The sequence below is a fragment of the Euprymna scolopes genome, chromosome 46 (genome assembly GCF_053919585.1).
Source record: "Euprymna scolopes isolate OS-2025 chromosome 46, ASM5391958v1, whole genome shotgun sequence".
Taxonomy (NCBI): domain Eukaryota; kingdom Metazoa; phylum Mollusca; class Cephalopoda; order Sepiida; family Sepiolidae; genus Euprymna; species Euprymna scolopes.
In genome coordinates, this window is record NC_136527.1 from 50,278,829 (window position 1) to 50,350,917 (window position 72,089).

The 72,089-nt window shown below is 32.2% G+C and overlaps 1 protein-coding gene across 1 annotated transcript; it reads right to left on the reverse strand.

Moving 5' to 3' along the window:
- Window positions 1-32,628: 32,628 nt before the first annotated feature.
- LOC145270972 (uncharacterized) lies at window positions 32,629-41,348 on the reverse strand. The gene is made up of 2 exons (XM_080126511.1): window positions 41,247-41,348; window positions 32,629-34,210 (listed from the first exon to the last, which is right to left on the reverse strand). Exon 2 carries the CDS (start codon window positions 34,030-34,032, stop codon window positions 32,830-32,832), a length of 1,203 nt encoding a protein of 400 aa, XP_079982637.1. The 5' UTR covers window positions 34,033-34,210; window positions 41,247-41,348; the 3' UTR covers window positions 32,629-32,829.
- Between the last annotated feature and the right edge of the window lie 30,741 nt (window positions 41,349-72,089).

Below are 72,089 nucleotides of genomic sequence, written 5' to 3' on the forward strand. Positions count from 1 at the left end.
CAGCATGTAGATACTTGCTGTCGGCTCTCGTCTGAATAAAGTCTTAAAACAAACTCGTCGTTTGACTCATAATCTTAGCATATCTCAAAATGCATCCTAAAGCAATCAACATATACAAGTCATAATCACGTTGCAAACCAGTTTTCGTTATTTCAGTCAAGTTAAGCAACGTTTAGCATGGTCAGTACAATATTAGTAACTATTGGGGAATACCAGGCGCTATATATAGAAAGACTAGCAAAAACTAATGTCGTCATTTTAACATATGGAGATATACATGCAAATGGAGGATGCTTGTAAATTAATATTACCATGAAACTTGTTTTTTTCGGCTGAAGCTAGTTAAACACATTTAGAGTGAATACTGCTTCCACACACTATGATACTCGATGCGTGTTTGCTTCTGGAAAGTCGGCAGCAACCTAGGAATTCATCAGATAATTTAAACAGACTCTGCACTATTCATGAACTTTTCGGCGATTTGGTGAATAGTCAAGCATGGATCTTCAAAAAACGTATCCTCATCATTGCTTACAGTTGCATAATCAATGACAGATGAAAAGCAACCAGATGTAGGTGCTGCTGCTACGGACGTCATGATAAATGGGAATTTACAATTAGTTGAGAGTCGTAATTTGCCACATGACCCATAGAGATATGAGTAATTACAAATTCAACATTTTTACTGGATCAGACAAACAGAAGTGAGTCTGGGTTCCTCGTAATTAAAAAAAAATTGCGCAATAAACATTTTTATGGAAACAAAAATGATCAAATGGTAAAACCTTAAGTAGATATTAAGCCATGGATACGTGATATAAAATAGACGTTTTATTGAGATGTATTACACTTTTAAAGATTATTAAGACATGGAAACGTCATATAAAATGTTTTATTGAGATGTATTAAATTTTAAATAATTATTAAGACAGGGATACGTGATATAAAATATTTTATTGAGATGTATTAAATTTTAAAAAATTAAGACATGGATACGTGATATAAAATGTTTTACTGAGATGTATTAAATTTTTTAAAATTATTAAGACATGGATAGAAATTGTGTGTAAATATTTATTAGGATTTTAAAAAAAATTATTAAGACATGCATACGTGATATAAAATGTTAAAATGTTTTCATGAGCTAATCCAGAACTTTGATTCCAGTAAAGCAACTGGACTTGACGGCATTCCAATGATTGTGCTGAAAAAGCTTCAACTAGAACTTGCTCCCATACGTACAAAACTCTTTAAGCGTTGCCTTAAAGAGAAGTGCTTCCCAACACCCTGGAAAACCTCATTAGTATGCCCTGTATTTAAGAACTCATGTGATAAGTCCTTTCCCTCTCAGTACAGACCAATAAGTCCCAGTGTGTCATGAGTAAGCTGCTGGAATCCATATTAAATAGAGAAGTAGTCAAACACCTCAGAAGAAATAACCTTCTTAGTGACATGCAATATGGTTTCCGTTCTGCCAGATCTACAGCAGATATGCTGTTATATCTCATAGGATAAGCGAATCTCTTGACAAAGGCTCCCTCTCTAGGGCAATTGCTCTTGACATATCAAAGGCCTTCGATAAGGTATGGTATAAGGGCCTACTTCACAAGATTTCCAGTTACGGTATAACTGGAAATGTTTTCTCAATCATAAAATGATTTCTCTCTGATAGAATCATAAGAGTAGTAATTGATGGGCAGAAACCAGAGGCAATCAATATTAATGCAGGAGTCCCTCAAGGGTCCATCCTAGGCCCAATTCTCTTTCTGATATACATCAATGATCTCCCAAAACACATACTTAAATCATTCGTTGATATCTATGCCGATGATACGACCATCTATGGCAACACATCAAAGGATGTAAATGACAAAGTTCTCTCAGATTCTCTCTCCTCTGATCTTGAGTGCGTGGTACAGAGGAGGTGGCTGGTTACTTTTAATGCATCTAAAACCAAGCTCCTATCTTTACATCATCAATGATCTGATCCCCATGTGGCATCACTAGGTATGGGTTGATCTTGTCTAAGGGAAGCTCCATGTTTTGATAAGCTTCTGGGCTGACCTTTATCCCTGACCTGAAATGGAATACGTACATCGTCAGTTTCCAAGATAGCTGGAAAAATGGTAGGATCCTTCTACCGCTATAGAAGATATCTGACCCCTGATGCAATTGTCTATCTGTATAAAAGCCAAGTACGTCCAAGGTTGGAATACTGCTGCCACATCTGGACACGGGCTGCTAAAACAGCCTATCCTGCCTTGACACAGTACAAAATAGGCTTCGTGGCCTAGTGGGTGATGCCCTTTGCGAGCCTCTCTTTGTTTTATCGTTACTACCATGGCAGGTGCTCGTCTGAACTCCAATCTCTGGTCTCCCCTCGCCAATCTTTCACGAAAAACACCCGGCTAGCTGAAACCACTGTCAAAATTTTTCCCACTCTTTGTCTGTGCCAAAATCAAAACGTAGATTCAATGAAAAAAGCTTCTTTCTTTTCTTTCGTCTCTTTTATTTCAATTTTCCTCAGTCAAAGTTCTCAGAAATCAAGGGGCTCCCTATCTGGGGTTAACACTTGAACTCTATATGAGATACATAGATATTTGAATGTTTTATTGATGTTCTTTTTCTTTAATATGTTTTTTGCATATGCCACATACATCACAGGAATGTGGTTGTCTCTATTTAAATTAGTTTTTTTAGGCTGGTGATGGCCCATCCTACCAGATACCAGATTTATTTACCTTTTTTCTATATCGTATGTAAAACCCTGATATTTCATTTTTCCTCGTCTCTGTTTAGCCTAGAAACGAAGCTGTTGTTATCGGAGCCAAAGTATATTGTGTATGAAATGTATAACTGCTGTTCCAAAGACTTGTTACAACATTCAACATTTAACATTTGACAGATCGTCATATATTTACGCATTCCATCGTATTCCATTATATAATAGCAGAACCTGACAACTGCCGTACAAACTGCACTTGTAGTCATCACGGTTTGATAGGAAGCAATCACTATAATTCTGTCCTGATATTGTTGGAGCTATCCTCTTTTAAGCCAGTCTATAAAACCTTTCTAATTTATATATTCCTGGGAAATAAACCCGGAAAAAACTCGCTACACTGTGGTTTGGCTCATTTATCCAATTTTCTTTAATTGTTGTTTCGTGATACTTGTATACCATTCTGAGGTATTGATATTGGAAGGTCATAAGACATTGTTTTCCATATGTGTTAGCAGACATGCAACAAAGTTGACTCGGTGCAAAAGAAGAACCACATACTTCACAAGAATGTGGTTTGTCTATTGTATGTGTTGTCATACGAATCAACAAAGTTTACTTTCATGTAAAAGAATAACCACATACTTCACAAGAATGTGGATTGTTTCCCAAATTTGTTTTCTATATAATGCAACAAATTTTACTCCTGTGCAAAAGAAGAACCCCATACTTCACATGAATGTGGTTTGTCTCCTTTATGTGTTATCATATGATGCAACAAATTTGATTTCTGTGCAAAAGAAGAACCACATATTTCACAAGGATGTGGTTTCTCTCCCGTGTGTGTTTTCATATGATGCAACAAATTTGACTTTTCTGCAAAAGAAGAACCACATACTTGACAAGAATATGGTTTGTCTCCCGTGTGTGTTTTCATATGACGCAACAAATTTGAATTCCGTAAAAAAGAAGAACCACATACTTCACAAAGATGTGGTTTATCTCCCGTATGTATTTTCATATGACTCCACAAATTTGACTTCAATGCAAAAGAAAAAGCACACACTTTACAAGAATATGGTTTGTCTTTTGTATGAGTTTTGATATGTTTCCACAAAGTAGACTTTTGTGCAAAAGAAGAACCACATACTTCACAAGAATGTGGTTTTTCTCCCGTATGTCTGTTCATATGATCCAACAAAGTTGACTTTTGTGCAAAATAAGAACCACATACTTCACAAGGATGTGGTTTGTCTCCCATATGTGTTGTCATGTGATTCGACAAAGTTGACTTCTGTGCAAAAGAAGAGCCACATACTTCACAAGAATGTGGTTTTTCTCCTGTATGTGTGTTCATATGACGCAACAAATGTGACTTCCGTGCAAAAGAATAACCACATACTTCACAAGAATGTGGTTTGTCTCCCATGTTTTTTCGCATGTACTTCCACAAAAATTATATGCAATGGATAGTATGATGAGATACGCTAATAAATCTCGACTTTAGAAAATTTATATGAAGAAATTTTATTATTATAAACTTATTTAAATCACCAATGGCGTAAGGTCCTTCTTATCCATTGATGGATTTCTTTTCAGTGTTGCAAATTCTGAAAATATAAAATAAATTTGAAAAACATATTTCATTTGTAAAATTGAATGTATTATTCATTATTTATTATCTTATAAATTTATTTTTTATGAAATTCAAAAGAAATTATTTAATCAATACTGGTTTGTTAACAAACTTAATTTGTTTCTATTTTCAAATATTTAACTAAAAATCTTTACGTTTCTTCATTTTAAAGATGAGGATTGATTATTCATATTATTTGGATTCTTCACAATGCTGTTCTCATCTTAGGTGTCATTTTCACAACGTTTCTGTGTTACCTCCGATTTTATTCAAGTGTATTTTGTCGAACTTGGGAATTTTGAGCACATAAATCTATACAAAATTCTGATGCTTGTTTGTTTGTTTAACCAGCATATCAACATTATTTAGGTCATTATTTGAGTCATTTAATGCTGTATATAAGGTTTAAAGTTTTCTGATACTTTCGATTTTCGCTGGGTTTATTCAAGTAATGTTTTGGAATATTTTTTTATTTGATAGCATTTATATTTTATGGTAAAGTTTACTCTTTCTAGGAAATTTAGAATAGTTTTAGGGTTTTTTTTCGAACAGTTCTTATAAGTTTGTGGCCTTTTAGTAGTGCTGATTAAATTTTGTGAGATCATAGCAATCAAGTAAATGGTTTTCCACTGTATAAGGTTTGTGACCTGGTATACATTTGGGAGGTTCTTTACTTTTCAGTATATAAGAATAAGTTTTGTAGGCGTGTCCTATATGATACGTGATTAGACTACTTCTTTGCGTAGTTTTCTGGGATTGAATCGTTTTTTTTAAGTATAAGTATAATTTGAAAGAGTTTGTTGTTTTGACAATTGTTCCAGTCATCACAACAACACAAGAGCTACTAAACAATGGGTTCCATTCAAAACTCCTACATAATTTGAAATTCTTTTGTTCAGTGTTGTAGGAAACAGATTGTTATTTTCTTTACATAATATACATTGTGAGAATTGACGCTTTGATACTGACAACATATTTATAGATATTAAATATTATTGTTGTAGTTGTCAAAGGTAAACGTACCTGCAAAATACAGGTCACATATATAACCCAGATAAAAAAGTTAAAGACAAGAGAGGTCTACAATCAGCCATCAATCAAAATATCACAAGCGTGGCTCCATCTACCAACCTCCTGGTCAACACTCTTTATATTTAGCTGGGTGCACACATATCATCATCAATATCAGTAATAAGATCGATAAGAGAAAAACAGTGTTATTGCAACGTAGAAGGAAATGTCGCTACAGGAGGTGTATGGAGTATGTAGAGCAGTATATTACAATACGAAAGAGTTGACATCAACAGGAAAGCCGGATAAAAGAGTCTGACATACTATTGATGGAGATGAGACTATTAACACGTTGTATGACTTCGAGTTATCTCTTATTTGCATCACTTGGATGTCATAGGCGATAATGAGATCCATTTGAAAAGGCTTAGAGTAGGTTTGGAGTTTGAAAGTGGGGAAAAGGAACAGGTGAGAGGGAATTATTCAAGTTGGGTAAGCTCTATATTCTGTTTTAAAAAAAATTCTCTGGCCACTGTGGACTAACCTGGACTACAATTCCAACTACATCTACAGCGACAAGGTCAACTACTTCACTCATCAATAAATCACCAGACCGTACCATTTTTCAATGCGGGTGTAAGTTACATACATATGAATGAAGCACATGGTAAAACAACATGTCTTTACACTGCTAAGACAATAGGCAACATTATTGTTGTTAGACCAATAACAATAACTGAGATGAAGACTTCAAATGCACAAGGATTACAACTTCGTGTCATGAATGTGGAGTTACACTTCGTTAAAAAGAATGCTTCAAGGCATACCATTTCTTAATGAATAAGGACATATAGGGCTTAACGACATTCTATAAGTGAAAGACAGACAGTTTCCTAGGTAAAATTGAGAATATTTCATTTTATTTTCCTATCTTAAAGCATTTTCATGATAAGTAACAGAATTCAATATTTTTGGTTCCAAAATTGACAGAACCGACAAAAGGGTTAAACAAAGAAAAACACTTTTTAGAAAAAAAAATTAATAAAAACTGTAATGACTTAAGTTAACAAGATAGAAAAATTGTTTATACGATTAATATTCATACAGACTGCAGCTTAAAGAAAAACGAGATCATTTTTTCAAGCAGGAATTTATGAATTATACACAGGCGGCAAAAGGAAAGTCCGCACTTGCATTTTTTTCAAAAACTGCAAATTTAAGCTAAATTAATTTTATTAACTTTTAATTCTAGTGTTCACATCAATTTAAGAAATAACTTCAAATTGAGGAGGCAAAAAGAAAGTCCGCACAATGGAAAACTGTTATTTTAATGTGACTTTGGGACATTAATGCAACACAAATACAATACAATGAATAATATTAATGTTAATATCTAGTAGCATAGCCCTTCTGCAGTTTGACAGCCTGCAATCTTTTTGGAATTCCTGGAATTAGACTGCAGCAATACTCCGGGGAAAGGGCTTCCTACTTTTCTTTAATTTTTGTCCAAAGTTTTCCAAATTTAAAATTTTATTATTGCATTCTGTTGCTGAATGTAATGCCATACGTTTTCGATATGATTGAGGTCTGGAGATTGTGCAGACTAATCCAAACATGGAATATCATGCTCTTCCAGAAACCTTTTGACATCGCCAACTGTGTGAATGGGAGCATTGTCTTGCATGAAGATGGGATTATCATCCAAATTTCGGCCAAAGTAGGATAGAGAATGCTCAGTCACCATATTAATGTACTTGGTCGAATTAATTCGACCTTGCAATCGAACTATAGGCCTTGAACCATTGGTACTTATAATGCCCTACACCACCATTGAACCTCCAAAATGTTGCAGCATTGAAACTGAGCATCTAGGATGAAATTCTTCGTCTTTCCTCAGACGGACGTACTGCCTACCATCACTGCCTAACATATTGAACTTGCTTTCATCGCTAAGAAGCACATTTGACCAATATGAAGAGTCACGATCTTCATTGCATCTGACGAAGTCCAGACGGCACTTTCTGTCCTTTACATCATTGGCTTGCGTCTTACAACATATCCACGCAAATTAAATTCCTTTTATCTGTTCTTAACAGTAGAAAGAGACCACTTTTTAACACAACTGCGCTGTTGTTGGATTTTCAAATCTGTTTCTTAGGCTGCAGATCTTGATAGCATTGTCTTTATTGTTAGAAGTAACTCTAGTGCAACCAGATTTAGGGGCATCACACACACTGCATGTGTTTTGGTGTTTTGCACAGTCTTTTGTGCCATTTTCTCATCACATTTCAATCTGCGGCTGATTTCTCGATTGGCATTTGCAGTTTTTTAAAAACTTACAAGAAAGGTGGAGATTAATGAGCTCGATTGGATAAACCAAAAAGGTGGCTATTAATGACCTCCTGACGATCACTAAGAAAAAGTCTTGGCATATGGACTAAATGTTATTATGTATAATCTGAGTTATTTTTTTTAAATAGACGTGAATACTAGAATATTTCAATTACATGAACAAGTAAAATTATAGAGGAATAAAAGGCGAATCAAATGAGGTATAGGTTGTTTAAACAAACACATTACATTTAGCTTAAATTTGCAGTTTTTGCAAAACTTACCAGTGCGGACTTTCTTTTTGCCGGAATTGCAGTTACGTTGATGTAAATAATAAAAAAAGAATAAAGACAAAAATGAAAAAATGATTTTCGCATATACTAAAAGGGTAAGTGACCTATGGAATACATTTGACACTGATTTTTAATATTGTACAATGTTTGTTGTTGGTGATTTTGTGTTATAATTGTGTTTTGTTGATTTGAAAAAGAATATGTATATATTTTATACTGATTCTGATTGTTGGACAGTTTCATTATTGTATTTGTTTTGTATTGTAATAATTGTTTTGTTGAATTGTAAAAAAAGATGTGTAATTTTATGAGACGCAAGAGAGCGTTGAAACAAAGAGAGAATGGAAAAAATATATATGCGAATATTTTTTTAAAAGAGAGGAGAGGGATGTCGTATGTTTAAAGTGCACACACACACAAAGCCACACATGAAAACTTGTAGCAAATACATGGAAAAATTGGGTTAGCGTACACTCAGCCAGCAATCAACACCGCATATGTGTGGCTCAATCCGTCCTAGCTAACAATATCAATAACATATCTCATAGAATATTGGCACATTTTAACAGTGATTATATGACTCCAGGACTGACCACAGATACCAACAGTGGATGTTAATTTAAACGTTTTGTAAAAGTAGTCATGTATTTTAATTAGAACCGTCTTAATGTATTTTTTTAATCACATAATTTGGAGGATGGCTAAGAGAGGTGAAATATGGAAGGAACCAACATTTTCCTCTTCTAGCACGTTTCATATACTCTTATACTAAAATCAAAACCTTATCACTAGGACCAATACTGGTCAGGAGAATTGTTCAATTTGGATTTTTGATTGCATAACTTGTCACTTCTTTCGCTTGTTATTCCTATATGGACAGAGGAGAGTTTTACCTATGCAGGTAGAGAAAAGAAGGACTTTCTTTTAGTTTTATATGATTATAGGTGAAATATGTCAAGAAATGATCAGCTTTTTTCATGCTACTCAGAAAGGACGCCCCTTTTAGTAACCGATGAAAGTTGCCCTATATCTAAATCGAATGACTACGAGTTTATCTTCTCTGACCTCAAAATGTGACAATCAAATATCTAAATAGAACTAACAAGCACCTCTCCTTCTTGTGAAATGATCAGCTTTTTCTCATGTTAATCTGAGAAATGGTGTCCTTTTGCCAACCGATGAAAGTAAGGTGTCCTATATCTAAATAGAACTAACAAGCACCTCTACTCTACTTATCCTCTTTGATATTGAGGAAGGGGATGAAAAGTTTTCTTGCTTACATCCTACCAGATGATTATCATAAGTAACATTTGAAACGTATCCAAACTTCATAACAAACACACGGCTAGGGATCTAGAAGATAGATACACAGGTTCTTTTACTCATAGTCGAAAGAAAAATAAAAGTTCATACAAATAACATGATGGGGGTTAACAGCTCCTTACAAAAAGTCCATTAGAAAATAATAATAATAATAACAAAAAGAATGAAAAATGAAGCATACAATCCAACACCAAGAAAAATTAATGATGAATCACACTTATTGAAAAAATAAAATAATATGTTTTTTTTAAAAACAACTTTCAAAATAAACAACTTTCTAGAAGAGTCTTACCAGCTGAAGTAAATTATGAAAGAAATTAGAGATATAATACTCAGATTTTATTTAAATGCTGCATGTATAATTGAACTATCTAAAAACATATGTTCTTGTAATATAACGAGCATGGTGCTTATGTGAGAAAATCAGCAGCGGCTGTAGGATAGCTGACTGGTGAAAATATAAGCGGCCACTGTCTTAGCACATATGCAAATAAAGCAAGTGTGCACACACTGATATCATAGAAAGGAGAAGAGAAAAGGGCACAAAAAAGGACAGCACATGATGAGAAAAGGCAGCAATCAGACGTGTTTTGACTTATATGCAGTGAGAGAAAAAATGTGCTGCATGATCGAAAAAGTGGAAACGCAGGTGAGGAAAATGACACATACAAAAAGGGCATTTCTCACAGACATGTACGATGCGGGAGTGATGTTTTTAAACATAGTGAATACGTTGTTGGAAAATGCTTTTGTATCCACGTAAAAAAAATGTTAAATCTTATTTTAATGTCCTTGATTCACTCTTTTGTTCCTGTGATGATACCAGACAATGTGTAGGTCCAAGTTTTATTTTTGGTGTATGGTTCGAGTGCAAGAGCTACATTACATCTCCATCTCTATAACTGATTGGTGAGATCCGAAACCAAAACTCCAGTGACTTTACCAGGTACTCTACTACTGAGCCATGAACCAGTGAGGGATTAATCCCATTTTTATTTTATTTGTGATAATTGAAATTATTCAGTTATTTTTATACAAAAGCAGTGCCTCAAGTTTAGGTAGAAATTATTATTTTTATAACAACAGTACTGACATCTCATGGTTTGAGATTTTCAATATTTGGTTTGCAAGCTGTGAAGATTGCTGCTAAAAGTCAACTTCCCTTCTAGCTTACCAAGTAAAAGGCCATTTCTCAGTCAACTTTTGAGCACATGACAAATGCAGTTCATCCACTTATGAAAGCCCATTAATAATAATTCCAATATTTTCATCTATCACAGTTAATGTCCCCAAAAATACGAAATAGTTTAATTTTATGTCATCTTTACTTTTCAAAACAGAATTAAAGTTAAATTGTACTATCACAGTCTGTAAATAAATATTCGACAAGTGTTATTTTTACAATGTTTGCATAATAAATAACACTCAAGATGAGAACAGTAGTCTTAATAATCTAAATAATATAAATAATCATTCCTCATCTAAAAAATTCAGAACCTTTATATTGTAATTTGTTTGAGAATCATAATTATTTTTTATTTTATTAAATCTTTCCAACCCCCCCAAAACCCTTAACAATGACGGCTTTTATAAGTTTTCAAGGGTGCTGAAAACGAATATATATTTCAAAAAATGGTACAGAGAAATAGTTTTCATGATATGAAAAATTTACTCTTTCAAAAATTGAGGGATAAAATTTAAATATAAATTAAACGTAAAATGAGCACCCACTTTCTGGTCAGTTTTGCCTTTGTTTTTGGCCGAAAAGTATTTTTTGTTTTCTTTTCTGATTTCCTCTTTCAATAAAGACACAAATACATTAAAGAACAAAAATGAAGAATAATATGTATCCAGATACATGCCATTCCTTATGTTACCAGTGACAAACATTTTTGTATGTGCAAGTGCGCTAGTAGTTTTCCAAATATTAAGCAATGTAATTCCTTATGTTATCAGTGGTGGCCAATTCTGTATGTGCAAGTGAATACTTAAATGGCCACAACTGATAACAAACAATTACATTGTTTAATATCTAGATATCTATTTTTTGCAGCAAATTTAAATGCGATATTCGTTTTCAGCATACCCGAAAACCTGTTGAAGTTGTACGGTTAAAGATGGTTGTTAAGGTGGAAAGTAAATAACAATTTACCAAAACGGCTTTCATGCAGCCCAACAAAACAAAGAAAAAGTTAATTAGTCCCCCCCCCAAAACGAGAGTTTAGTAACAGACCTAGCTTCACAGAATCAAAGCAAGAGACAATGCATCGCAGATAAGTTCTAGAGTCATAATGTTAAAAGTAATAAAAAACGTATTTGGGTGTCATCAGCTAGAATCGAAACCAAAATCAAAGCTGTAACATTCGAAGCTGGTGACGTTACCACTGTACAAACGTAACATGCATATGAACTGATTAAAAATAAACTAAGATGAATTTACAAAATGTATAACGATTATTCTGACCCTATAGAACTCATGAAAGTGGTGCCAATTTGTAAAAACTGACTGTGGAGTCATTAACTTCTACATGTGTGACTCTGTGTTCACCCGTGCATAATCAGGATCAATTTTTCGGACCAGGGTTCCAGGGTTTAGGGCCAGGGTTGCAGGTGCAGGCATCTCTTGATATTAAAAGTAGTAAAGTATCTGCAGGACCGTTAAAAGTAAATTTAACGAGATCACTGATTAATACAAGATTTCCATCAAGGCTCATCCTCACATGTGGAAAAAATAAAGGTTCCAATGCTTGGAAGAGGGGTGGAGGTCCAAGAAGGTCGGTTCTACCCTGAGGCATTTTTGACTTTGCCATTTTACATTGTTACAGTTAGAAGTGGTGGGCGGCTTGCCCTTGGTTATATATTGAACATGCCTTGCTTAAATATTGAACGTTCCTTGGTTATATATTAAACATTCCTTGGTTATATATTAAACATGCCTTGGGCCAGGTAGTAGTCATTTGGTTGTTATTTGGTCAATGCCATTTCATTCGAGAGAGTTCACCTGACGTCCGTGTTCTGTGGTGTTCCCTGTCTACCAGTAGTTTAAAGTGTTACGTGACGAGCTAGGTTGCTAGTAGTACTTCAGTGGGCACTTTCTCCGTTATCTGTTGCTTGCCGACGTGTATGCACCTTCTAAATCTAGGCGTGGTGTGAGGTATGCTGCGAACGAGAGCCTCTGCTGAATGCTGGGGTCGTTGGTTCCTTTCAGGGCTAGTCCAACATTAGCAGTATCAGAATTTTGGGGGAATTTTTGACACCCCTAAAAGAAAACTGCGAATAAAATATAGAAAACTCGTAATTTCTCTTTCTAAAGTGGGGTATTTATTTTCTTTATAGAATATGCTTCCAAAGTAAACTATTTAAGTTGTTTAAAAAATAATAGAAATATTATTTTTCATTGTTTAAAAAACATTGTTTACAAAGTGCGTGCGTGCGCTCTGGGAGCCATTTTGTTACGTAGTGAAATCAATTGATTTTTATGAGATGAATATTTTTCAATTGTTAAACTTTAAAAATCTATCAAAATTTTCCTATTCGTTCAATTGTTACGTTTTTTTCAGGGTGAATGTAAAATTTTATGCTCTTTCCGATAAACTGAATATAATATTTTAGACAAACGTTGTTTTATAAATTCACCCCCCCCCATTTTGAAATGTCTATGAGAATTTTAATAATTAATTTTGGTCGACACGTTTTATATATCACAAATTGAAGATAAAACATGAATACATAAAATACTCAAATTTAAAACAACAAAAATATATCACTTATCTGTAAATTTACCGGTAAAGTCCAAAATGTAAATCCTTCTTTTTTCGATAACCACATGTTTTTTTGTTGTTTTTTTTTTACGTGGCAGCTTAATTTTTGTTTAGAATTTTCCAGTCATTAATGGTCGGTCAGTGTATATTTTTATATTTAATTCCTGGTTTCCTTTTTTTCGATATAAAAAAAAAGACGAAACCCGATAATGCAGATTTATAGTATAATAAATAAAAAATTCAGGTATTTCTTTAAGATATTAAAAAAAAAAATAACATTGCATATCTTCGTCATTTCGTAATCCGTGTAAATACAAAAATGAAAAATCCCAGTTTTCATGTACGATAGCGTAAAGGCGCCCACATTAAAAAAAAAGACGATGTTATCTCCCTTTATTCATATAGGGTCAATATGAAGCCACCTTTGAAAATTCCTTTAAAATTACGGCCAAATCTGTTCATTGCAATGTGGCCATAAAGTGGGTGCCCATTTTACGTCACATCATTATAGAAAAGTGACCCCCCACTTTGTGACCATTTGTAAAATTTTTTATCTTGGAAACTACTAGTTTCGTTATCCGTATACATAAATGGTTATTTCCGTTTTCAGCGCATCCGAAAACCTTTAAAAGTGGAAAATTTTAAGGAATATAATCCAATATCGAGATTATTAAGGTTTCTGAATTAGTGTTTTTTTACACTTATAGGCTTCCGTACATAAGTAAGTGATAATTTTCACTTCCGGTGTCTTTACAACTTTCTTGAAAGACACGCGTTGTCGCAATGTGTGTTGGAAAAATCCTTCCATTTAAAAATTACATGGATTATAATACATAAATATGAATAAATTCTCATACAGGAAGATTAAAAGAAAGCATATCTTACTCATTAACCAGGTAAGTTCTTTATTTTGCCGTTAAAATAATTATCGTAAGATTCAAGTAATATGTTAATCGACAATCCGTGTAATGTTAAGTGAAGAAATCGAAGGAAAAATAAATAAAATTGTTTATTTCTCTATTAAAGCTTTTATGATATTAAAATTTGGTCTTTGCTCGTTTTATTGAAATAAAATTTACGGGTTTAAATTACGTTTTCATATTATTAAAATCTGATAGAAATATAGGTGTATATTCAAAATGGCGACTCGGCTGAAAATTCCCCCAAAATTCTGATACTGCTAGTCCAACATGTCACCAGAGTCAATGCGTCATAATTTTTCAACCAGCAGTTAATTGACTCCAGAGTTGGGGTCGCGAAATAACAATCATTTCACTTTAAACTGGTGCCATCTCGAATCATTCAGCCCTACTATGGTGGGAATTAAATTTTCAATACACATACATAAAATAAAAATGTAGAAATAACGACACTTGACAAAGAACCTAAAATCACTGTATTAAGATGAAATAACATTTATATACGTGTTAGGAATATTAATTCAAATCGTTCAAACGTAAATAGTTTCTTGTAACGAGTGTTCATTATGCAGGCTTAGTTAAATGAGGATCTCGTGAGAATAGCATGAAGTTTAAGATTACTGATTTTTATGAACAGAGTGTCACACGTGGCTTGAAATGAATGTGAATGTTTTTTGAGAGAAAAATAGTCATTAAACCATGTAATCGAAATTTTTGTGATAATTTTTATCATTAAAACCACATTAAATATTTTTTAATATTGTTTTTGTAAAAATATTGAATGAATACTACTTATCGTTATGTTCCTGAAATATTAAAAGTGTTTTTAATTGTTACAATGTTTTATTTTTATATAAAAAGCAAACAGAAATTCATGTGTTATTTTTAATTTAAAAAGACAATAATTTGCGATTTTAGTCATCATCGGTGGCACTGGTTACATGTATCCATAAAAATAAAACTGAGTTTTTAAAGAAAAGGAAATAATAAAATCCATTCAATAATTGATATTTTAAAGTTTATTATCCATTTTCATATTAAGTTAAATGAAATGCCGTTTCCCAAATAAACCATTTAGTTTAAAATACAAATAACGATTTACTAAACAACGTTTTGTTTACTGAACATTTTTCCGGCATTCACCAGAATTTATTATCCCCCCTCCTTGTAAGTTCGTAAGATAAAAAAAAAAACAACAAAAAAAAAAACACTGTTGAGAACACAAAAAGAAAAAATAAAGAAGCGAGAGTTATAAAGGGATGAATGGGGAGTCGTATGCGTAAGGAAATGAACAACACAGTTAAAAGTAAGGGGGTCACTCATACATGTGAGTAAAGAAAATAAACAAAGTTCGTAGTTAAGATGAAATAATATTTTAAAAAAATAACGTTAAAAGTATTAAAAAGTGTCTTTAAGAAGGAAATATGTTTCTTACCGGAGATGGCTTAAAACAGCGAAGGACAACAGAAGATAAAAGACAGAAACATGTGCGTCTAGAAAAGCTGCTGACTACAATCAGGGAACAAAACACCGGTCAACCTGCCGGTGTCGAGTCAGGAGAAACTCTATAAGAAAAATATGCCCGGCCAAGGAAGTTAACAGTTGAAGGGACTAAACTAAGAGATAATACATGCAAAATAGACAACTATTTTAAAAAAACAAAACAAGACATCTTTTATAATTATTGTCATTTATTTATATTTAAAAAAATATGGGTTTTTTTTTATTGAAAAGACGGTTGTATCTTTAAACTTAAGTCTACTGTTTGTTAAGTAAACTACTCTTAATTAAAACGATTTTGAACTTTGTTTTCACTCAAAGAATAATCGTGATTATATATATATATATATATATATATATATATATATATATATATATATATATATATATATTGAGATTGTCGGACTGACTTCCTCATCTTGGTTGTTATAGTCACAACGTTTCGCCCGTTTTGTCCTCCGGCCTTCATCAGGTGTTTTGTATCGAACTGGAGAACCGTTTGTTAGGAGTCTTGAACCCAACCCTTTATTATTAGTAGGGTGCTGAGTTCAATCCTGAACGAAGGCAGTGAAAAGTAACATTCAAAACAGAGAATCAGCAACTATGTCCCAGAGCAGCTTAGCTGGAGTCCGAACACGGTACCCCCGTAATAATAATAAAGGGTTGGGTTCGAGACTCCTAACAGTTCGATACAAAACACCTGATGAAGGCCGGAGGGCAAAACGGCCGAAACGTTGTGACTATTACAATGAGGAAGTCATTCCGACAATCTCAATAAATGAAAACACCTCATCTCAAAAATACAGACAATTAATATATATATATATATATATATATATATATATATATATATATATATATATATATAAGAGCAAATAGTTAATAAAATATGTTAAAAAACACTTTGAAAAAGGGTTAAAAACATATTTAATCTGAAAAGGAAACACTTAATAAGTGGATAGTCCTTAATCCGCAGAGTTTCGAAGAAATACTTTCCTTTTCATTAGAGGGTTGGAATTGGCAAAATGCGGGATCGGATTTTGCGTACCAAGTATTTGATGAAACTGCAAGTAAGTAAAAGATCTTACTTGAAAACGAAAGCGAAGCAGAAGGAATAGGGTGAAGAAAAAGGTGATTTAACGTGAATGGATAGTCTGGTGAAAGGTAAAGTATCCAATGACGGTAAAATCCAAAAATGTAAGTCCCAAAAAAAAAAAAGCCCAAACAAAAAAACTTCAAATTTTCTAGATGTTACACTTAATCTTAACACCGAAACTTATAGCCGGTATCATAAACCCAACCTTACACTTTTATACGTCCATAAACCACCCCAACTCAATTATAAAATCTATAGTACCATCAGTCTCTAGAAAAATTTCTGCTCTTTCTGCTGATAAAAAACTTTTAAACAAAATGCTACTTTCTTCAATAATGCCTTAAGGAACTCAGAACAAAAGAAAAAGATTAAATACAATCATTATGCCCCTCCTCCTGGCCGCCTTTAATCTGTAATCACGCACAATATGACTCGCAAGAAACCAGTTCAAATAACAAGATCTGCCGCTATCAATTACAATGAACCAATCTACATATATAATCCAAACCAACATACTAATTGTAATACCTCTAACCCACCCAGTCGCATCAGGAGAAATAAAAATATTTGGTTTAATCCTCCATTTAACGTAAATGTCAAAACTAATATACCTTAGGAATTCTCCAACATCGTACAAAATTCTTTCCCATACCAACAGAGATATAGTTCTATTTTCAATAAAAACTCAATCCGGATTTTTTCATTCAACAATGCCTAATTTAGCACAAAGAATAATCTAATAACAAAAAAAATAAATCAGCCTCAAAATTCCCTTTACCAATTAAACACAAAACTATCTGTAATTGTAATAACAAACATCTTTGCCGACTCAATTATGATTGCATCCATAAAGATGTTATATATTCATGCACAATTACTGAGCTCCCACTCAATCCTCCCATAAAAGACACTAATATTTCGTCTTCAAGTTCTCCTTCTTCCTATCCTCCATCTGATATAGTTACTAATCCAATATACCATTCGAGCAGCCCATCCATCTACAATCATACAACTAGCAATAATAATAATAATAATAATAATAATAATAATAATAATAATAATAATAATAATAATAATACCGAGAATAATGTTATTGCTCCTAACAGCCATCTTACTACAAACAACACTCATTATCCCCTCCAAAACAGTCGTCGTACTATCATTGTCCCACCCTTTGTTGAACACAATGAATAAAATTCAAAATTTTAACTAATAGAAAGCAGCAAATTTTAATATCGCCGCTACTTCAACATTAATTAAGAAAGAATATCAAACCACATTTCTTCTATTATTAAAACCATAAAATTGTTAAAAACCATAATTCTAATAATAACCAAGGAACCTCTCTAACCACTTTAATTAAAAAACTTAACTCTAATAATACCCCTTTTTCAATCAAATGGATTACCATAAAAAAGTTAAGTCTTATACTTATTTAAAATTACAGTGGATTGGGGAAAAGAGTAACATACTTTCCAAACAGATTCGCAGAATTATTTACGACTGCTTTTATTCTGTGTCCTTGCGTTTGGTATATACTACAAGACTTGCTTTTCCTTCTTTTCGCAGGGATAGTTTGCCTTACATCCAAAATAGTAATATTGTATATCAATTCAAATGCCAGTGCGATGCTGGTTATGTTGGGCGAACATCCTTGCATATTTTGACTCGTATAAACCAGCATGTTCCATCGAAGATCAGACAAGGGAGGATGTGGTCGGGTAGTCTCCCTCCTTCTGCAGCCTTGGACTCTGCTATTGCCCAGCATTTGGTTGACAACCCGTGCTGTGCCGATAGATATAAAATAGAATGGTTTGAGGTGCTACATAGAGCAGACTCTAGAAATCATTTAAAGATTTTGGAGCCTGTCTCTATTGCGGTGCATAAACCTTCTTTGTGCCGGCAAAAGGAAACAGCAAACGCATTGTTTCTCTTTGAGCAACTTTGAATCTTTTCTCCCGCTTTCCCCCTGTTGTGCCAATATTTTAATCGTTTTTTTTTAAGTTAATAAACTTAATTTTAGTTGTCCCCATACTTTTGGCACATTCAATAGTTCCCCATTAGAACTCTTTAAATTTTCGACATAATATTATTTTTTTACGCTATCGCTTTTCTCCTGATGAGATGATAGCCGAAAGAGCTCTTGAGAGACTTCCGCCTATTTTATCTAAAACTGTATATATATATATATATATATATATATATATATATATATATATATATATGACATAGCACCGAGAAAAAGACATGATATTCTAGTAAAAAATATAATTAATTTATAACTTAAAATATTGCTGCATGAAGGATTTTATTTTAAAATTCAATTTCAAATCATATAATCAATTCCTAATGCTGCAATATTTTAAGTCATAAATTCATTATATTTTTACTAGAGTTTTTTTTAAAAAAGTTTTAACAACTAATCCTTTTACTTTTCCAGTTTTAATCTTCACCATATGTTTTTTCCTGTTCACATTTTCTTTTTTTTTTTACATAGGCATCACCACATTATCAAGGCCAAGAGGTCACTCAAGGATAAGGGTTAAAGAGTGTACAGTAATCATTAGTAATGAAAATTTGGTAAATTTGATAACTTATATGGAACGGCTCATCAAGAACTTATTCACGTTAGACTTGAACACAACCATACTGTAGTCAGCCGGAAAGCAGGAAAACGGAAGACAATTCCACAGGCGTGCAGTTCTAAGAAAGAAGCTTTGTTCATGGAATCTACGTTTAGGTTTAGGCACAGATAAAGAGTGGGGGGAATTATTGATAGTGTTTACAGCTAGACGAGTGTTTCTTGTAAAAGTTTGGCGAGGGGGACCATAAATTGAAGCTCAGTCGAACACTTTCCATGAAAATAACGATACATCACAGACAAACTCGCAACATCTCTTCTGTGAGATAGAGGTTGCAAGGAGGAGAAAAGGACATCTCCTACGAGGCTACGAAGTCTACTTTGAACTCTATCAAGGCAGGACAAGTCCTTTCTAGCAGCTTCTGCCCAGATGTGGCAACAGTATTCCATCCTTGGACGTACCTGGCTCTTATATAGATAAAGAATAGCATCAGCAGTGAGATATTTACCGGATCGATAGAAAGATCCCATCATTTTTCCAGCGGCCTTGGCAACAGATTTGATGTACGTGTTCCATTTAAGATCAGGAGTAATGGTCAAGCCCAGAAGCTTGTCAAAACTTGAGGCCTCCTGAAGACGAGAGCCATTCATTTCAATTGATGCCAGATGTGGATCAGAATGTTGATGATGTAAAGAGAGAAGCTTGGTTTTAGATGCATTAAAAGTAACCAGCCACTCCTTTCCCCATTGTACTACGTGATCAAGATCAGAGGAGAGAGAATTGGAGAGAACTTGGTCGTTTACTATCTTAGATGTGCTACCATAAATGGTAGTGTCGTCAGCATAAATGTCTACAAATGATGTAAGGATGTGATTTGGAAGATCATTAATGTAGATCAGGAAAAGAGTTGGGCCCAGGATGGACCCCTGAGGGACACCGGCATTAATACTGTGAGCTTCTGATTTTTGCCCCTGAACTACTACTCTTATGAACCTATCAGAAAGAAATGATTTAATAATTGAGAAGACATTTCCAGCTATACCATAGCTAGAGATGTTATGAAGTAAACCTTTATGCCATACCCTATCAAAGGCCTTAGATATGTCAAGAGCAATTGCCCTAGAAAGGTTGCCTCCGTCGAGAGATTTGCTTATCCTATGAGATATAACTGTAAGCACATCTTCTGTAGATCTAGCAGAACGGAAACCATATTGAGTGTCACTAAGAAGATTATTTTTATTGAGATGGTTGATTACTTTTGTATTTAACACAGATTCTAGCAACTTACTCATGACGCACAGGAGACTTATTGGCCTGTACTGAGAGAGGGATAAGCGATCACCTGAATTCTTAAATACAGGGCATATTGATGAAATTTTCCAGGGAGATGGGAAACTATTCTCTTTAAGACAACGTTTAAACAGTTTTGTAAGTATGGGCGCTAGTTCAGGTTGAAGTTTTCTTTCTATGTAATCCATGATTTTTCCAGGCTTTGCTTTAAAAATATTTTTCTGTTTAACTTATTTTTTTATATTTTTATTTTTTAATTATATTTTGACCCCAAACAAGGCACGTTGCCACTTTGATGTCAGGGGCTACTATCAGGGACCTAAGGGGTACTATGTAGGGAGTTTAGCAGCAAGGTGTTTGTTAACATTATACTTGAACTTCTGCATGTCAGTATAGTTGGGGAAGCAGGAAACCAGAAGAGAATTTCAAAGTCCTGCAGTTCTGGGGAAGAAGCTATTAGATTAAAAGGCTCTCTTACATCTAGGGATCTCAAATGTATAGGGGTGGGACTTCGCTGCTTGTCGGGCGTATTTTGTCCAGGAGTGAGAAACTCGTAGCAGATGCACCAGCCCAAATGTGACAGCAGTACTCGATACACGGGCGAATGGCGGATTTGTAGAGGTAGAGGATACTTTCAGGCGTAAGTAACATTCTAGCACGATAGAGAGAGCCCACTTTCTTTACAGCAGCCTTAACAATAATCTGGATGTAGCTATTCCAATTCATGTTTGCTGTGAACGTTAAGCCACGGAGCTGGAACGAAGTGCTCTCAGGTAAAGTATCTCTAGCCATAGCGATTAATTGTTGGTAAGGTTTCACGTAATTATTAAAAGAAACGAGCTTTGTCTTGGCAGCGTTGAACGTTACCATCCATTTTTTACCCCATTCCACTACGGAATGAAGTCATTTATGAATATCAGAAATAGTAAAGGTCCAAGAATCGATCCCTGTGGCACATCCGCATTTATATCATTTTTTTTTGTATGTACGCCCATCGACGACAATCTGGGTTCTTCTCTCATTTAAGAAGGATTTAATTATGCTAAGCATTCGTCCAGTAATAACATAGGATTTTATTTTCATCAAAAGATCATCGTGCCATACCCTATCAAAAGCCTTAGATATATCAAGGGCTACTGCCCTCCCCTCCTCTGCTTTATCCAGTGCTTGGTATAAACGGTCAGAGATTACAATTAAAATATCTGCAGTAGAACGGGCTTGCCTAAATCCATATTGGTAGTCTGACAAAAGTTTAGCAGCTGTAAGGTGTTGAACTAGAGCTTGATTAATTAAGGACTCAAATTTTGGAGAAAAGAGGGAGGAGGCTAATTAGGCGATAACCTAATGGGTTAGTTCTTTCGACAGAATTTTTTTAAACTGGTACAACAGAAGCAGTTTTCCAGCAGCTAGGAAAGCAAGATTTGTTAAACCATTTGTTAAAGAGTTTAGAGAGAACAGGAGCGATCTCAGCAGAGCATTTTTTAATAGCACAGCCGGGATGAGTTCAGGTCCACATGCTTTTGAGGTGTCTAGGTTTTTTTTTTATATCATGTACTTGGGAGGGTGTGATCTTTAGACCATCTGGCGTAGTTTCTGTCCGCAGAGGAAAATCAGGGAGGAAATGGCTTGCTGGGTCCACGGTTTGTATGAGTTTTAGGCCAACTGACGAGAGAGCATGTTAGCTTTCTCAGTTGCTTTGCAAACAACTTCATGGTTGTTTGATAGTGGGTGTATTGTCGATTGTCATTATTTACTACACTATTGTAGATTTTCCAGAAATCACGAGTTCCTACTTTTCGTGCTTCAATGCGTTTCATTATATTTACTCTTAGCTGTTGTTATTTCTTTCTTGCACTTATTTCTAACAGGACTTATGCCGGATAAATCTACGGTATGGTTGTTGCCTCTGAGCAATGGCATCTGCCCATGTAGAAGTAAACCATTCGAGAGAGTTGGTCTTACTGAAGAACTTCCGTGTAGGAACATGTACATCAATTGATGCTTTGAACCACTCAGTAGTCTCATTTGCGCACTGTTCTGCTGGAATAGAAAAAATATTTCCCCATGGGGCGTCTCTGGTGTGATCTCTAATGGCATCCCAGTCAGCCTAATTGTATTACCTTGTCGTTTTGAGTAATAGCCCTTCAACTTGGGGTTGGGAGTTTAGAGTAATGTGTATCATTATCACAGCGTGATCAGCATTTCAGACTGGACAATGAACATTTGTTACATAATCACGAGGAACAGTTGTCAGAAATAGATACAGAAGTGAGGCTTGCTGGTCCTGGCGATCTGGGAGACAGGTCGCTAATGTTACTGTTTGTTTCAGGGAATGAGATATAGCAAAGTTATGGATGACGCTGCCAGCTGTGTCGGTGTAGTTAGAGAAACCAAGCCAATTTCTCTGGCGGGCATTAAATCTCCAAATACATGAATTTGGGCGCTAGTGTCAAGAAAAAGTGCTACATCTGTGCTGCCAGCGACATGATTGATTACAGTACAGTCCTGGGTAGAGGGAGAGCGATAAAGAAAATACAGGTAGCTAACGCTATGTTGTAAAGTTTAAAGCACGTGAAGGGCTGGTCACCTGACTAGTTTAGATTCCCTAGAAAGTTAGTTTCAATTAGTGCTAATATACTCGGGGAGTTTGCGAGGAAAAATGATTCTACATCTTCTAAGATAGATCTAAGTCCTCGGATATTTGTAAAAGCAAGCCTCAAGTTAGGCGGCAAATTGTTTGAGTGTGTGTCTGGTTTGAACATTTTTAGATTGAACTGTCATTTCATTTTATTTCGTATTTTTAGATCTAGGCACAACAGATATGCATAGCTACTATAATGCAATATGAGTAGATCATCAGCTGGTTCCCCATCCGCAGGAATGTGGCCTCGGGAATGCCCACAAGAGATGTGTGCAGGGTCCCATTCCATGTGGAACATGGCACTACAAACATCCCGATATTATACAACTGACGACAGAGCCGCCGTTCTAAGCGCTACCAAAGAGTTAGAGCTCCTGTACTGTCAGTCGTAAACAACAACTGTCAAACTGGTACCCTCAAACCTGTCCGACAGGGATGGCCCAGTCCAATCATGCTAACATGTATGGTAAACAAGCACTCACAATATGACTAGGTGTAGGGGAAGGGAATGACACAAATGTGGGGAACGGCATTCATTGCCTTAATCAAGAAACAAGGCTAAGCACTGGATGACTCTAATGAGTTCCTGCAGCTGCACCTCTACTCCTGGCTAATAGGCAAAGAAGGAGTATGGACGCCGGGCGATAGGCAGAGAATATCTACTCTTTAAACAGTTTAGGTTTGCAGACCAGTGATTTGATCAAGTCACCAACTCTAGGGAGGTTGCTGTCTAGGACTGAGGAGGCCTCCCTCCCCATTTTATGGACATGACGTATGAGGTCAGTAGCACAGCTTTACAAATCGGTTTTCCTTCACCTAGATGGATGATCCATCAGCACCGAGAGGATTTCCCCCACGCCTTGTTTCAAGACCAGGTATTTCTCTGCCCCGCATGGATAGTTAGGATTAACAGAGTTAGTATCAAAGAATTAGTATCTGTTTTGAAGTTACACTCCTCAGAATAGGGATAAGATTGGAAGATGTGGTTACGTTTTGAAAGGAGTTATGAATGATTATGGGTTGTAGATTTGAAATCAATTTCTACTAGGAACAAAAAGATCAAATATGGTTTTTGGATTAGTGACTAATTGTAAAATTATAGTATGAGGGTTAGGGTGTGTTTCGAATGCGGTTTGGTGTTGGTTTCCATATAAAGATAATAACCAGTACGTTTCCTATCTAAGTGAAAGAAATGTAGATAGCTAGTTAATAAATATCCGGGCCCAAACTATGGCAAATAGGTATCTATTCTATATAGTATAAATATAGGTAAAGCTAACGCATGCCTTAGCAATGAAATTCTATAGATGTTTAGTATTTATTGATTTTTAAAAGGTCAGCCTCATATTGTTTAGTACCGAAAGCTAAAAAAAAAGAAAGAAAAACTCACAAGAACGTGCAAAGTATGTGATTTTACATCAGCCTGGGGAAAAGAGCAATTGTTTTTCTCCCACTTGGCAAGTATTTTCCGTTTTAAGCAGACAATTAAAAAAACATTTCTGCCAAATTATCTTAGTAAAATAACCCAGTAACAATAAAATTTTGGCCAGTATAGGTCTTAGATTTAATGATAAACTGTGATTTCCAAAAAGAAGGACGCAATATAAGTAAATAAGAGCAGGAAAATAGGTTCGATGAATAAGCAATGACTGTATTTTATATTAATAATTGCTTCCTAAGCAGTGGTAATTAAAAGATGTTTCTTTACCACGAAAGTTGCGATTACGCGTTGTATTCAGTTAAGTTCCAATATTTTCAGCATGTCATCAACACTGAGGGGTCTGTAATATTTATGGAAATTTGTATTTTATACAGGTGAAAAATATGAAATAAAAATAAATAAATAAAAAATAATACAAATAAAAAAACAACCTTACTTGAGAGAAATGCTGAAATACAAGCACATACAAAATAGAAAATATTCTTTTTTTCAGCAAAAAGTTCTTCTCTCTTATTTTCCCGAAAAGAAAAACATGCAAGTTGCCAGGTTCTTTTAACATTTTCTTTTTCTCTTTTTCTTTAAACAAACAAAACCTTCAAAAGTAAAGCTCTCTGATAGGTTTCTTTTTCTTTTTTTTCTTTTTCCCCTCTCTCTGAAAGGGTTGCCTTCTCTTTCTCTTCCGAAATAATTCTCCTTTTCTCTGAAAAGTGAGGTCTTGTTATTTCTTCTTAGTGTCAGGCTCTGTCACGCTCCTTCATCGGTCTCATTTCTCGGAAAATGAATAATAAATGGTGTTTTTTGAAACAACAATTTCAACTTCTCATAGGCCTTCCACCCTCAGGGACGGTTGATTAATTTTACGTCGATGGGCCCGACGGAATTAAAAAAAAAACAGGACTTCACTGTCCGATGTCTCCTTTGATACTAATTTAAAAATGTCGGAAAAAAGATTTCTGGAATTCCCTTCACAGCGCAACCAATCAGCGTTAAGCAATGCTGATGGCTACCAAGAAAAAAGGGAAAGTCATTAATAGAGAGAGTAGAGAGAGGTGGAGAGAAAAATGTTTGCGGGGACTTAAATGAAAATGATATAAAAGGGGAGAGAAAGAGAGAGAATGAGTGAGTGAGTGAGTGAGAAAGAGGGGGAGAATGAGAGTTAGTGAGAGAGAGAGAGAGTGACGTACTCACACGCATTCGCCAGTTGCAGGCTCCAACGACTGCTAAGTAGAGATAAAGATGAGGAGGGGTAAGGGGTTAAGAGAATTTTACAAGTTGGTTAAAATGCTGACACCCCCATCCTTTCCATTTGCACTGTTAATGGCTAGGTTCTTAAAAAATAAAATTCCGACACTTTTAATTGAAAAAAAATGTACTTCACTAATACACAAGAGTTCAAGTTGAAAATGATCTTTTCTTACAAATTAAAACAATAAGAATGAAGTAAAATAAAATATTTATTTCTATATAAGATTCTATTAAGTTTATATTTTTTATATGTATGCTTATGTCTATTTTTTATATGTATGCATATGTATATATTTTTATATGTATGCATATGTATATATTTTTTATATGTACGCATATGTATATATTTTCATGTTTGTTTTCATTTTACAAATTATCGGAACAATAGGGAAAACTTTTTCTGCAGCAGTGTAACAGAGCATGTGTGAGAAAATCAGCAGCAGCTGTAAGATAGCTGACTAGCGAATATATATTGCGTTTAACCTTAATAGCTACCAGTTTTGAAGAACTGATAAGATTTCCCACCAGGCTATGTACGTAATTGGAACAGATTATCTCTTTTCGATGAATCAGATTAGGGGGTAACTTTTTTGAAGCTGAATTATTTATATAAATTGAAGTTGTGTCTAATGTTGCTGGTGTGGTAGACATGTGTTTTATTATTTTATATTTCCACCGAGTTATTACTTTGTTTTACATGTTTTGCATGCTTGTGTTTTGAACGTATATAGATATATGGAGGCGTTGTCAAGCGTTCAAACAATTATTGTGCCATCCGAAAACTTTCGTTTTTATCTTTTATTGTCTTAACAAGTTAGTTAGTTTTAACTAAACAAAAATATATGAATAAAGACAATTGCCCAATTACGTTTACACATTTATTATATACTGACAAACATTTAAACAACAATAAAACACAATACAATAGCGACAGTTCGATAAGGCTCACTGACTGGTGGAAAAAATTCTCAGAGCTCACCTCGTGGTGGAACGAAGGTTCTCCTCTTCTTGAGAGGGAAAAGGTAACAGGTCTGCCCGTGACCAAAGGGAAAAAAACCAACCAGCCTAAGAGCAGGGGAAGATTACCCCCCCCCGGTGTCCTCTAATTTTTAGCCCCCTACAAGTTTTTGAATAGAATTAATTAATTTTGTAAAATGACCGTTTTCACTTTGCTTTAGATAATGTTGTATGGTCTTCATTTCTTTTGGAGAGTGAATGTATTTGCGCATTATCGTCTTAATTGCTGTCAGGTTACAACCCAAGAAATAAGGTAATGACAACAATGTTGTATGGTCTTCATTTCTTTTGGAGAGTGAATGTCTTTGCGCATTATCGTCTTAATTGCTGTCAGGTTACAACCCAAGAAATAAGGTAATGACAACATAATTTTGTGAAATTGGAAATTCTCATTTGAGTAGATCGAAATATAAATTAAATAAAATTATAAAATAATAATAATTAGAAAATCGAAACAAATAATTGTACTAAGAGAAACATTTCTTACTAAAAAATTAACTAGGATTAAAGATAGCAATTCATCTGTAGTATTTTTATATTTTAATTTGTATTTCCATTTCAATTAAATGTATTGATTTTGACATGTTTTTTTTCATCTCTAAGTCTTATGGGTGGCTAAACGTACTTATCCTCTTTCACAGTGTTAATGAGACACAGGAGTTGGAAAGAGGGATGTAAAGTGTATGTTCCCAAGTGGAAAAGCACGCTAGCCTGCAAAACATTCCTGGGAAGCCCCGTCTGAATTCTGTGCTAGAGGCTACTCATGGTATTAGCAATAATTATAATAAGCGATTTAAGTTAATTATGTTTCATGGATCCATTATTCCAGGAACTATCTACTTATCTTGGATCACAAATTTTATACTACTTATTGCTAGAAGTCTTCCGATAGAACTAAGTAAGCTGTTTGCGGATTAATTTGATATTTTCAAACTTAATTTTTGAAAGCTGAATTCAGAATATTAATTAACCTTGTGTTTAACGTATGCTGTAGAATGCATATAAACAAATCATTTTGTGATTGTATTTCATGTTCTGTCCTTTTTGAAAACTTAGAAGGTTTTAACTATATGTTATGTCTCTCAGTTTTGTTCCTTAAACACTTATCTCCCTTGGCCGGACATTTCTCTTATAGAGTTTGCCCCGACTCGACACTGGCAGATTGACCGGTGTTTTTTCCTCTAATTGGCTCGGTTTGTTATCTCTCATTATCCTTCTCTGTTTTAAGCCATCTCTGGTAAGAAAAATTATTTTCCCCTCCTTAAAGACATCTTTTAATACCTTAATGTTATTTTTTATTCATTTCATTTTAACTACGAACTTTTATTTTCTTTATCCACGTGTTCGGCTGTATTTCTAGCTGTCGTTAATTTCCTTTACACATACAACTCCCCGATTCAGCCCGTGTATAACTTCATTCGGGACTTTTTTCTCTTTGTATTATGAACAATGTTTTTCAGTTTTTTACCGTATCTATCTTCAATAAAACTGTTTATGGGATTTCCTGTCTTCAGATTTTTGATTGTTAGTACGCGTGTATGCTAACTGTTTAAGGATCATATGTTTCTAAACAAGCGAATCCTTGGGACAGTAAACGATGAATCACATTCTACCATAAAATTATTACCAATGAGTTTATTAGGGTGACTAAATTTTATCTGGTGTATGAATAGGCGTGCTATATTTAAGGATTAGAGAAGAAACTTGGCATACTACCTACGTATACTTTATGGTGGTGATAAATTCCTACCGTCATTTCCAAACCAAGTTAGTTCTTGCAAGAATGTGTTAACTCAAAATATTCATAACCGTTGACAATTGTTTTAAACTAGAAAACTTTCACTCTAATTGTTATATAGTGGAACCGTACCTCCATAACAATTTTGTTAAGTCATGTACATTTAAGCAAGGGTTAGAGTCGTACATGTCAGGATAACCTGTCGACAAACGAAATACGCCGTGCTGCAGGTAGCGGGATTTAAAGTTACATTCTCATAAACACATAGGATATGCAATTGTCACATGATATGGCAAAAAAGTATCTTGTGTGTTTGAGGATAGAAGAGAGTTTAATTAGATTTAGTTACAGTGAGGGTTAAGGGTCAACAATCACAAGAATAGTGAAAGTAAGGCACAATAATCAAATCGACTATAAAACAAAAATATCGATCGCTTGAAGGCAAAAAAGAACGTGAAGTGAGAAAAAAAGACCGTTTACAAACTTTTGTTGAACATTAAATGTTAATGTGGTTAATGAAAAGTGTGTTGTGCATCGGTGTATTATTTTGCAGGGGGATATTTGCTGATCTGGCCCAACCTCTTGATTTTTATAGTTTACATATATTTCCTGAAAACTGAGGCATAATAAATGGGGTATACCAGTTTAACACACATAGAGTGAATGTTGCTTCGGTACAGTATGATAATCGACGCGTTTTTGCTTCTGGAAAGTTGTGAGGAAATCCAACAGATTATTTCGTTTTTGCATAAGTAACACAAATTTTTAACACAATACCAACACATATAATAAGAATATAACACACACATATAACAAAAAATACTAACACACACACATATAACAATAATACCAACACACAAACATATATAACAAGAATACCAAAATATGTTTTTTAATTTTTTTCAAAATTTTATCATTTGTGAATAGAACATACTACTAGATGTCAGGCATTCACAAAATCTCAAAACAGTACAATTGTGTGTTCGCATGTTTGTCTAAAGCTGTTTTTATAACAGAAGACCTACATTTCAAAAATATTTTCAATTTTTCTTATTTTACTTTGTAGAGAAAATCAAAACTTACTTGACTAGCATATGTGCATGCTTCAAATGGCCGGTTGTGTTAAAAAAATAGAAAGAATGTTTGTCTAAAACTAATTTCATAAAAACTGTTAAGACGTGATCTCAGCATAAAAGTTGTATGTTCTTTCATTTTGAAAATTTATATGAGAAAAAATTTGTTTATTTAAAGAAAATTATTAACTAAATCAAGGGATCATATTATTTTTCTCGTCAGAGAAGAGTCACATACATTACAAAAATGTAGCTTTTTAGTTTTTCTTATTTTACTTTGTAGTGAAAATCGAAACTTACTTAGCTAGTATGTATGCATGCTTTAAAGGGTAAGTTGTGCAACAAAAAAATAGAAAAAAGCCTAACATCGTTACACCCCATTGGTTTATGGGTAACGATCATAAAAACGATGCAGAATGTCGCCATTTCTACTAAACAGAAACAGGCGAATAAAAAAATTACGCATACAGAATAGAGGTCGAGTTAAAAGAAAATGTGCTGCGTATGTAGGCAGTAAACTTGAAATGTGGTGAGTTTTGGAATTGGACGATTTGACAACAGAATGTCGAGTTTTGGAGTTAATAGGTTTGATAACAGAATGTTGAGTTTTAGACTTCGACGTTTTGACAACAGAGTTTTGGAGTTAATGTCGGCTTGTGGATGTAACAGTTTTGATAACAGAAGATTAACTTTTGGAGTTAATAGTTTTAAATGTCGACTTGTGGAGTTAATAGTTTTGACAACAGAATGTCAAGTTTTGGAGTTAATAGGGTGTCTTGTGGATTTCAACATTTTGAAAATAAAGTGTAAATTTTTGGAGTTGCCAGTTTTCATAACAGAATGTTGAATTTTTTAATTGGAAGTTTTTAAAAACGGAGTGTTGAATTAACCTGATATGTTGAAATACTCAGAAATCAAAGGTCTCCTTACCTGGGGATCACACTTGAAAGAGATATATAAATATTTGTATGTTCTCTTCAATTTCTTTTGTACTCAGTATATTTTTGCATATTACACAACTAATATTCCTTCTCTCTTGCACTTGGTACACAAGGTATATTTGCCAGGTACTTTTTAAAATTATTTTATCTAATTTAAGTTCCTCCTATAATTATTTGTATACAGATTTTCTAAAGATTACAGTTTCTTTTCTATGTCGTACATAAAACCTTGGTATTTCGTTATTTTTTTCTCACTCTGTTTAACCAAATATTATTGGGGACATTAACTTCTAAGGTTGATTCTTTCTCCTTCTTGTCTCATTTTATTGTCAGCTTTAATAGCTCCGTTTTCGTTTAAATATTTTCCTTCATTTCTCATCATATCTATCCCAAAACATAATATTATTATTATCGCTGGCAACTTCAATGCACAGTTAGGCAGGAACAATCGCCGAAAATTTGCATATCATCAAATGTCAAATAAAAACGGGGGACACATGGGACACTTTATAATAGAAAATGATCTGATCTATGTCAACACTCGTTTTCGAAATTAGAGAGAAGGAAAACAATGGACGTTCACATATCGAGATGGACACAATGCTCAACTGGATTACATATTAGAGGAAATGGATCAATAGTTCAAACATTTGTAAAGCATATCACTCAAACGGAGGCATTTTCTAATTAATTACAACAGGGATCAAATAATGTGATGTCTGTAAGAAAAATCACGTCACATTGCTAAATGGTATTACGTCATATTCGCAAACATTTAAATATTTCATAAGATGCCGTAATAGCTTTAAGAAATTGTCATTTCGGTTTCAGATACTGGATTTTATAAAGCTGCAGTAGAAACCTGGGAGATAGCATTTTTTCCAGGTTATGATGTGGAATACAATGTGTTTTCAGACCCTAGTTACGGTATTTGTCCTGACTTATGGTGTTATGTTATTTGATTATATACATGTGCATTATAGACGGTGCTGTATTTTGTTTATACTGTACTGTATGTTGTTACTAATTTTTAATGCCGTATTTAAGTGTTATACTGTATAGTTAAATGCAGTTCTATCTATTGTCATACATGATATTAAAATGTAAAAAACTCCATTTTCTAAGTATGTAGCTGTAGAAATCCAAGAGTTATAGTCGATGGTGTATGATATATCCAACTGTTGTTCCCAGAACTTGCTGCAGCATTCAATATTCAACATTTTACAGATGATGTGGATATATTTACACAATCCATTGTATTTCTAACAAATGTCAAATGGCTCAAACTAACTTTTCTGTTGCACAAACTACACTTGTCATTCTTAGATGGTTCATCTTAGAAGCATTGGCCACAAAACTTGCCTGATAATAGTGGCGCTATAATGTCTATAAAGCCTTCCTTATTTATAAAGTTCTGAGTGAAGAAATCCAGAAAAAAATGTCATGCTATTGTCTGGCTTATTTATTCAATTTTCTGTAATGAAAGCTAAAGACTCGTTTTCGTGATTTTTGTAGCGGACTTGTTTCTGATTCTATCATATTTGTAAGACGGTCTTGTGCAAAATAGTTTGCTATGTGATAGAGGTTGTCCTACTGGCTCTTGCTTCATAATGCTGGTATACAATTTTGAGGTATGGATTTTGGAAGATCATCAGATATTATTTCCCATATGTGTTAGAATATGATGCAAAAAATAAGACATCTGTCCAAAAAAAACACGTACTTCACAAGAATTGTTTGTCTCTCTTGTTTTGATTTTCTTATCACTTTGTTTTTCCTGGGGATGGGGCATTCTAACAGATGCCAAACATTCTCCCATTAGTTTAGTTACTCCAACTGAGAGATCTTTTTAAGATTCTAACAATCCCTTTAAGTGCTATTGTTTGTATTTCTTTTGCACTTTGTTCACCGGTTATACTTGCCAGATAGATTTTGAAATTCTTTTTCATTAGCCGGCTTGCTTCTGTAATGACTGGTATAATTGATACCGCCTAAAGATTCAAGTTTCTTTTCATGTCGTGCATAAGTCATTGGTATTTTGTTATTTTCTTCCTCTATGCTGTTTCACTTACTTAAACTTGGGTTGCTACATTCTCCTTCTTGTCCCATATCACTATGTTTTTCCGTATGTATATTGATATGACTTAACAAATTTTACTCCTGTGAAAAGGCAGAACCACATATTTCACATGAATGTGCCTTGTCTCTTGTATGTGTTTTCATATGATGCAACAAATTTGACTTGTGTGCAAAAGAGGAACCACATACTTACCAAACATGTGGTTTTTCTCCCGTATGTGTTTTAATATGAGTCAACAAAGTTGACTTCAATGCAAAAGAAGAACTACACACTTCACAAGAAAGTGGTTTGTCTCCTGTATGTATTTTGATATGAGTCATTAAATTTGACTTCCATGTAAAAGAGGAACCACATACTTCACAAGAATGCGGTTTCTCTCCCTTATGTGTTTTCATATGTTTATACAAATTTGACTTCTGTGCAAAGGAAGAACCACATATTTCACAAAAATGTGGCTTGTGTCCCGTATGTGTTTTCATATGACGCAACAAATGTATTTTCTGTGCAAAAGAGGAGCCACATACTTTACAAGAATGTGGTTTCTCTCCCGTATGTGTTCTCATATGAGTTAACAAAGTTGACTTCTGTGCAAAAGAAGAACCACATACATCACAAGAATGTGGTTTGTCTCCCGTATGTGTTCTCATATGAGTTAACAAAGTTGACTTCTGTGCAAAAGAAGAACCACATACATCACAAGAATGTGGTTTGTGTCCCGTATGTGTGTTCATATGATGCAACAACGTTGACTTCCATGCAAAAGAAGAACCACATACTTCACAAGAATGTGGTTTGTCTCCTGTATGAGTTTTCATATGATGCAACAAAGTTGATTTTTCAGCAAAAGAAGAACCACATACTTTACAAGAATGGGGTTTCTCTCCCGTATGTGTTTTAATATGACGCAACAAAGTAGACTTCTGTGCAAAAGAGGAAACACATACGTCACAAGAATGTGGTTTTTCTCCAGTATGTGTTTTCATATGACGCAACAAAGTTGACTTCGATGCAAAAGAAGAACCACATACTTCACAAGAATGTGGTTTGTCTCCAGTATGTGTTTTCATATGAGTCATTAAATTTGACTTCAATGCAAAAGAAGAACCACATACTTCACAAGAATGAGGTTTTTCTCCCGTATGTATTTTCATATGAATCAACAAAGTTGATTTCTGTGCAGAAGAAGAACCACATACTTCACAAGAATATGGTTTCTCTCCCGTATGTGTTTTCATATGACTCACCAAATATGACTTCCGTGCAAAAGAAGAACCACATACTTCACAAATATGTGGTTTCTCTCCCGTGTGTGTAGTCATATGACTTAACAAGTTAGATTTCCGTGCAAAGGGATAACCACATACTTCACAAGAATGAGGTTTGTCGCTCATGTTTGCTGGTATCTAATTTCACAAAATATATATGCAATGGATAGTCTGATGAGATACACTAATAAATTTCGACTTTAAATTCATATGAAGAAATTATATTTTCATAAACTGATTTAAATCACCAATGACGTAAGGTCCTTCTTCTCCCTTAATATATTTCTTTTCATTGTTGCAAATTCTGAAAATATAAAATTTTAAAAATACAGTTTATTTAGTTAAATTGTATTGGTTATGTTAATTTTATAAATATAAATTTCTTAATAAGGAAATTCAAATTAAATGAATGTAATTTTGGCATTACAAGCATATGCTGTATTTTCGTGGACATCGCCAATATTACATACCTAATGTGCTCCAAAAAGTCATTTTTTATTTGCGTATCAATTTTTAAAGAATTCCATTGATGGAAAGCTTATAGAATAAGCATTCCAATGATGTTACTTTATTTTGCTTTTATGCATTCAATGTTTTTTAAAAATGAAAAAACGGTAAAAAATGACGACAAAAAGGGAAACTGTTTTTCAATCTTTACATTTCATGTATTACGTTTGGATACATATGCGCGGGGTTAAATTTCATTGGATGTCGATTTTCATATAGATAATTGTTTCAGAATTATTTTTATGTATATGTAAATATTTGATCATTATTAATCGTAAAGAAATTTCTTTAAAATGTTACCTTTTATAGAAATTCAAATCACTTAAAGATAACAGCTCGCGATCTGCTAACCATCACTGTCAGCATATTAACGAGTTTGTATTCTCTTAAAAATAAAAAAAACTGTTTTTTTCTGCTTTCAAAACGAAAGCAGAAAAAGTTTCAGTTTTTTATTCTGTGTTCATTAATTTAAAAAATGATTATCAAGTTTTTCAAATTTGATTTCCAAACAATACTATTTTGTTGTTTTTAACGCTTTTAGTGCACATGTACTAAAAGCGTTAAAAAACAACAAAATGTACTAAGTATGTGCGTTTGTTTTTTAGTGGTAAAAAACAAACAATACTACACAAATGTATAACAAATAAAAGGTACTTGTGCACTTATGCTACCATGCTGAAATAATAATGTTATTATTTAGAAACACATTCTTAATTATATTGTGAAACTTGAATTCATTTTTAACTCACCGTCAAGACTATTTTTTCGAATCTGTACCTAAATAATAATAATAATAATAATAATAATAATAATAATAATAATAATAATAATAATAATAATAATGACAATAATTGGGCGGTTCAATAAAGAATTTCATTGTGATACATTTAGTAAATTTTTACCTGCTTTCCAACTTGACATTTTTCTTTAAAATGACTATCTTTTCAGGTTTTCCGGTATGCTGAAAACGAATATTGCACTTGAATTTTCCGCAAATAATTAGCTTTCCGGATATTAAGCAATGTCATTTCTTATGTTATTGCTGGTGGCTATCTTGGTACATGCGTTTCTCTGGGTTAGGTTTGTGCACTCGCCTGTACCAAGATGGCCACCAGCAATAGCATAAGAAATGACATTGCTTATCCGGAAAACTACTTTTTTGCTGAAAATTTAAATGCTATATTCGTTTACAGCATACGCCAAAACATATAAAAGTAACCGTTTTAAATGTTAAGGTGGAAACGAGGTAAAACATTACCGTTTTATTTCTTTGTTTACATAGTTGAATTTTCAGCAAAACAACTGAATAGAAATGACAAAATTTATCAACTGGTGAATATATAGTTGTTGCTTATTAGGATTCCTGGTATCCTGGTACTGTGAAAGCTACATCAAGGATTCATGTAGAGTACGATATTTGGTTGCATCTCAGAAAATAGGGGTATATTTTGGGCCAGATAGAGAGGATTTACAAAATTAAAAATTGGACTTGTCCCAAAATGCATAAGTTCTGGTTGACTATGGGAATTTCCATCTTTTACAGAAATCCAAAATCTATATGAAAAATTTTCTTCGATTTATTTCAGAGATTAATTCATATCTACTCATTTTTTTTTTTTTAGGAAAGTAGTAAATACCGGCCATGAAAGCTCTTCAATGGCTATACCTAGATTAAGCTCTCCTTTGGTGATGAGGCAGGAAAATGTCTGCTCTCAATAACGCTATATTCAAATAACATTATAATAGTTTTGTTTATGAATAGAACAACTGTATGATACCATGCGTGAGTTAAAAAATTAAAATTTGTACATCTGAATTTATAATTCATGGGTTATGGTAAAGAGATACATCAGATTTGACTGCATAATCAGAAAGAGCACATAATTTTACATAAGAGTACCAAATTGCTTGAAAAATAAATCGAATTTCTTGAAATGTTTAGGTCCATAATTTAGTCCATTTTTAATAAAGAAAAATGTCCACGGAAAAGCATAAATTTTGCCACTTAAAATTCTCATAACTTTTGAACTAATGATAGTATTTGCATAATTCAAAGAGTTTGTAGGCATCTTTTACAAACCTCTTTTCATACAAGTTGATAAAATAACAATTATGTACAAAAGAAAAACCAACTTGTAATCCTACTCATTCGTGTTTCCACCATTCATTAAGATAGGTAAGTGAAAAAGGTCAGTGACCAGTCATTGGGTGTTTCCCGTATTAAGACATTTGACAAAAGAAAAAACAAATTATTTTTGGAAACAAAAATAAATAAATAATACTGTAATGACGTCAGTTAACAAGACAGAAACGAGTCGATAAATTATAAATAAATAAATTTATAAATTATATATATATATATATTTGTATTTGAATGCAGCTTTTGTTTTATCAAATGTGAATATGGTTATGTTGATGTAAATGAATATCTTATGTTCATGTAAATAAAAAAAAGTAAAGAAAAAAGTAAATGCAAAAAGAAAAAGAAAAAATACACGCATATCATAATGTAGGGGAAAGTGTCCCATGAAATTTAATTTCAAACGCTGTATAATGTTCGATATTATTTATGTTTTGTTATAGTGTTTTGTTGATTTATATAATTAACAAAGGAATTGCAGACACATAATATGCATTTTATACTGATTTTCATTGTTGGACAGTTTTATTATTGTATTTATTTTTGTATTGTAATTATTGTTTTGTTGAATTATGAAAAAAAAATGTAAATTTATGGGACGCTAGAGAGCGTTGAGACTGGGGAAAGAAAAAATACACATGGATATTTTTTGGAAAATGAGAAAGAAGTCGAGTGATGAATTTGATGTAGTAAAGAAACGATTTTTTCTGTTGTAAATGAAAAATGTTGTAACAATGAATGAACATGATAAGGATTGTCCGTTTCCCCCTAGCACACATCTCAGTCATTTTGAATATCAAATTGAATAAATCTTTTCTGACTTTCATCATTCTTGATTAACTTAATCAGTTTTGCAACTATAAATAAAGTGGCAGGCATCAGTTTGGACGGATCACAGAGAAAACGGTAAATAACATGCACCTAAGCTTAATATAAATCAAGTTCCTCGACATGACAAATTTAAAGTCAACTAGAGCAAAGTATGTTTCTGAATATATTAACAGCCTTCCTCATTCATACAAGGTAATCTGAATGCTATTGAGTTGGTTAAGAATATCAATAACATATCCCATAGAAGATTGGCTCCTTTTAACAGTGATCATATCACTCTAGGACTGTTAAGTTTGCATTTTTGATTGCATATTCTTAATTTTCTCTTCTTTCTTATGTTCTTTTACCTATGTAGGCATAAAGTTGGCTGTGGAAAGAGGGAGGGATGGAAATAAGGTGGCTTATATCAAAAGAGAACTAGAGGGGAGGAGGAGAAGGAATTTCTCATATGAACTAGAGGGGAGGAGGAGAAGGAATTTCTCTTATGAACTAGAGGGGAGGAAAAAAGGAATTTCTCATATGAACTAGAGGGGAGGAAGGGAAGAAATTTCTCATATCATTTAAGGGGAAAATTTTTGGACAGAAAACCATTTTGACAATTTTGCAGTTGAAATATTTCACATGTGTCAGCAAATATGTTACTACGAGAAATGATGTTTTTAGTGACCGATGAAAAGTAAGATGCCCTATATCCAAACAGATCTAACAAGTGACATTCACTAAGAGTTGATCTTCTTTGTCCTCAAAATGAGGAAAGTGATAAAAAGTTTACTTGCTTACATCCTCCCAGATGATTACCATAGGTAACATTTGAAACGCATTCAAATTTCATAACAAATAAATGGCTAGTGATCTTAAAGAAAGAAGGTACTTTTACCATAAGCTACCTTCAGTCATAACCACAAGAAAAATAAAAGTCCATAACAATAGCAAAAGGGGGAGTAACAGCAATAATAATAAATATCAAAAAGAATTAACAATGAAACTTACAATCCAATAAATTAATCTCACTTATTGAAAAACTGAAATAATCTCACTTTTTTAAAAAAACTTTCAAAATCCCTGGATTAAAAAACTTTCCAGAAGAGTCTTACCAGCTGAAATAAATTATGAAAGAAACAAGAGATATAATATTCAAATTTGATTTAAATGCTGCATATATAATTCAACTGTCCACAAACACGTTCTTGTAATACAACCTGCATGGCATATGTGTGAGACAGTCAGCAGCTGGATAGCTCACTAGTGAAAATATAAGCAGAAACCATCTTAGCAAATATGCAAATTAAGAAAGTGTGCCCAACGTTGATGTCCTGGAAAAGAGAAGGAAAGGGCAGAAAAAGGACAGAACTTGATGCTCATTCATACAAGGTAATCTGAATGCTATTGAGTTGGTTAATAATATCAATAACATATCCCATATAATATTGGCTCCTTTTAACAGTGATCATATCACTCTAGGACTTCAGTTTGCATTTTTGATTGCATATTCTTAATTTTCTCTTCTTTCTGATGTCCTAAAACAGAGAAGAACAGTCAGAAAAAGGACAGCACTTGATGCAAAAAGAAAGCAATCAGACAGGTTTTGACTCATCTGCAGAGAAAATGCGCTGCATGTTCGAAAAAAATATAAGGAGGGTGATGAAAAAGACACATGCATGAAAGGGCATTTCTGAGAAACATGTTCGACACCAAAGTGATATTCTGAAACACAAAGTGTATTGTTGGAAATTACTGGAATAAATGCTTTTGTATGCACTTAAAAAATGCGGAGTCGTATTTTAATGTCTTTCCTTGTTTTTTGTTCCCGCGATGGTACCAGACAATATGCGGGCCTGAGTTTTTGAAATGTAATGACTAAAATGTAATGACTAAAGTCTCAATATGGAAGCATAGAAGAAATCCCCAATCCAAAGATATAAAATCCTACATTGTCTTGGGCCCTGTCTTGAAGCATTCCTTTAAACAGATTCAAGCTCCTCAAGGACGTATGACACATGTATCAGAAGTAGCAGAAACAGGTATGACGTCATGTTATGTTATATATGTACATATATTAATATGAAAGTACACACCACCACCTAGAAGAATCACAGGTCACTACAATAGACATTAAAGATCTGATGACAATAGGCCGTTACACAACAATCACAACATACATAGTAACATGTCAACATTAAAACCAACTGCTATTTTGATCTTTCTTTTTTGTTACACAACCAACACTTTGAAGCACACACACATGCTAGCCAAGTAAGTCATGATTTTCCTTACACAAATTCATTACATTCACTTATGAAAACCCATTAATAATAACTCTGACCGTTTTCATCTATCACAGTTAATGTTCAACAAAATAAAAAATAATTTAATTTTATGTTGTCTTCAAAACGAAATTAAAGTTAAAGTCTATCATAATCTCGTAAGTAAATATGGAATTTCCATTATTGCGAGGAAAAATAAAAAAAATTTTTCAACATGTAAAAAAATACACCTAAAGAAATAAAGAAAATGTTGTGATGTATTTGTATCATTTGGATTATTTGGACTATTGTTCTCATCTTAAGTGTTATTTTTACAATGTTTGCACAATAAATAACACTCAAGATGAGAGCAGTAGTCTTAATAATCTACATAATACCAAAAATCATTCCTCATCTAACAAATTCAGAACCGTAATATTGTAATTTGTTTAATAATCATGATTATTTTTTAATTTAGTCAAAGTTATTTGTAAAGTTTGTTGAATGTATTTTTGAGAAAACTTAAAAATACAACAAAAGTTTCTTTAATTACGAGCATTCTTTAAAAAAACGAACAGAAAATTTGATAACTGCATTTCCAAATTATTAACAGGAAAACTCTTTGGTATACTTACGTGTGTACACAGTTTCTAATACATTGATCCTTCATATTGAAACTACTCGACAAGAATACAAACACTTAATTTTAAATAAAAGGAGAAAACAATAACTGAATGTCAAGAAGGCTAAAAATAAAAGCTTTTCGTGAAATTTGGCTAAAAAAAGTCGATGTGTCCTAAATGGGGGTTCGATTAACTAGAGTGTTGCGTTAGAATCAGAGTACACCTTAAAAATGATAAATATTGAATTCTTTTTTATATATAATCTGGTAGATTACTGAGCATTAGACTTTGTTGAAAAATAAATAAATACATAAAATGACAATAAAAAATATACACAGTGGGAGGGTACTACTTCCATATCGAGCATTTTTTCTTTTTTACCTTAAACATATGAATCAGTGAAAAACATTTAATTTTAAAGAATTGAAAAAAGAAAAATAAGTTGTTTTGGTCCACGTCTAAAATCTTTCCAATCCTCCCAAAAATCTTTACAATGACGACTTTTTAAGGTTTTCAGGAGTTCTGAAAACGAATATATACTTTAAAAGTGGTGCAGAGAAATAGTTTTCATGATATAAAAAACTTACTTTTTCAAAAAGTGGGGATAACCTTTCATTAGAAATTTAATGTAAAATGAGCACCCACTTTATGGCCACCAAGTAAGGCGGCCATTTTTTTTTATTTTTGTTGTTGTTGTTTTTTTTTCAGATTTCATGTTTCAATAAAAACACAGGGGCATTAAAAAACAAAAATCAATAAAAATGTTATCAATTCTGTACGTGAAAGCGCATACAGAATTGGCCACCATTGATAACATAAAGAATTACGTATTGACTTTTTTTTGTTTGTTTTTATGTTTAAGTCAGTATTGAAAACAAAATCTGATAGATTAGTGACCATTCGATAATAATCTGATCAAAAAATGAAATAAAGATGAAAATAAAAATACACATACGTGTGCGCCATTGCGCCAATGCGCCATGTAGTAATACTTACGTTTTTGTTTTATAATCTGCTTTCGATTAACTTTATCTGCTTTTATAAAGGAAACGATTTTTCAAATGTGATTGACTTTACAAGCTCAACTTAACATTCAGGATGACGAACGGAAGAGCAAGTTCGCAGAAAACAAAATTGAAGAGGAAAAATAAAAATAAATCATTTCGAAATAGAGCCGATTTATTTAGTGAATATCACACTTAAAATTAGTATTATTTTATTTAACATTTTAATATTTACATGAGAGAGAACAGATTACAAGTTTCATATTTATTAATTTTCTAATTCGTTGCATGTGCAATTTAATTGGCGGAAACTGATATATAGAAAGCCGCCTTATCGTATTTCTTTTTTTTATATATAGATTTCCGAATATATTTTATCGTGTTTGAAAGATTAAATTTAAAAAAATTACACGTGTCAAAAAAAGTTAAAATGAAAATTTCATTAAAATTGGTTAATTTCCTGATTTTTGGTGAATTTTTAAGTAAAGGGAGGGGTCAAAATCTTTATACATTTTGAGCATCGGCATTCATTTTGCCCGTACCTACAAAAATAATAATAAAAGTAAATAAACAAATTGCAACTTTTCTTGAAATAAATATATTCAGTAAATTTAAAATAGGTATTTTTATTTATTGTATTTTTATTTTATTTTATTTTTTGTTACTTTGCTCGGCTTAATCCGGTAATTGACGGAAAATCCTGAGGACCCGGATCAAATTCTGCAAGAGTACCAATAATCCAATACACTTATTTTTATATGAACATTTATCCCCCCATTTCTTGTTTTGACTTTTCGAAATTAATAGAAAACGATGTCATAGATATTTGGAAGGCTGTTCATCCTCGTTTGCCTTTGTTAAATGAAATTAGTATTGTTAATTTTAAGCTGTGACAATACTAATATAAAATGCAACAAAGAAAAATTACCAGACTAGGCACATATTTGCCCTCTGAAACAGAAACTAAATTATTTTTGTTTTTAATTTATTGTGAAGGGGACAAACATAATATTATAAATTTTAAATATGTGTACGTTCCCTGGTGATTGTGTGCCTATATTATAATATTATAGTGTATTTGTGTTTAAATATATATATATATATATATATATATATATATATATATATATATATATATATATATATATATATTTATATATATATTCTTCGATGTGTATAAGTTTCCTTGTGATTGTCTGTCTATATTAATATATGTTAACTTGTAACCCAAATAAATCTAGTACATTTGACCCTAAAATAGTAATTCAGGAATTTACCCCTCAATGCACTACCCTTGACCCTCAATTCATTTGTTATAATAGTGGGGCGTGAATGGAATTTAATTTCTGTGGCAAGCATGTTAGAATTTTGGAGAGGTGTTGAATTACATGGGTAGTTATTAATTTCATTATTCTCGAGAAGTGATTCGAATTTTTTTTTTTTTATCGTGATTTCTATTGATTTCGAGTAGAATCAACATGGAACAACTTTGAGTACTTCATGTGTGGAAATCCGATGTTTTCCGTGAAGCTATGTGTCTTCAAGGCAGGTTGCGCTTACCGACTTTGGAAAAAAAAAGTTTTTTCTGACATAGCAGTAAACGGAATGTATTCTGTCCAGCGTGAGCGGATCTAGTTGTAATCAACTTCAGGGAGCAAATGAAATACCCTCTGACATGGCGTAAGGGCAGAGGGGGTGCAATGGCTGACGTGGCCATTATGTTACGAATCGCTCAAGAGAAGATGAATGAAATATGTATGCAAGTACTTAGGAAAATAGAAGACTACCCACCATAAGGAATGTAAAGAGTTTTGTTGTTTCCCACAAAATACTAGTAATAAGAGTAGGCTTATGATGAATAGGATAAGGCTTGGGATGGGAAAAAAATTTTTGTGTGCTACCTATGGGAAGAAAAGCTGATCTGTAAAGCCAAGGACGATGATAGTCCGGTTTGAAGAGGCAGATGGACCTCGATTTTATTATTCGGTTGATTGCCGAGAATTTATCGATCACGCGTAGTGTCGACGGGAGTAAAGGATGCTCCTGAAATTCTGATTTAAATTATGAAGAGACCATGGGGTCACAGGGAGTTGTTGACCTTCGAGGGCGCAAGGATTAACGCCACATGGTATTATTTGTTGATATTATTTTACTTAGTATATGTTATTAATTATTGAATAAAGGTATGACAGTTTTCTTTGCCAGTGGGGTGAGCATATATATCCCATTCTTAGTAAATGTGGGGAGTAGAAAATGTATGCCTTCGCCATACATTTTGATAAAAAGAGGGGGAAGGAATGTTACAGAATGGATTGAGAGAGAGAGAGAGATGAGTAAACGTGGAGTGTAGACACGTTTACCAGAACCGAGGGTCAGCTGACCAGATTACGTATGAGTGACGTGGTCAGGTTGGCTAGATCTGTGAGACTGGATTTGGACTTTGAAGAAGACGGACGGCTTAATAGCTGTTCCCTCCCCTTCACTGGAGGTGGGGGACGCTGACGTGTTCAAAGCAAGCAAGATTCACTTCCATATTCTGTGTCGACATTTGGAAGGTAAATAAAAAACTATAAAACCAATTCATCGTGTTGGAGTGATAAATCTTCGTTTAAGAGGTACCAGTCTCCCTCCAAGAGAAGATGAATTCCAGATGGATCCACATCGACGACACATGAAGTAAGGTATGTCTAAGAAAATGCATGTAACACACACACACACAACCGCATATGAAACTAGACGATCATACGCACACGGAATTCTTTTATGACACGCATAATCTCCTTTCATTCTAATAATAATCATTCCATGACAACAAATACAATTATGGTCCTCCCCTTTTATATATAAGACTTGGACGTAAGGGGCTTCTAATTGGGATCATATTTAATATGGGATTGTGGAGAGCTTAGCAGTGAGATACTTGTTCACATTACATTTAAACTTCTGCATGTCACTACACCTAGGGAATCAGGAAACATGAGAGAAGGTTCAAAGGTTGAGTGAAAATCTGCTACAGTATGAGGAATATCAGTACCTAGAGGCTTCAACAGTGAAGGGGTGGGATTTTTTCTGCTTTTTGCATCATTCGGGAGTTTGTACGTTGATGGTTCATAAGTGCTATTTCATCAGAGCACCGTTAATTAAAGAAATTACAAAACAAACACAGAGATACAACATTCCGGCGATGTGACAGGGGTTGCAGCATGGCAGATAGTATGAAATTACAAAACTGATGAAAATCTTCTTAGTCTTAGTAGCATTACATGTTTTTTATTTTCATTTTACACTAGCGATGGGTACCCGGCGTTGCCCAGATGTTTGTAGATGCGTGTGAAAAAAACCCCGAAATGTGAAAAAAAACAGGTGCCTGTGAAAAAAAAAAAAAACGAAGCCTTGACGCGCAGTTGGAAAATAGTAAAGTGTGAAAAAAAGGTGCTCGTTTTTGATTGACGTGACGGCGATAGGTATTCAGCAGTTAGCATTTTGTGCGGGACAGTTTTTAATGAGGTCAATAAATCGATTTGTTTGTTTTTAAAAACCCGCTCCCTGTTTATTAGGGGGAGCGTCTCATCTCGAAATGAAAGCTACCGTCTGATATGACGAAGTCGACATTGACCAAACGTTACTTAGCTGCCAGTAATTAGAGTCGAGTTTCGCTTTTTGTTTATACTGATAACCGAATGTAACACGTGCAGATGCAAGAAATGTCGAATAATTAACGTTTGAAAGTCAATAAAATTAAATAGACAGGCGAGCTCCGTGGTTAAGTGTGAGATATTACAATTTATAGATGATATAAAAAGTTTTAAGAAGTTGTGAAGCGAGCGAGCGCTTCTCTGAAAGAAGCCTTTTGTGGACATCGAGGAAAAGCGTACATACATACATACATTTTCGCTTTTATATATATAGATGTTTTTGTTGTGGTCCCATTCCTCTACGAACTGAATGGATATGTGTACATTCGTTTTTTCCTCATGTCTATTTAGTGAAATTACAAAACTAATGAAAATCTTCTTGAAATTTCATATGACTACATCAGATAAAAAAACTCTTTTTCAACCTTGAAATGAATTTTTTTTTCATTCTAAGGAACACAATGAATTCTGAAAGATCTTAGAATTGCTTTCAATTGAAACAATATTCTTCACTAATACACAAGAGGTCAAGTTGAAAATGATATTTTCTTACAAATTAAAACAATAAGAATGAAGTAAAATAAAATATTTATTTCTATATAAGATTCTATTAAGTTTATATATTTTTACATGTATGCATATGTATATATTTTTATATGTATGCATATGTATATATTTTTATATGTATGCATATGTATATATTTTTATCTGTATGCATATATATATATATATTTTTATATGTATGCATATGTATATATTTTTATATGTATGCATATATATATTTTTATATGTATGCATATGTATATATTTTTATATGTATGCATATATATATATATTTATATGTATGCATATGTATATATTTTTTATATGTATGCATATGTATATATTTTTATATGTATGCATATGTATATATTTTATATGTATGCCTATGTATATATTTTTATATGTATGCATATGTATATATTTTTATATGTATGCATATATATATATATATTTTTATATGTATGCATATGTATATATTTTTATCTGTATGCATATATATATATATATATTTATATGTATGCATATGTATATATTTTTATATGTATGCATATATATATTTTTATATGTATGCATATGTATATATTTTTATATGTATGCATATATATATATATATTTATATGTATGCATATGTATATATTTTTTATATGTATGCATATGTATATATTTTTATATGTATGCATATGTATATATTTTATATGTATGCCTATGTATATATATTTATATGTATGTATATGTATATATTTTTATATGTATGCATAGGTATATATTTTTATATGTATGCATATGTATATATTTTTATATGTATGCATATGTATATATTTTTATATGTATGCATATGTATATATTTTTATATGTATGCATATGTATATATTTTATATGTATGCATATGTATATATTTTTATATGTATGCATACGTATATATTTTTATATGTAAGCATATGTATATATTTTTATATGTATGCATATATATTTTTTTATATGTATGCATATGTATATATGTTTTATGTGTATGCATATGTATATATTTTTTATATGTATGCATATGTATATATTTTTATATGTATGCATATGTATATATTTTTTATATGTATGCCTATGTATATATATTTTTATATGTATGCATATGTATATATTTTTATATGTATGCATATGTATATATTTTTATATGTATGCATATGTATATATTTTTATATATATGCATATGTATATATTTTTATATGTATTCATGTGTATATATTTTATATGTATGCATATGTATATATTTTTATATGTATGCATATGTATATATTTTTTACATGTATTCATATGTATATATTTTTATATGTATGCATATATATATATTTTTATATGTATGCATATGTATATATTTTTTATATGTATGCATATGTATATATTTTTATATTTATGCATATGTATATATTTTTTATATGTATGCATATATATTTTTTTATATGTATGCATATATATATATTTTTTATATGTATGCATATGTATATATTTTTTATATGTATGCATATGTATATATTTTTATATGTATGCATATGTATATATTTTTTATATGTATGCCTATGTATATATATTTTTATATGTATGCATATGTATATATTTTTATATGTATGCATATGTATATATTTTTATATGTATGCATATGTATATATTTTTATATATATGCATATGTATATATTTTTATATGTATTCATGTGTATATATTTTATATGTATGCATATGTATATATTTTTATATGTATGCATATGTATATATTTTTTACATGTATTCATATGTATATATTTTTATATGTATGCATATATATATATTTTTATATGTATGCATATGTATATATTTTTATATGTATGCATGTGCATATATTTTTATATTTATGCATATGTATATATTTTTATATGTATGCATATGCATATATTTTTATATGTATGCCTATGTATATATTTTTATATGTATGCCTATGTATATATTTTTATATTTATGCCTATGTATATATTTTTATATGTATGCATATGTATATATTTTTATATGTATGCATATGTATATATTTTTTATATGTATGCATATGTATATATTTTTTATATGTATGCATGTGTATATATTTTTTATATGTATGCATATGTATATATTTTTATATGTATTCATATGTATATATTTTTATATGTATGCATATGTATATATTTTTTATATGTATGCATATGTATATATTTTTATATGTATGCATGTGTATATATTTGTATATGTATGCATATATATATATTTTCATGTTTGTTTTGATTTAACAAAATATTGAAACAATAGGTAAAACTTGTTGCCATCCGAAAACTTTTATTTTATCTTTTATTGTCTTAGTAAGTTTTTTAATAGAATTAATTAATTTTGTAAAATGGCTCTTGTCATCTTGCTTTAGATAATACCATATGGTCTTTACTTCCAAGTGTTGCATTATTCTCTTGGAGAGTGAATGTCTTTGCATGTTACCGTCTTAGTTACTTCCAGGTTGAAGGGAGTGCCGACAGTTCAAACCTGATTATGGCAACATAATTGTGTGAAATTGGCAATTCATATATGCATAGATCGAAATATAAATTGAATAAGATTATAAAAATAATAATTAGAAAATCAAAACAAGTCATTGTATTAAGAGAAGAAACATTTCTAAATAAAAAGTTAACTAGGATTAAGGATAGGAATTCATCTGTAGCAGTTATATTTTAATGGAATTTGTCTTTCCATTTCGATTAAATGTCTTTATTCTAATAGATTTCAAAAGACATTTCCAAGTCTTATGAGTAGCTGGAAAATATAAGACTTCAGTTGTTGGTACATAGTACTCGACCAGTTGAGCCAATGAAACTACTATTGACAGAGAAACTTGATTGAAGCCTTCATCTTATCCTCTTTTACACAACGAGTTAATGAGACACGTTAGTTAGAAAGTGAAAGAGTCAGCGCCCAAGTGGAAGAGCACGCTAGCCTGCAACGCATGCCTGGGAAACCCCGTCCGCATTCCATGGTAGAAGTTTCTCAGGGTTTTAACAAAATATCAGCAAAATAAACGATTGGTGAAGGTCAAAGCCAATTATATGTTTCGTTTAATTAATCCATGATTTCGAATCACAAATTTTATTACTTATTCCTGAAGTATGAAATTAAAAAAAGCTGTTTGCAGCTGGATTAATTTGACATTTTTCAGAGCTTAATTTTAGAAAACCTAATTCTGAATATGAACTGACCTTGTTAAACTCATTCCGTAGAATACATATAAACAAATCTTTTGTGGTAGTATTTCAGTGTAGTGTTTGTTCTGTCCTTTTTGAAAGCTAGAAGGTTTTAACTATATATTAGTTATAAACGAGTAATCACATTCCACTACAAACAATGAGTTTGTTATGGAGATTAAATTATATTTGGTGTATGGATGGGTGTGTATATTTAAGGATTGAAGAAGAAACTTATCATACTAGCTACGTATACTTTGTAGTGGTGATTAAATCCTATCGTTTTTTCCAAAACAAGTTAGTTCTTGCAAGAACGTGTTAACTCATAATATTCATAACCTTCAACAATTGTTTTAAACTAGAAAAATTATATTCTAATTATTATATATTTTAATCGTACCTCCATAACAATTTTGTTAATTCATATACATTTTAGCAAGGGTTAGAGTCGTACATTTCAGAATAGCCTGTCAACAAACGAAATATGCAATGCTGCTGGTAGTGTGATTTAAAGTTTCGTTCCCTAGATAAACACATAAGAAATGCAATTGTCACATGATATGGTAAAGAAATATCTTACGTGTTTTGGGATAAAAGAGAGTTTCCAGGTAGTCTGAATCGGGAAGCTAGACAGGTAAGATGTCCGGCCGTCTGCATCGCTCGATTTCCATTCTAAAGAATAACTCAGAAAAACTGATCAAGAAGTAATTTCCTTTTAAATAAAACCTTTTAAATCAGCAGATCTTAATTTGTTTTTGTTTGTTAAATTAATCTAGTTCATTAATTAAGTTATATGAGCGCCAGGAATAATTAAATCAGGGGGTTATGACGGCAAGTCAGGCACAATAAGCAAATCGACTATAAAACAAAAATCTTGATCGCTTGAAGGCGAAAACGCAAGTGAGAAAAACTATATGTTTATGAAAAGGCTGTTTACGAACTTTTGTTGAACATTAATGTTACTTTAAGTTTAATTAACCAAGCCTATATAACTAGTACCTTGGGCAAGACAATCAGATTTTTGCAAATTTCTCAAGCTCGTAATACCCAAGAACTTGTACCAAACAACATGCACTCACATACATATATTATTCACACGTGCATATTATTCACACTATGAACATATTGAATTATACATATCTAAGCTTTGCGATTACTTTGGTTTCTGTATCAAACATGTCTTTTAATAAAGAGCGCTCTCGATAAAACAAGTTTTTGACTTGTAGGCGAACACGCAAGTGAGAAAAAACATGCATTTATTAAAAATTAAATTTACTAACTTGTGCATATTATTCACAAATTTTAATAAAGAATTCTTACTGATTGAAAATAATTATTATATCCTTATAAAATTGTTGATTTAAACATGTTTTGTTATAAAATTGTAAATATAAACATGTTTTCTTATTCACACTATGAACATATTGACTCACACATTTACAAAGCTTTGTAATTACTTTGCTTTTTGTAGAAAACACGACTTTTAATAAAGAAACCTTAATGATTGAAAATAATTATTATATCCTCATAAAATTGTAAATATAAAAATGCTTTCTTATAAAATTTCGCTTTCCTCAATTTTTTATTTAAAAAATCTATTTATGTTTTAATTATCACTTGTTAACTGATAACCGCAATATTCATTAATACTTCATTTATTTGCTTTATAATAAATAAGCACTTCATAATGTGTTCATCCTCAACTAATCCAGCAATGGTCCATGGAAAAAAGAAACACAATTTTTTAATGCTAAATTACGTTTTTTTTAAACAACCAGTTTAATACTTAATTTATTTTCTTTATAATAAATAAGTACTTCAAAATGTGTTCATCTTCAATTAACCAAACACGACTTTTGTAGATATAAACATGTTTGTTGCAAAATTTGGTTTTCCTCAATTTTTCATTTTAAAAAATGTGTATATTTTAATTAGCACTTGCTAACTGGTGACCATAATATGCATTGATGTTGAATTTGTTTTCTTTAAAATAAATATGCCCGCCACAATGCATTCTTCACCAACGATGGTCATTGAAAAATAAACAAATTTTTATGGCAAATTTCGTATGTACATGAAAAGATTTTAAAAATACAGAATAAAACTTTTTAATCCAAAGTTAAATAAAGGTAAATATATATTCTAACATTTTGTTAACTTTGTTTCATGTTTTCGTTCCTCAAACAACTGAAAGAGGTTAAGAAATGATTGAACACCAAATGTTATATCGCTGATGACTTGGATGGGCATGGTTACACGAGCAGTTTTGTTAATGTTTCCAAACCAATTGATTTCGACGAAAAGTGAAAAGTGTGTAAGCAGTTCAGTTGAAGTACATGCCGCACAAAGTATTTTCATCCAATAATAATCGATAAATTATTCCAAGTAAAAAAATTCGTTCCCACACAATTTTGTTAACTTTAGTTAAAATAATGAAAATGTCTAACATTTTGTTAATTTTATTTCATGTTTTCGCTACTTTAACAAAAGAGTTTAAGAAATGATCTAACACTAAATGTTATATTGCTGGTGACTTGGTTGGGCACGTTTAAATGATTTAGACATGAGAGAAGTTGCAAGTAACTAAGTAGAAGTACATCCCATACAAATATTTTAATCCAATAATTATCGATCAATAATTCTAAGTAGAAAGATTCGTTCACATAAATATAAAACAATCCCACAAGCTATAACTGCTACACAACTTACGATCTATACCGAAGCTGTATATGGCTAATCAGTTTATAATTGTTGATTTTTTCTCGATATCCTGATGCTGCAACACTAAATGATAATGCCAGTCTAATTTCTAATATAAGTAGAACAACAAAAATTGCAACAGTTATTAGTTTGTTTTTCTAGATAAGAACATCACAGAGTTACACATTGCTTGTATCGTTTAATGCATCTCTGGAGATAGCATTTGTAGAAGCTGCATAATCTGGAAAACGCTTCCCCTTCAAAAACAATTTTCTGGCTTCAAAATGTGAAAATCGGATGGTGCAAGGTGATGCAGAGTAAGTGCATGGCAGAGGATTTCATAGATGTCTGCACTTCTGATCTCGAACAATGTGTGTTTTGCATCAGTGTGATATTTTGCAGGGGGATATTTGCTGATCTGGCCCAACATCTTGATTTTTACAGTTTACTTATATTTCCTGAAAACTAAAGCATAATAAGCTCCTGTAAATGTGGATACCGGTTTAACAAACCTACAGTGAATATTGTTTTGGTACAGAATGGTAATCGACGCGTTTTTGCTTCTGGAAAGTTGTGAGCAACCAAGAAATTCATTCGATAATTTTCACAACCCCTGCATTTATCCTGACTTTTTAGGCGATTTGGCAAATAGTCAAGCATGGATCTTTAAAAAAGGTAGCCTCACTATGGTTGAGAGTTGCCTCATCAATGACAGACGGAGGGCAACCAAGTCTATGTGCTGTTGCTGCTACAGGTTTCATGACATATTGGAATTCACAATAACGTTTTACAAGAATAATATGATGTGATATCATTTCTAATTTCATCACGAGTTCTCATGGTGTGCGTGATTTTAAATAAGACAACTGATCACTGCATGACACTTGAGAGGCTCCATTTCTTACTTAACTAATTTCAAAGATTTGTAAATCAAGAACCACAATTAGTTTAGAGTTGTAATTTGCCACATAACTCATAGAGATATAAATCATTGCATATGCAACATTTCTACTAGATCAGACAGAAGGAAGTGGGTCAACGTCATTACTTATTGAACGTTCCTCGGATTTAAAATATCATGCACAATAAACATATATATGAAAACAACAATGATAAAAGGCTAAAACCTGAAGTAGATATTTAGACCTGAATACTTGATATAAAATAAATGTTTTATTGAGATGTATTAAATTTTTAAAAGTTAAAAATAATTTATATTATATATTCTTTTGGGTGGTTTTAAAGATTTACACGAGAATAAAAACTTTCTTTTAAAAGTAAATTATTATATAACAACAATACAAACACACACACACACACTACAATATACAAACACATATATAACAAGAATACCAAAATATGGTTTTAATTTTTTCAAATCTTATCATTTGTGAATGGAACATACTACCAGATGCCAGACATTCACAAAATTTCAAAACAATACAATTGTGTGTTCATATGTTTGTCTAAAGCTGATTTCATATAAACAAAAGAGCTACATTACAAAAAATATTTTCAGTTTTTCTTATTTTACTTTGTAGGGAGAATCAAAATTTACTTGGCTTGCATCTGTGCGTGCTTCAAAGGGTCGGTTGTGTAACAAAAAGTAGAAAAAAAGGATAAAATGGTTGTTTACATGTTTGTCTAAAGCTGATTTCATAAAAAACTGTTAAGATGTGACCTCGACATAAAAGTTGTATGCGCTTTCATTTTAAAGATTTACATAAGAATAAAAAATTTGTTTTTTTAAGAAAATAATTGACTAAATGAAACGATCATATTATGTTCTCTCCTGAGAAAAAAGCCACATACATTACAAAAATATGGCTTTTTTGTTTTTCTTATTTTACTCTGTAGGAAAAATCGAAACTTACTTAGCATATGTTCATACTTCAAAGGGTCGGTTGTGTAACAAAAAATAGAAAGAAAGCCCAAAATCTTTACACCCAATAGGTTTTATGGATAACGGTCATGGCAGCGATGCAGAATGTCGCCATTTCTATGCTAAAGAAACAGGTGAACTAAAAGAAAAGACATGTACAGAATAGAGGACGAGTTAAAAGAAATGTGTTACGTATGTAGGCATGTACAAGTGAACTTGAAAAGTATTGAGTTTTGGAGCTGAACGATTTGACAACATAATGACACGTTTTGGAGTTAATAGTTTTTACAACAGAATGTCTGCTTGTGGATGTAATAGTTTTGACAACAAAATGTCGACTTGTGGAGTTAATAATTTAACAACAGGGTGTCTTGTGGATTTGGACATTTTGAAAACAAAGTGTAACTTTTGGAGTTCATAGTTTTCATAACAGAATGTTGACTTTTTGAATTGGAAGTTTTAAAAACAGTGTCAAATTAATCTGATAAGTCGAAAGACTCATAAACCAAAGGGGTCCTTACCTGGGACTCACACTTGAACTCTATAAGAGATACATAGATATCTTTTATTTTAAAGTTCTTTTGTATTCAGTATATTTTTACATATGACACAACAAATGTTCCTTTTATACAAATCTCTCTTGTACTTGGTTCATCAGGTATATTTACCAGGTAATTTTTAAAATTCTTTTGTCTGATTTAAGTTCCTCCTATAATTACAGGAATATAGATTTTCTAAAGATTACAATTTCTTTTCTCTCGTACATAAACCCCTGGTATTTTGTTATATTTTTCTCACTCTGTTCAACTAAATATTGTTCCCAGGACTTGATGCAGCATTCAATATTCAACATTTTACAGATGATGTGGATATATTTACACAATCCATTGTATTTCATTGTATAGTAGCCATCCTCTAGCAAATGTCAAATGGCCCAAACTAACTTCTCTGTTGTACAAACTACACTTGTCATGCTGAGATCCTTTATCTTATTATGGAAGATCATCAGATATTGTTTCCCATATGTGTTAGCATATGATGAAATAAATCTGACCTCTGTCAAAAGGAACCAGGTACTTCAAAACAATGTGGTTTGTCTCTTTTCTTTTGATTTTCCTCGGGTTTTAAGTGCTATTATTTGTATTTATTTTGAACTTGGTTCATGCGGTATATTCGCCAGATAGTTTTTGAAATTCTTTTTCATTAGCATGGTTGCTTCTATAATGACTGGTGGGATTGATACCTTCTTAAGATTCCAGTTTCTTTTCATGTCGTACAGAAGTCCTTGGTATTTTGGTATTTTCTCCCTCTCTGCTCTGTTAGAGCAGCACCAACCAGGATGCTTATTTCAACTAGAGTTGCCACATTCTCCTTCTAGTCCCATACCACTATGTAAGGGTTTCTTATGTGTTTTCATATGACTCAACAAAGTTGACCTCTGTGCAAAAGAGGAGCCACATACTTCACAAAAATGTGGTTTCTCACCCGTATGTGTTCTCATATGAGTCAATAAATTTGTCTTCCATGCAAAAGAACAACCACATACGTCACAAGTGTATGGTTTCTCTCCGGTATGTATTTTTACATGACTCAACAAACTTGACTTCCATGCATAGGAAGAACCACATACTTCACAAGAATGTGGTTTCTCTCCTGTATGTGTTTTCATATGACTCAACAAATTTGACTTCCATGAAAAAGAAGAACCACATACTTCACAATAATGTGGTTTCTCTCCCGTGTGTGTTTTCATATGACTCAACAAAGTTGACTTCTCTGCAAAAGAAGAACCACATACTTCACATGAATATGGTTTGTCTCCCGTATGTGTTTTCATATGACGAAACAAATGTAACTTCTGTGCAAATGAATAACTGCATATTTCACAAGAATGTTGTTTGTCTCCTGTATGTTTTTTCATATGATTAAACAAATTTGATTTCCGTGCATATGAAGAACCGCATACTTCACAAAGATATGGTTTCTCTCCTGTATGTGTTTTCATATGATACAACAAAGTTGCCTTCAGTGCAAAAGAAGAACCACATACTTCACAAGAATGTGGTTTCTCTCCTGTATGTGTTTTCATATGATTCAACAAAGTTATCTTCTGTGCAAAAGAAGAACCACATACTTCACAAGAATGTGGTTTCTCTCCCGTATGTGTTTTCATATGAGAAAACAAATGTGACTTCCATGCAAATGAATAACCACATACTTCACAAGAATGAGGTTTGTCTCCCATGTTTGCTTGCATATAATTCCACAAAAAATATATGCAATGGATAGTGTGATAAATTCCAATGACGAAATTTCCTTCTGATGCTGTAATGAAGTTGTTTTCATTGCACAAATTCTGGAAATATAAAATAAATATGAAAATTTCGAGAAATTTAATTTTTTATGTTAGTTTTCATAAATATAAATTTATTATTAATGAAATTCAAAACAAAATATGTATAGTTTTAATCAATACTGGTTTGTTAATTTGGTTCTATTTTCAAATATTTAACTAAAAATTTTTACATTCTTTATTTTTAGAGATGAAGATTTATTAATCATTTTATTTTGATTCTTCAGAACACTGTTTTCATCTTGGGTGTTATTTTCACAATGTTTCTATGTTACCTCCGATCTTATTCAGGTGTATTTTGTTGAACTTGGAATCTTTCTCTTGAACGCATAAATCTATATAAAATTCTTTGATACTTCTAAAGTCTATCAACATTCTTTGGGTCATTTAATACGGTTTTAAATTTTTTTCAAAGTCGATTTTTGCTAGGTATATTCGGGTAATATTTTGGAATAGTTTGTTATTTTATGGCATTTATATTTTATGGTAAAGGTTTGCTCTTTTTAGGAAATTTAGAAAAGTTTTGGGGCTTTCTTTTTTGAAGAGTTCTTTTAAGTTTGTTGCCTTGTAGTAGTGTTGACGGATGTGTGTGAGGTCATAGCAGTCATCAATCAAGTAGTAATCAAGTAAAAGGTGTTTCACTGTATAAGGTTTGTGACATGGTATACTGTTGAGAGGTTCTTCACTTTTTAGTATGTAGGAATGAGTTATGTAGGTGTCTCCTATCCGGTTATGTGATAATGCTACTTTGTTGCAGGATTTTCTGGGATTTAGTAGTTTTTTTAAGTATAATTTGGAAGTGTTTGTTGTTTGGAAATTGTTCCAGTCATCACGAACAACACAAGAGCATGCTACTCTCATGTGTTAAACAAAGGGTGCTATTAGATAATTTTAAATCCTATTTTCCATCTCACTGAGGATTGAAACTTCAACGTTCATGAGTATGTAACTTACAACTGAATTTTACCAAGTACTCTAACCATAGCAGCACAGATTCTAGCAGACAATACGAGTAGGAATTTATTTGTTTTTAGATGTTATCACTATTTATTACTATATATTATATTTAGGCACTGGATTCTAAAGCCAGCTTGATCTTCACCGTTCTTCTCCATCTATAATTTATACTTCATTCCATAAAGACAAAAATGAAAGAAAAAAATATTATGTTGATGTAAATAAAAAAGAATAAAAACAAAAATGAAAAAATAAAATGCACATATCATACTGAAAGGATAAGTGACCTATGGAATACATTCGACACTGATTTTAAATGTTGTACAATGTTTGTAGGAATTTTAGGAATTTATTTGTTTTTAGATGTTATCACTTATGCACTGGATTCTAAAGCCAGCTTGATCTTCACCGTTCTTCTCCATCTATAATTTATACTTCATCCCATAAAGACAAAAATGAAAGAAAAAAATATTGTTTTTGGGTCAATTAATGCTGTATATATTATTTGAACTTTTTTAATACTTCTGAAGTCTATCAACATTCTTTGGGCCATTTAATACGGTTATAAATTTTTTTCAAAGTCGATTTTCGCTGGGTATATTCGGGTAATATTTTGGAATAATGTGTTATTTTATGGCAGTTATATTTTATTGTAAAGGTTTGCTCTTTTTAGGAAATAAAGAAAAGTTTTATGGCTTTCTTTTTTGAAGAGTTCTTTTAAGTTTGTTGCCTTGTAGTAGAATTCTTGATCATCACCGCGTCTGTTTGTCAGTATTGATATTGTCAGTGGTAGAAAGGTCAACTATATCACGCGTGTAGCTATTGAAGATGAACTCACTTGCAAAAAGCAGGTCACATATATAGCCCAGAGAAAAAGGCAAAAATTAAAGAAGTTTACACTCCGCCAGCAATCAACATTGCACATATGTTGTTCAATCCATACTAGCTAAGAATATCAATAACAAAATATCTCATAGAATATTGGCCCATTTTAACAGTGATTATATCGCTCTACAACTGACTACAATAACCCACAGTGTGTGTCAATTTTTTATTGCATATCCTTAATTGCCTTTTCTTTCTCTTGTTCTTCATATATAGACAAAGCCATTTTACATATGCAGGTAGAGAAGAGAAGGAATTTTTGTTACTTTCATATGATTTTAGGGGATTTTTCAGTTGCAATATTTTGATAAGCTTTTTTCATACTACTCTGAGAAATGATGTCCTTTTAGCGACCAATTAAAATAAGGTGCCCTATATCATAATAGAACTAATAAGCATGTCTCCTCCTTGTGAGAATCACTAGCAGTTTATCTTCGTTGACCTAAAGATGAGGCCGAGGATGAAAATTTACTTGTTTACATCCTCCCAGATGATTATCATAGGTAACATTTGAAATGTATTCAAATTTCATAACAAACACATGGCTAGGGATCTAAAAGATAGATACACAGGTTCTTTTACTCATAGCCGAAAGAAAAATAAAAGTTCATACAAACAAGAGGGGGATAACAGTTCCTTACTTTATTTCCATGGACACAAGCCTTCCTTCAGTCATAACCAGAAGAAAAATAAAAGTCTATAACAATAGCAAAGGGGGATTAACAGCAGTAGTAATAAATAACAAGAAGAATTAACAATAAAACATACAATTCAACACCAAGAAAAATTAATAATTAATCACACTTATTGAAAAACTAAAATAATCTAATTTTTTTAAAACAACTTTAAAAATCTCTGGATTAAACAAATTATCTTTAAGAATTTCTTGTCAATCCTACATTCATGCATTCATTACACGAGAGCACGCAACTAATGGCTATCGGCCTTGTTTCTTAAACTTTCAAACTACCTGGATTAAACAACTTTCCAGAAGGGTCTTACCAGCTGAAATAAATTATGAAAGAAATTAGAGATATAATACTCAGATTTTCTTAAATGCTGCATATATTATTCAGCTATCCCAAAACACATGTTCTTGTAATATAATGTGCATGGTGCTAATGTGAGAAAATCAGCAGCAGATGTAGGATAGCTGACTAGTGAAAATATAAGCAGCCACCATCTTAGCACATATGTCAATAAAGCAAGTGCGCACATGCTGATGTCACGGGAAGGAGAAGAGAACAAGGCAGAAAAAAGACAGCACACGATGAGAAAAGACAGCAATCAGACATCTATGACAACACATCAAAGGCTGTAAATGACAAAGTTCTCTCTGATTCTCTCTCCTCTGATCTTGCGCACGTGGTACAGTGGGGGAAGAGGTGGCTGGTTACTTTTAATGCATTCAAAACCAAGCTTTTATCTTTACATCATCAATGCTCTGATCTCCATCTGGCATCAATTGAAATGGATGGCTCTCGTCTTTGGGAGGCTCCATGTTTTGACAAGCTTCTGTGTTTGACCTTTACTCCTGATCTGAAATGGAACCCGTACATCAAGTCTGTTGCCAAGGACGCTGGGAAAATGGTGAGATCCTTCTACCGCTCCAGAAGATATCTCACTACTGATGCAATTCTCTATCTATATAAAAGCCAAGTACGTCGAAGGATGGAATACTGTTGCCATATCTGGGCAGGAGCTGCTAAGTGGTAGCGCAGGTGAGGAAAATGACACATACAAAAAGGGCATTTTTGACAGAGATGTACAACGTGCAAGTGATATATTTTTAAACATAGTCAAGAGCGTTGTTGGAAATCACTGGATTAAATGCTTGTGTATCCACCTAAAATAATCATATTTTGTCTTTCCTTCTAAATTTGTTCCTGCGATGATATCAGATTATGTGCAGGTGCAAGTTTTTTTTAATGCATGGTTCGAGTACAAGAGCTTCATTACATACTCTCATCTCTATAACTGATCAGTAAGATTAAAAACCAAAATGCCAGTGACTTTGAATAGTTGGTGTGTAAGCTGTGCAGATTACTGCTAGAAGTTAACTCCCTTTCTAGCTTATAAAATAAAAGGGCATTTCTTATGAAAGCCCCATTAATAATAATTGCAATCTTTTCATCTATCACAGTTTATGTCCCCCAAAATACAAAATAGTTTAATTTTATGTTGTCTTCACTTTTCAAAACAGAATTAAAGTTAAAGTGTACGATCACACTCCAGTAAGTAAATATTCATCAAAGGTTATTGTTACAATGTTTGCATAATAAATAACACTCAAGATGAGAACAGTAGTCTTAATAATCTAAATAATACAAAGAATCATTCCTTATCTAAAACTTCAGAAACGTAATATTGTAATTTGTTTAAGAATCATGATGATTTTTTTAAGGTTTGTTGCTTCGTTTAATGTCTATGATCTCCCCCCTCCGCAATCCTTTACAATGAAGACTTTTATGAATTTTTTTGAGAGTGCTGAAAACGAATATGTACTTCAATAAATGGTGCAGGAAAATAGTTTTCATGATATTAAAAATGTACTTTTTCAAAGAGTGAAGGATCACATTTAAATATGAATTAAACGTAAATAAGCACCCACTTTATGGCCACCTAGGGAATGGGTCAATTTTTTCCTTTGTTTTGGGGCGAAAAATATTTTTCGTTTTCTTCTCTCATTTCCTATTTCAATAAAGACACAAGGATATTTAAGAACAAAAATAAAGTATAATCTGTATACAGATACGTGTAATTCCTTATGTTATCAGTAGTGATCATTTTTGTATGTGTAAATGCGCACATATGCAACAAACAAGTAGTTTTCCAAATATTAAGCAATGTAATTCCTTATGTTATCGGTGGTTGCCAATTCTATATGTGCAAGTACAGACTTAATTGGCCACCACTGATAACAAACAATTACATGTTTTTAATATCCATACACTTACTTGTTTGCAGCAAATTTAAATGTGATATTCGTTTTCAGCATACCCGAAAACCTTAAAAAGTTGTAATATTAAAGTTAAGGTGAAAAGTAAATAACAATTAACTAAAACGGCTTTCAGGTAGGACAACAAAACAAATAAAAAAATTATCACCGGATGGCCAGAAAGTGGGTACTTATTTTACATTCAATTTATATAGAAAATGTGAGAAAAAAAAATAAAACTCATTTGACTTGAGGAGGTTGATGATCGGACCAAAAACCAGTGATGTTTGACTCTTGCTTATATCTACTGCTGCTGCTGCTTCTAATGGAAGTGTTTGCATATGAATGACTGCTATTTAAAGGATTGGGGCAGAGTCTGCTTAGATGAAGGAAACTTTCAGTGGACGTTATTTATTATTGATAATAAGAGTACAGACGCACAGGTTGGTCTCAAGCCTCGTGTTTCTTGACTCCTGACCAAAGCTGGGGGTTGCGATCTTGCAAAATTTTGCAAAGGTTGTCCCCAGCCCAACTCTGATCTGCCTACTTTATTGTTGTTGGAGAATTTTCAAAAAAAAAAACTGATTCCCACTTTTTGAAAAAGTAATTTCCTCATATCATGAAAAATAATTTTCTCCGTCACTTTTGAAGTATATATTCGTTTTTAGCACACCCGAAAAACTATGAAACCTGGTGAAAAAAATGAAAAAACAAAAGATAAAACTTTTTACTTTAAACTTATGAAACAATTAAAAATATATAAAATTTATAAAATTAGTTTTTTTTTTTGGTAAACGAAGAAAAATTGTTTCATATGTTTAAGTCAATATTAAAAACAAAAAACAATCAACAGCGAAAAACTTTTCAACAATAAATCAACATTTTCATTAGGATTATTCGTTTAGTAAAAGTTGTTATCTTCCTTACATTTTTAACGTATTCTACGAATGGTCAAAAATCGATACTAAATTCATGTAGTAATACTTACGTTTTTGTTTTATAATCTGCTTTCGATTAACTTTATCTGCTTTTATAAAGGAAACGATTTTTCAAATGTGATTGACTTTAAAAGCTCAAGTTAACATTCAAGATGACGAACGGAAGTGCAAGTTCGCAGAAAACAAAATTGAAGAGGAAAATTTTTTAAAAATATTTCGAAATAAAGCCGATATATTTGGTGAATATCACGGATAAAATTAGTATTATTTTATTTAACATTTTAATATTTACATGAGAGAGAACAGATTACAAGTTTCATCTTTATTAATTCTCGAATTCGTTGCATGGCACGTGCAATTTAATGGCGGAAACTAATAACAGGTGAACATAGTTTAGAAAGCCGACTTATATTTTTATATATTTCCGGTTATTTCTTCACTGTTTTTTTGAAAGATTAAAGTCTAAAGTTAATCTCTATATTAGAAAAAAAAACACGCGAAAAAAGTTTATAATGAAAAATATTTTCATGGTAGCTTCAAAGATAATTAGTAAAGTCTTAAGATATTGAATTTAAAAAAAGATAGTTTTATTAGCCCTTTCCCTCAAAGCGAGATTTTAGTAACAGATCTAGCTTTGCAAAATAAAAACAACACGTTACAGATAAGTCCTACAGAAGCCCCAAAATGTAAGAAAGTTGATTGTACTTTATACCTAGTGGGGGAGGGGGAGGTGCCCGGCTTTGCCTAGTCGTTAAATATGCTTAAATATAATATTTTAAATTTGTCCAGATTTCGTATATATGATTATAGAGTTGTGATATTAACACTAAAAAAAAAAAACGTATTTGGGTGTCATCAGCTAGAATTGAAACCAAAACAAAACTGTAACATTCAAAGCTGGTGACGTTACCACTGTACAAACGTAACATGCATATGAACTGATTAAAAATAAACTAAGATGACTGTACAAAATGTATAATATATATATATTTTTTATTTTGACCCTATAGAACTCATGAAAGTGGTGCCAATTTGTAAAACTGACCGTGGAGTCACTAACTTCTACATGTGTGACTCAATGTTCACTCATTCATAATCGGGATCAATTTTTAAGATCGACATTGCAGGTGCGGGAATCTCTTGAAGTCGAAAGTAGTAGAGTATCTGCAGGACCGTTAAAATTATTATCTCCCCTAGTAAGTTCGATTTGTTTATGTTTTTAATTAACACACGCATATTGAGATATGGTAAAACAAACTGAAAGAAACAAAATAAACAAAACAACAACAAAAAAAACATTGTTGAGAACACAAAGAGAAAAGATAAGTATCGAGAAGTTATAAAGGGATGAAAAGGGAGTCGTATGCGTAAGGAAATGAACAACACATTAAGGGGGTCTGACATGTGGGTAAAGAAAATAAACAAAGTTCGTAGTTAAGATGAAATAATCTATATAAAAAATAACGTTAAAAGTATTAAAAGCTGTCTTTAAGAAGGAGATATATATCCGTGTATTTATGTTTATATATTAGGTACGAGCAAAATGGGCGGATACAGATAAAGGGACCTAGTTTTGAAAGCCGATTTATCATCATTTTTTGTAGGTTTCCGACTACTTTTTGATTGTATTTAAAAGTGTAGAGACTAAAGTTCATTTCCAAAAGAAAAAAATATTTGTACACGTGAAAAAAATTACCTTAAAGAACTGATATGCGGTTAAACCGAATGAAACCGTAAAAGGGACACAAAAATATGAAATTATGTTCACTAATTTCATAACATGAGGAAATAGACCAGAAGGAAGGCGAGGGGGGCACATTATTTATCCAATCCTTCCGCCCTTGCCCTCCTTGTCTCTCCTAAATTTGAAAATAACTGAAACAAAATTTGTTTCGGATCAAAATGCACCGCGTATGACATTTTTTGTTTATGTATTTTTTTTTATAATTTTAAGCATTTACTTATTTATCTATGTATTTGCTTTTTTTAATTCATATTTATATATTTTCATACATTTTTTCAAGGAATCAGATTAGGAGTAACTTTTTGTGGAGCTGGATTTTTTTTAATATAAATTGAAGTTGTGTCTACTATTGCTGGTGTGGTAGACATGTGTAAAAATCCCATATTTGTTTTGTCGACAGAACTGTTTTTATTATTTTATATCGCTACCGAGATACTACTTTGTTTTGCATGGGTATAAACATATGGAGCGTTGTGAAGCGTTCAAACAATTATTGTGTCATCCGAAAACTTTCATTTTGTATCTTTTATTGTCTTAACAAATTTTTGAATAGAATCAATTTTGTAAAATGGTCGTTTTCATCTTAAGATAATGTATGGTCTTTACTTCCGGGTATTTCACAATTCTTTTGGTGAGTGGATGTTTTCGTCTGGTATCGTCTTAGTTGCAATCAGGTTGAAGGGAGTGCCAAGAGTACAACCCAGGCTATGATAACATAATTGTGTCAAATTGGTAATTATCATATGCGTAGGTCGAAATATAATTTGAATACGATTATAAAAATAACAATTAGAAAATCGAAACAATTGTACTTAGAGAAAAAAACATTTCTAACTAAAAAATTAACTAGGATTAAAGATCGATACTTATTCTGTAAAAGTTATATTTTAATGGAATTTGTCTTTCTGTTTCGATTAAATGTATTTATTCTGTTAGATTTCCAAGGACATTTCTAATCCATTATCCTAGGCATTATCTACTTATTTCACATCACAAATATTATATAACTTATTCCGTAAAGTATTAAGAACGTGTTTGCAGCTGAATTAATTTGACATTTTTAAGAGCTTAATTTTAGGAACCTTAATTCTAAATAACCTTAACTGAAGTCGTAGAATGCATATAAACAAGTCATACTTTTTGGTAGTATTTCAGTGTAGTGTGTGTTCTGTCCTTTTTAAAGCTAGAAGGCTTTAACTATATATTAGTTATAAACGATTAATCATATTCAACCATAAAGTTATTACCAATGTGTTTCTTAGGGTATTTAAATTTTGTGGTGTATGGATGGGCGTGCTATATTTGAGGATTGAAGAAGAAACTTGGCATACTACTTACGTATACTTTGTGGTGGTGATAAATTCCTATTGTCATTTCCAAAACAAGTTAGTTCTTGCAATATCATGTTAACTCAAAATATTCATAACCTTCGACAATTTTAAGCTAGAAAAATTACACTCTAATTGTTATATATTGGAACCATGCCTTAATAACAACGTCGTTAATTCGTATAGACTTTAGAACGGGTAAGAGTCGCACACTTTAGAACGGGTAAGGGTCGTACACTTTAGAATGGGTAAGGGTCGTACACTTTAGAACGGGTAAGGGTCGTACACTTTAGAATGGGTAAGGGTCGTACACTTTATAACAGGTAAGGGTCGCACACTTTAGAACGGGTAAGGGTCGTACACTTTAGAACGGGTAAGGGTCGTACACTTTAGAACAGGTAAGGATCGTACATGTCAGGGTAACACTTCGACAAACGAAATATGCCGTGTTGCAGGTGGTGGGATTAAAAGTTTCATTCCCTAGATAAACGCATAAGAAATGCAATCGTCACAGGATATGGCAAAGAAATATCTTACGCGTTTGAGTATAGAAGAGAGTTTAATTAAATTTTGTTACAATGAGGGTTGGGGGAAACGCATCCATTTATGAAAAGAACATTTACAAACTTTTGTTGAACATTAATATGTTACGTTAAGTTAAATTAAACAGGCCTATATAACTAGTACCTTGGGTAAGACAATCAGATTTCTGCAAATTACCTTTGCACTTGGTCGGAGGAGGCAAAGAGGCGAAAAGAAATCTTCAATAATTCAAACATATGCCTTCATCTCATGCACATATTCTTACAAATTAGCAAGAGTCTGGGAAACATAAACAAATTGAAACACACAGCTATACACGAACTAAAAAGAACAAGGTAAATCAAAACAAATACACAGAGTCATACATACATGTGCATACTTACATGTGCATATGAAATGTATTAAATTAAAAAAAATAAAAAACTTTTAAAACGTTTTATTGATATGTATATAATTTAAGAAAAAACTGTAAAAACGTTTTATTGAGATGTATTAAATAAAAAATACAAACCATTAAAACGTAAACTCGGCATGAACGCTGAATGTTCTTCTGGGTTGTTTTAAAGATTTACACGAGAATAAAAACTTTTTGAAAAGACAATTATTAACATAATTAATATCGTTTTTGCATGAGAAAGTAACAAATTTTTACAATAATACCAACGCACAATAATAAAACACACACGTATAACAAGAATATCAAAATATGGTTTTAACTTTTTCAAAATTTTATCATTTGTGAATAAAACATTCTACCAGATGCCAAAGATTCACAAAATCTCAAAACAGTACAATTGTGTGTTCGCATGTTTGTCTCAAGCTTATTTCATATAAACAGAAGAGCTACATTACACAAATAATTTCAGTTTTTCTTATTTTACTTTGTAGGAAAAATTAAAACTTACTTGGCTTGCATATGTGTGTGTCTTCAAAGGGTCGGTTGTATAACAAAAAATAGAAAGAAGGACTAAAACGGTTGTTCGCATGTTTGTCTAAAGCTGATTTCATAAAAACTGTTAGGACGTGAAATTGGCATAAAAGTTGTATGTTCTTTCATTTTAAAGATTTACATGAGAATAAAAAATTTGTTTATTTAAAGAAAATTATTAACTAAATCAAAGGATCATATTATTTTCTCTCGTCAGAGAAGAGCAACATACAAAAATGTGGCTTTTTAGTTTTTCTTATTTTATTTTTTAGGGAAAATTGAAACTTGGCTTGCATGGGTGCAAAGGTCGGTTGTGTAATAAAAAATAAAGAGAAACCCTAAAATGGTTACATCCAATTGGTTTTATGTGTAATGCTCATCACAGCGATGCAGAATGTCGACATTTCTATGCAAAAGAAACAGGTGAATTAAAAAAAGACTTGTACAGAATATAGGACGAGTTTAAAAAATGTGCCAGGTATGTAGGCATGTGCAAGTAAACTTGAAAAGTGTTGAGTTTTGGAGTTGGACGTTTTGACAACAGAATGTCGAGTTGTGGAGTTAATAGGTTTAACAACAGGGTGTCTTGTGGATTTGGACGTTTTGAAAACAATTTGAAAAGTTTTGGAGTTGCAAGTTTTGGTAGTAGAATGTTGAAGTTTGGAATTGGAAGTTTTAGAAACCAAGTGTCGAATAAACCTGATAAGTCGAAGTTCTCAGAAATCAAAGTGCTCCCTACCTTAAACTCTATAAGAGATACATAGATATTTGCATGTTCAATTCAAGTTCTTTTCAGTATATTTTGCATATGACACAACAAATGTTCCTTCTATGCAAATCTCTCTTGCACTTGGTTCACCAGGTATATTTACCAGGTAGTTTTTAAAATTCTTTTGTCTGATTTAATTTTCTCCTATAATTACTGGAATACAGATTTTCTAAAGATTACAGTTTCTTTTCTATGTCGTACATAAAAGACTGGTATTTTGTTATATTTTTCTCACTCTGTTTAACCAAATAATATTGGGGACATTAACTTCTAAGGTTGATTCTTTCTCCTTCTTGTCTAATTTTATTATGTCAACTTTAATAGCTTTTTTTTAAGTACATAACTGTAGGAATCGTAGAGTCGATGGTGTATATGTCCAACTTTTGTTCCCAGGAATTGCTGTAGCATTCAATATTCAACATTTTACAGATGATGTGGATATATTTACACAATCCCTTGTATTTCATTTTATAGTAGGCATCCTCTAGCAAACGTCAAATGACTCAAACTAATTTCTCTGTTGCACCAACTACACTTATAATTCTGAGATCCTTCATCTTATTAGAAGCATTGGCCACAAAACTTTGATCGTGATCAGTCATTATAATTCTTTTCTGATAGTAGTGGCACTATCCTCTTAAAACCCAGTCTATAAAAACCTTCCTTATTTATAAAGTCCTGAGTGAATAAATCCAGAAAATATTTGTCATGGTATTGTTTGGCTCATTTGTCCAATTTTCTGTAATAAAGACTCGTTTTGGTGATTTCTGTAGCAGACTTGTTTTCTGATTGTCACATTTGTAAAACGGTTTTGTGCAAAATAGTTGGCTGACTATATGATAGAGGTTGTCCTACTTGCTCTTGCTTCGTGATGCTGGTATACAATTTTGAGGTATGGATTTTGGAAGATCATGTGGTTTGTCCCTTGTTTAAATTTTCTTATCATTTGGGGATAGGGCATTCTCCTGGATGCTAAACCTTCTCTCATTAGTTTATTTACTCAAACCGAATATCTTTTTAAGAGTCTAACCGTCCCTTTAAGTGCTAATGCTTGTATTTCTTTGCACTTGGTTCATCGGGTATATTTGCCAGATAGTTTTTGAAATTCTTTTTCATTAGCACGGTTGCTCCTATAATTACTGTGATGATGAATATATTTTAAGTTTCCGGTTTCTTTTCATATTGTACAAAAGTCCTTGGTATTTTGTTTTCTCCTTCACTTCTCTGTTAAGGCCATTATCATTAGGAACGCTTGCTTCAACTAGGGTTGCCACCTTCTCCTTCTTGTCCCATATCACTGTCAGGCTTAATAGCATCATTTTCTTTTAGATACATGTTCCCAGGATTTGCTACTACATGGGATATTTAGGTTTTGTCTCTCTTTTTCAAAACTTTTCTTCCTTTGAGGATTGTAATTATATTGGGGAGTCAAACCATCCATATCATATGCCTCAATAGACTTGACTTCCAGGCAAAAGAAGAACCACATACTTCACAAGAATATTGTTTGTCTTTAATGTGTTTTCATGTGACTAACCAAATGTGACTTCTGTGCAAAAGAAGAACCACATATTACACAGGAATGTGGTTTTTCTCCAGTATGTGTTTTCATATGATTCAACAAAGTTGACTTCTCTGCAAAAGAGGAGCCACATATTTTACAAGAGTGTGGTTTCTCCCCCGTATGTGTTTTCATATGACGCAACAAACTTGACTTCTGTGCAAAAGAAGAGCCACATACTTCACATGAATGTGGTTTTTCTCCCGTATGTGTTTTTATATGATTCAACAAAGTTGATTTCTCTGTAAAAGACGAGCCACATACTTCACAAGAATGTGGTTTCTCTCCTGTATGTGTTTTCATATGACACAACAAATTTGACTTCTGTGCAAAAGAAGAGTTACATATTTCACAAGAATGTGGTTTCTCTCCTGTATGTGTTTTCATATGATTCAACAAACTTGACCTTACTCCAAAAGAAGAACCACATACTTCACAAAAATGTGATTTGTCCCCCGTATGTCTTTTCATATGATAAAACAAACTTGATTTCCATGCAAAAGAAGAACCACATACTTCACATGTATGTGGTTTCTCCCCCGTATGTGTGTTCATATGAGTCAACAAATTTGACTTGTGTGCAAAAGAAGAACCACATATTTCACAAGAATGTGGTTTCTTTCCCGTGTGTCTTTTCATATGACGCAACAAACTTTCCTTCCATCCAAAAACAGAACCACATATTTTACAAGAATATGGTTTGTTTCCAGTATGTGTTTTCATATGACGCAACAAATGCGACTTTCATGTAAACGAATAACCACATACTTCACAAGAATGAGGTTTGTCTCCCATGTTTGCTCGTATCTAATTCCACAAAAATCATATGCAATGGTTAGTATGATGAGATAAGCTAATAAATTTAGACTTCAGAAAATTTACATAAAGAAATTCTATTATTATAAACTTATTTAAATCACTAATGATGAAAGGTCCTTTTTATCCATTTATGGATTTTTCATTTTTGCAAACTCTGAAAATATAAAACAAATTTGAAAAAATACAGTTCATTTAGTAAAATTCAATTTATTATGTTAATTTTTATAAATATAAATTTCTTATTAATTATATTCCAAATGAAATAAGTATAGTTTTAATCAATACTGGTTTGTTAACAAAATTAACTTGGTTCTATTTTCAAACTAAAAATCTTTACATTCATTCATCGTAGATATGAGTATTGATTATTCTTATTATTTGGATTCTTCAGAATTCTGTTCTGATCTTTGATGTTATTTTCACAAAGTTTCTATGTTACCTCCGATCTTTTTCAGGTGTATTTTGTGGAACTTGGCAATCTTTCTCTTGAACGCACAAATCTATACAAAATTCTGATCTTCATTTGTTTAATCAACATTCTTTGGGTCATTTAATACTGTATACACGGGTTAAAATGTTGGGTCATTTAATACTGTATACACGGGTTAAAATGTTGGGGTACATTTGGAGTCGATTTTCGCTGGGTATATTTGTGTAATGTTTTGGAATAGTTTTTTTGATTGCATTTATATTTTATGGTAAACGTTTGTTCTTTTTAGGAAATTAAGAATAGTTTTAGGGCTTTCTTTTTTGAAGAATTTTTTAAGTTTGTGGCCTTGCAGTAGTGTTGACGGATTTGTTTGAGATCATAGCAGTCAAATAAAAAGTGTTTCACGGCATAAGATTTGTGACATGGTATACATTTGGGAGGTTCCTCACTTTTTAGAATGTAGAATGAGTTACGTGTTGTTACAAGAAAAGGTTCCCTGTCTTTCTACAACAAAGGTAATGTCTAATATTCTTATATGGACATTGTTCCCACTCATCGTTTTAATGAACTTTGTGTATAACTCATCGTTTTAATGAACATTGTTTATAACTCATCGTTTTAATGAACATTGTGTATAACTCATCGTTTTAATGAACATTGTGTATAACTCATCATTTTAATGAACATTGTGTATAACTCATCATTTTAATGAACATCGTTTATAACTCATCGTGTTAATGAACATTGTTTATAACTCATCGTTTTAATGAACATTGTGTATAACTCATCGTTTTAATGAACATTGTTTATAACTCATCGTTTTAATGAACATTGTTCATAACTAATCGTTTTAATGAACATTGTTTATAACTCATCGTTTTAATGAACATTGTTTATAACTCATCGTTTTAATCATCATTGTTTATAACTCATCGTTTTAATGAACATTGTTTATAACTCATCGTGTTAATGAACAGTGTTTATAACTCATCGTTTTAATGAACATTGTTTATAACTCAACGTTTTAATGAACATTGTGTATAACTCATCGTTTTAATGAACATCGTTTTAATGAACATTGTGTATAACTCATCGTTTTAATGAACATTGTTTATAACTCATCGTTTTAATGAACTTTGTGTATAACTCATCATTTTACTGAACATTGTTTATAACTCATCGTTTTAATGAACTTTGTGTATAACTCATCGTTTTAATGAACATTGTTCCCACTCATCGTTTAAATGAACAGTGTTTATAACTAATCGTTTTAATGAACATTGTGTATAACTCATCGTTTTAATGAACATTGTTTATAACTCATCGTTTTAATGAACATTGTTTATAACTCATCGTTTTAATGAACATTGTGTATAACTCATCGTTTTAATGAACATTGTTTATAACTCATCGTTTTAATGAACATTGTTTATAACTCATCGTTTTAATGAACATTGTGTATGACTCATCGTTTTAATGAACATCGTTTATAACTCATCGTTTCAATGAACATTGTTTATAACTCATCGTTTTAATGAACACTGTGTATAACTCATCGTTTTAATGAACATTGTTTATAACTCATCGTTTTAATGAACATTGTGTATAACTCATCGTTTTAATGAACATTGTTTATAACTCATCGTGTTAATGAACATTGTTTATAACTCATCGTTTTAATGAACATTGTTTATAACTCATCGTTTTAATGAACAGTGTTTATAACTCATCGTTTTAATGAACTTTGTGTATAACTCATCGTTTTTATGAACATTGTGTATAACTCATCGTTTTAATGAACATTGTGTATAACTCATCGTTTTAATGAACATTGTTTATAACTCATCGTTTTAAGGAACATTGTTTATAACTCATCGTTTTAATGAACAGTGTTTATAACTCATCGTTTTAATGAACATTGTTTATAACTCATCGTTTTAATGAACATTGTGTATAACTAATCGTTTTAATGAACATTGTGTATAACTCATCGTTTTAATGAACATTGTGTATAACTCATCGTTTTAATGAACATTGTTTATAACTCATCGTTTTAATGAACATTGTTTATAACTCATCGTTTTAATGAACATTGTTTATAACTCATCGTTTTAATGAACATTGTTTATAACTCATCGTTTTAATGAACATTGTTTATAACTCATCGTTTTAATGAACATTGTTTATAACTCATCGTTTTAATGAACATTGTGTATAACTCATCGTTTTAATGAACATTGTGTATAACTCATCGTTTTAATGAACAGTGTTTATAACTCATCGTTTTAATGAACAGTGTTTATAACTAATCGTTTTAATGAACATCGTTTATAACTCATCGTTTTAATGAACATTGTGTATAACTCATCGTTTTAATGAACATTGTTTATAACTCATCGTGTTAATGAACATTGTTTATAACTCATCGTGTTAATGAACATTGTGTATAACTCATCGTTTTAATGAACATTGTGTATAACTCATCGTTTTAATGAACATTGTTTATAACTCATCGTGTTAATGAACATTGTTTATAACTCATCGTTTTAATGAACATTGTTTATAACTCATCATTTTAATGAACATTGTGTATAACTCATCTATGTGTCACACTCTCTATCATAAGTAATGACTATCCCCTCTTGTGCCATAAGAACTAAT

Bases quoted from the DNA above. Each gene is read 5' to 3' on its own strand.
- LOC145270972 (XM_080126511.1), bottom strand. From the start codon at position 34,032: ATGAGCGACAAACCTCATTCTTGTGAAGTATGTGGTTATCCCTTTGCA.